Source organism: Neovison vison, chromosome 3, assembly GCF_020171115.1.
Source record: "Neovison vison isolate M4711 chromosome 3, ASM_NN_V1, whole genome shotgun sequence".
NCBI classification, from domain to species: domain Eukaryota; kingdom Metazoa; phylum Chordata; class Mammalia; order Carnivora; family Mustelidae; genus Neogale; species Neogale vison.
The window spans coordinates 157241919-157314007 of record NC_058093.1 but is presented as its reverse complement, the minus strand read 5'-3'; positions in this window follow the sequence as shown (position 1 = coordinate 157314007).

Sequence of the window (72089 nt, the reverse complement as noted above, 5' to 3'; positions counted from 1 at the left end):
GACAGAACTGGTTCTCAGCCATCATGTGGGAACAGACAAAGAGAATCAAATGCCACTGAATACTAGAATAGAAGACTTCCGAGAACACCAGGATCAACAGTTTTCATTTTATACAGGGTGAACCTGAGTCCCAGATAAGGAAAAACATATGCCTAGAAAAATGTAAAATGTTAAAGTCATAGGTGGAACAAAAACCACACCATCTAATTTCCAGCCCCAGCTGTCTATCATCTGAATTTAGTGGTGATAAAATCCAAAGAGCTAATATTACATGTGTATATATGTATAAAACCATTTTAGGAGGTTTGTACCATTTACCCTTCTCAAGACCTTGATTGTACAGAGGACATTAAATTACAGACCTTAGATATATAAGAACAGGAGCAATATTATGAGGTCATAGACCACATTTGCTTACTCATTTCTGCCTCATGATCCACTTAACCTAACTTTGATCTCTCACCCAATATATTATTTATTTCTAAAGGTTCTCTCTGTTTTCTGAGCAAGGATAACACTGAAATTTTGGTTCCAAATTAAGACAAATGGTCATTTGATGAGGCATTCACCTTGGGAAGAAATTTTGCTCTGAACTACAGTGAATCAAGACCATCACTTATACCACTGACAATCAATAACAGTTTGGTTGCTTAAATCCCTGTCCCATGTATTTATTTTTTTGCAGTAAAAGATCTAACTCAAAGATGGAGTATATGTTATTTAACAGAGTAGTGTACAATTTCAAAAATTGCCTTTTCTATTACTCCTTGCAGCTCTCTAAAACCATTTAAAATCCCATGTATTTACTTGTAACTATTCTTAAACCAAATGTTAATCTGTAGGCCAGTTTCTGAAGCTGTTTTGCAATCTCACAAGTCACTTAGAAGTGCCCAAAGGGGCCCCAAGTGGATTCCTTAGGTTTTAACTGAATTCCTATATTAAAGACATTTTGTGAGAATATTTCAGTTAGCATAGTATAAGCACAATGATAATGGCTTGTATTTGTTAATGTCTTAAATCCCCTGAGAGATACTAAATTTTATACATTACCTCAAACCCAGATACTAATTACCATTGCAAGGCCTAAGGCCTGAGTACCAAGGATTGGCGACCTGTTGTTGGAAGATTCCACAGAAACATATTTTTTATAGGAGGGTTGAAAAATTTACCTAGTTGGAGATCATCTGAAGGGAAGAAGTCCAACCTGATTACCTGACCCAGGACCAAAGGTTTGGCTTCAAATAAGCCGATGGGCTAGGACCCTAAGGCTTGAAGTCTGAAACTTCAGGAGCCTTATGGCAGGAGCCAAGAAACAAGGAAGAGTGGTTTCACAAAAAACTTGTGAGTTTTGAAGTGTAATTGTTACATTCTTGGGATTCCTTTAAATAAATGCAACGCAAGGTTGAGAGAGGTGGACCCCACTTTACCTTGGAAATAGGTAGAGGCCTAACATCTTAGGCTTCTATGAGTTTAGATTCTCACCAGCAGTGTACGTTGAAACATTCCAGGAGATGGTATTGTTCCCCAGAGGTGTGGCTAAAACCACATCACCCAGCGTTGCAATGAGAACACCAATAATGAGACGTTGGAGCCTGGAGAGAGAGTAGCAAGACTTTGAGAACCAACAATTTTGCTAAAGGGAGGTTCTTTAATGCCTGGCACTGTGATGATTATAAACATTGGTGAAATGCCACTATAGATTCTTAGATGTACTCTAGGAAAATTTGCAGGGGACTTCAACTTGAATTAGACAGACGAAAGAAACATACTGTATAGGCATTATTGCTATCGATGAGAGCTCTTTTATACTCAGAGGTTGATAGGACCAGAAAAACTTCAGGTGACATGCTTGTAAGCTTTGTCTCTTACTATTCACTAGCCAGCCATGGGTATTTATACACCCTGTAGCTTCTGTTTGAGTTACTTTCTATCAAACTTCTAGAAGATTTTATATCCCTGAAAGTCAAAGTCAGTATTCTAAAGTGAACATTTTCTCGGCCACCTGAGTTCACTATGATCTGATTCTTCTCTGGATTTGCATATTAGTTGTTGCCCATACCATTCATTTACTGGTGATTTTTAAAAATCAATTAATCTTTTTTAATTGAAGTATAGTTGATGTTTGCGAACACCACTACGGATTCATTTGTGTCGTTCCTATATTATCTTGAATGCCTAAAACTGCAGAGATGTTCTTTTATTTTTCACAGGAGTGCACTCTATCTCTTTCAGGACTGCAAACACTGAGATTGTTGGGACTGGTCTTTATTTAGCTTAGAGTAGTTTCTGCTGTGTTGTAGCATGGTAGATACTAAAAAGCACTTGAATGAATGCATGAATGAAATGTTTAATTTTCCATCACTAAGGCTATGATAGTCTTATAGAAGGACATGCCCAGTTGCTCTTACATGGTTTGGTTCATCTATTTACTCTATATTGTAGCCAATAATAAATAAATGGTTGAATTCTTCCTCCCAGTAGGGTGTAGTGATTCCCTGGGACAATTTCTCATTTGTCAGAATTGCATTTTGATAAAAGCACAAAGAGGGAGGTAAAAAAAAAAAAAAAGGACAAAAATCTGCTGATAAATTTAAAAATTTTCACTAAAAACACAGCAGTAAAACAGCTGAAGCTCAAATGTAGAGAGAATCATGTCTCCTGAAAATAAATATCCCCCAAGCTCATAAACACCAAGGCTAGTGGTCAGGAATGAACAGATGTTTATTGCCTCATGCACCCTCTGCTACTCTGGGATAATCTCTTAAATATCCCAAATCCAGTTTGAATTTAAATTAGATTCATATTTTCCTTCACGATTATTCCATTAAAAATATCATATGATTAGCCAATTAAATGGAGGAAAAAAATCAGTAGGAGAGCAATCCCCTTTAATATTTTCAATTAAGATGTAGTGTGGCCAATAAAAACGGCTTACATTTTCATTTTATGGGTACCTATGGAGAGCATTATGACACAAATGACTCAGAAGAAGGTAATCGTTTCAAAATATATTGTAGTGGAAGACTGTAAACAGTGCAGTGTGTTAGCTTACAGGGGATGTGATGAAAATATAAAGTTTTTTTCAAAGGGGATTCATGTTTATTTTATAGTCTTTTAGGGTGCTTGTGCCTGCCAATTTGCAGCACATATTTCTAAAATGCCATGGACTGTTCTCTCTTAGGGAAGGGTTGGAAGGTGAGGATATACCCATTAGGGGATAATATGTTTTTAAGGAGAAGAGAGTCATGTAGCAACTCCATCCTGTCTGCTGCCTGGATTTCAAATGGAACTTCACTAGGGCATACTATAAAGCCTTACTTCCTTATAGGACCATAAGGAGAAGGCCAAAAGGCTTGGACTACAGGATGTCAAATGCAGCAAGGAGTATGGAAAATTTCTCCTAGCACAGCATCAGACATTTGAGATCTGTAACAACTGAAAGTTAGACTGAATTATTTTGTCTGATTTCTTGAGGTTTTTTCTTAATGGTTATAGTATGTTGTAGCATGTTGTTGTTTTCTTTCTTTCTTTTTTTTAAGATTTTACTTATTTATTTGACAGAGATCACAGGTAGGCAGAGAGGCAGGCGTGGGGGGTGGGTGAAGCAGGCTCCCCGCTGAGCAGAGAGCCCGATGCGGGGCTGCATTCCAAGACCCTGAGATCATGACCTTAGCCCAACGCAGAGGCTTAACGCACTGAGCCACCCAAGTGCCCCTGTTGTTGCTTTCTTAAACAAGTTTTTTTTGCTCATATGATTTCATTGTATTAGGCCAACAATGACAAAATTCTCATGGGCTAGGGAGAGTCCTCAATCCCCTATATTAAAATTTTTTAAACTAGTTTGTTTGAGAATTTGTATACTTGGTTTGGACTAGGAAAGAGTTTATCAAGACCATATTGGCTAAGGATTGCTCCTTGCACATAGAGATTTAATAAATATTTACTTAGTCTTCTATGTAAAAGCAAACTAATAATATTGATAACTCTTCTCAACAACCTGAAGCAGTAATGCAAAAAATCAAAGCACTTGGGGACTCAATACATGCTCCTAATAATAAAATTTTTATTAAAAAAATCTTAAATTAAAAATAATTGTGCTTATAATGTGTCAGATCCTGTAGTGATTATTTAATATATATACCTCAGTCTTTATCATAATCCAATGAGATTGGTGTTATCATCATACTCAACAAAGACCACATAGCTTGCAAGTGGCAGCAGGTTGAAGTATAATCAGTATCTAGGGCCATATTACTACATAGTTCATCTCATGGTTATATATACTTGATACTTGATACTGTTCTAAACACAGGAAATACTGGAATAAGCAGAGGTGAGCAAGTTGATCATAATCCCTTCCCTCATGAAATTTACATTTTATCTTATTTTGTATATAATTAAAATTTATTTCCCAATCTACTTGATAAGGTTTCTACTATTTTTATGTCTGATGAATAATTTAAAATGTGAGGCAGAATATTGAACCATAGCCTTTTCCTTATTTGTAGCTCATGTTCACATAGAGTGAGCCTTTTGTTTTCTATTTTTGTGTTTAGCCAGTAATTACATAAAATACATCAACAATTAATTCATGTCCCTGACTTCTGGAATGAATCATATTTATTCTTTGCATACAAGAAAATCAATAATAACACTATGATTATTTTTGGCCACAGGCAAAAGTGAAGTCTAGAAGTTTGTTGTTTTCATTACTTCACCCCTATACAACTAATTCTGATATCTTGATCCATCGTGGTTTTGTTGTTGTTGTTGTTTTCAAATTGTATTATAAGAAGTATCTTACACATATTCATCTTAGCTAGAACATCACTCATTTCGGGAAAGTTTTAATTTTTGTTATGATCAGGTTTTAAGTGGACGTATATCATACTCTGAAAGTGAAATTTCAGGGCCCACACTGTGATTGAAAGACCTTTATAGGTCTGGATGTCTTCAGTGCTGTCCCTAACATTATATCACATACAATTAATGACACTATCCACATATATACAACTTTGATAAATATTTGCTTTGCCTATTTCCTTCCATCACTTCTCAGTTTACTCATCTGTAAAATTCGAACAAAAATATCTGTCTTTTAGAATACTCTACTTTGTAGATATTATAATATCTACATTATATAGATATTATATTATAGATATATGCTATTCCTTATATATAAGCAATATTTATATTTGTGTCTGTGACAATACCAAGAGTGAACCCTAAAGTAAACTATGTGCAATGCTAACAGTGAACTTTAAAGTAAATTATGGACTTTGGGTGATTATGATGTGCCAGTGTAGATTAGCTGTAGTAGATGTACCACTGTGCTGGGGAATGTTGATAGTGAGGAAGTCAGTCCATGTTTGGCAGCATAGGTTATATGGGAAATCTCAGTACCTTCATCTCAGTTTTGCCATGAACCTATTAACTAGTCTAAAAAATAATGTCTTAAACAATAATTGTCAATTTTGAATGGGGATAAGCATGTAGAGCAAATCTAACTCTCATATACTCCTTTTGGAACAAAATTCTAAAGACACATTAAAAATCTGTTTAAAGTTAAATATGCATTTATCACATAACTCAGCAATCCACTCTTAGATATTTATTTAAGTGAATTAAAAAGTATGTACTTTGAAGTTTATAGAAACTTTATTTATCATCACCAAAAACTGGAAGTAACTTGATCCTTCTACAGGTAAATCCATAAACGTTTGGTATACATCATTGCAGTGGAATACCACTCAGTTATTAAAAAAAAAATGCACTAATGACTTACATGGCATCCTAGAATCTTCAGCACATTTTGCTAATTGAAAGAAGTCAAATTTTTTTAAAAAGCTGGGTATCATGTGTTTTTGTTTTTGTTTTTAACTTAAGTAGCATTCTGTAAAGAGTGAAACTATAAGAAATTTATCAGTGGTTGCCAGTGTTTGCAGTAGGAGAATATATTGTCTATAAGGAATAGCATGAGGACCATTTGGGAGTAGGAGTTGAGCTCTATAGCACTGTGATGATATATGAATGTGTATATGCATTTATCCAAGTCTGTAGAACTGTGAACACAAATAATAAATTTTATATATTTTTTAAGATTTATTTCTTTTGTTGTGGGGTGGGGAGGGCAGAGAGAGAGTGAGAGAGAAACTAAAGCAGACTCTGCAATGAGTTCCCCGTGCAGGGCTCTATCCCATGACCCTGAGATCATGACTTGAGCCAAAATCAAGAGTTAGATGCTTAACCAGCTGTGCCACCCAGGTACCCCCCAAAATGATAAATTTTTATAGTATGAAAGTCAAAAGAAGAGGTCGACCAAGATTTTGGGAGAACTCAAGATGGAATACAGATTGTGACAACTCTGACAGTACTACAAATTAGTAAAATAACTGTTCTGGGGAGTACATAAGAAAGGAGCTGATCTAATAAATTTTGGGAAACAATTTGTTTTAATTTTTTAAAATTAAATAAGTTAAAGAAAGCAAAATGTGTTCATACTATTCATACATTTATAAATATTTCTATTTATAATATACATAGTATTTATATATTTATTATACATTTAAATATAAATAATATAAAATATTTTTTTCTTTTATTCTTTGAGGCATAGGTATTCTAGGAGTGTGTTGCTTACTTTCTAAGCAATAAATCAATGGCAGTTATCTTTTTTTATTGATTTCTAGCCTAAATCCATTGCAGTAAGATATCAAATGATAACTCTATTCAATTTAAAAAATATATTTATTGAGGGTTTGCTTTACAAAACAATGTATGGTAAAGTTTTCTGTATACTCCAGGCACATTTGAAGCAAAGGCACATTCTGTCATGGTTTGGTGCAATATCTATATATGTCAGTTCAGACATGCTTGTTACTTGATATTGTTCAAATCTCCTATATAATTCACTGATTTTTAATTCTTTGGTTTCTCTATCCTTTTATAATCATGGATTTATTTCATCTTTTTTTGTACATTTTAATTTGCTTTATGTATTTTTACACTGTTACTAGGACATGGAGATTTAACATTGTGATATATTATTACTGGACTCACTCTAACCATTATGAATTTTTCCCTTGATAATTGCTTTGGTAGCATGTCACAAATATTTACATGTTGTATTTTCCTTTTAAATCAGATGTAAGTACTTAATTTTTCTTCTTTAATTTTTTTCTTTCCCCACAAGTTATCTTAAAGTATATTATTTAGTTTCCAAATATTTACGAATTTTCCAGAAATATTTCTTTTTTTTTTTTAAGATTTTATTTATTTATTTGACAGACAGAAATCACAAGTAGATGGAGAGGCAGGCAGAGAGAGAGAGAGGGAAGCTCTCTGCTGAGCAGAGAGCCCAATGCGGGACTGGATCCCAGGACCCTGAGATCATGACCTGAGCCAAAGGCAGCGGCTTAACCCACTGAGCCACCCAGGCGCCCCTTAAATTATTTATTTATTTATTATCATTATTATTTTTTTAAAGATTTTATTTATTTATTTGACAGACAGAGATCACAAGTAGGCAGAGAGGCAGGCAGAGAGAGAGAGGAGGAAGCAGGCTCCCTGAGAGCAGAGATCCCGATGCGGGGCTCGATCCCAGGACCCTGAGATCATGACCCGAGCGGAAGGCAGAGGCTTTAACCCACTGAGCCACCCAGGCACCTGCAGAAATATTTCTATTAATTCCTAATTTAAGTCCATTGTGATTAGAGAATGACTTCATACTTTTAAAATCCGTTGAGAGGTTTATTTATTTTTACTGCCCCAGAATGTGGTCTATCTTGGAAAATGCTCTGCATGTGCTTAAAAAGAACACGTGTGTTCTGATGTTGGTTAGCATGTTCTATAAATGTCAACTAAAATAACTTGACTAATATTCACATATCCTTATCTTTACAGACACTCTATCTATTCTATCAGTTATTGAGAGAGGGATATTAAAATATCCAAGTATAATTGTATATGTATCTATTTCTTCTTGATGTTCTTTTAGCTTTGTTTTGAAATTTTGAAATTTTATTATTAGATACATAAACATTTAGGACTGTTGTATCCTCTGATTTGAGACCTTGTTGTCATTATGAAATGACCTTCTTTATACCTGGTAACTTTTGTTTTTATTTGGTATTAACATAAGTACTCCAACTTTATTTTCATTAATGTCATGTTTTTACCATTCTTTACTTTTATTTTAATTTAGCAGTGTTTTACATTTAGAGTGTATTTCTAGCAAGCAGCATATAGTTGGGTCTTAAACTGGTAATACCTTTAAATTATTTACAACTAGTGTGATTATATGGTTAGGTTTAAATGTCTCATCTTGTTATTGGTTGTTTACTACATTTATTATTTGTTCCCATTTTCTTCCCTTCTTTGAATTTTTATTTTTTGATTTTACATTGTATCTTATTCTTTGGCTTCTTAGTTTGCCACTTTTATTTGACAGTTCCTTTAATATTTACAGTGTGCATTTTTAACTTATTACAGTCTCCCTTGTGGTGATCTTATGTCATTTCCCATAAAGTCTAAGAACTTTACAATTATAAATGTCTACTTCTTACTCTCCGTCCTTTGTATTATCAGACATTTTATTTTATATATCTATAAAATTTATAATAACTACAATTAACTTCTGCATTTGAAATAATTTCTGTATGATAATCCACATAGTGAATCCACACAGTGGATTGTATTCTTTGTATAGACTTAATAGTGCTTCTGGTAAAATTTCCCTCCTTCCTAAAGGTCTTCCTTTAACATTTCTGATTGTGAGGTTCTGCTATTTATAAATAGTTTCAGGTTTTGTTTATTTGAATGAGTATTCATTAGCTTTCACTTTTTTTAAGCTTTCACTTTTAAGCAAAAATTTTACTGAATGTGGAACTCCAGATTGATAGCTTTTTTGTTTTAGTCCCTTTAGCACTTTAAAGATGTTACACTATGATCTTGTGGCTTGCATTGTATCTGAGATATCCACTAACATCCTGTACTTTGTTATTTGTATGTAATATTTCTTTTTACTTAATTCTTTACAGATTTTCTTTTTGTTACTGATTTTGAGAAATTTGGTAATCAGTATAGCTTTTTGTGTGTGAGAGTATGTGTGTGCTTGGTTTCATTGAGTTTGTTAAATATGCAGATTTATAATTTTAATTATATCTGGATACATTTTGACAATATAAAGTATTTTTTTTTCTCCCTTCCTCTTCTCCTCTCATTTGTGGACTCAATTATGCGTACAGTACATTTGAAGTTCTTTCCCATCTCAGTAATACTTTATTTATTTTTATTCTTTTTTTTCATTTTTCATTTTTGATAGTTTCTATTGTAATGTCTTCAAGTTCACTTATCCTTTTATCTACAGTATTTAGTTTTCTGTTAATCTCTTCCAATATCTTTTTTTTGTCTCAGCCTTTATCTCTAGGAGCCTGATTTTCATCTTTTTCAAGAAGATATCTTACCTATCTATACTTAACTTTTAAACATACACGGTACAATTATATTAATTGTTTCAATGTTTCTGCCAATTTTAATTTAGGTGAATTTTGATTGGTATTTCTTCTCACCATGGATCATAATTTCCTATTTTCTTATATGCCTAGAAATTTTTTATTGGATGCTAGCTACTATTAATTTTACCTATTTGGATGCTGGATATTTTTGATTCCTTATATTTTGAAGCTTTCTTTTAGCACACAGTTAAGTTACTTGTACACAGTTTAGTTATTTCAGGCCTTCCTTTTAAAGTGTTAAGTGGACCAGAGTTGTGTTTGATTCATAGTTAATCACTTACTGTTACTGAGGCCAGACCATTTTGATTACCCTACATAACATGAATTATTCTAGTGTCATATGAATTATGAAGTTTTCTAGTCAGGCTAGGGAGAATAGGCACTATGCCAAGCTCTGTGTTAATGTTATTTATGGTCTTCTAGTTCTTTTTGTCTTTCCTGGGACTCAGATAATTGGGACTCACATGCATACATTGTTCTATATCATGCTGAATACTCATATCTGAAGATGTTGGAATTTTTTCACTGATCAGATTCAGTTCTCAGGTACTCTATTCTGTAAAATGTAGCTGCTTTGATCTTCCTGGACTTTCACTCAGAGTGTCTATCTGGCTTTGTCTGGATTCCACCTTGCTGTGCTGCAGCCTAGACATTCTTTTAAGGCAGTAATCTGGGGTAATCACAGGTCTCACTTTGTTTGTCTTCTTGTCTCTGAGGAATCACTATTCTCAATTTCTTGATGTCTAATGTCTTAAAACCTGTTTTTTTCCCTAAACTTTGGGGTTTTGTTTTGTTGGTTGGGGGAGGAAAAGGAGAGCTTGGGTGACAGGGTAATATAGCTATTGTTTCTCCATGTTGGCCAGAAGCAAAAGTGCAGATAACTGGGGTATTTTAATAGTTTCTAACTGACATAATTCTGTTGGAACACCAATACAATATTTCGTTTATTTTGGGGGCATTTCTAAAGTCATCTTTTAGGAAAGTGGCTTTTGATTTTTATGTACTTAGGACGCTTTTGTCTTAATACTTAGAGTTCCTTATATATATCTCCATTCTTATTCTTTAAATCCTGATAATTTTAAAAGACATCCCTGAAACTGTCCCCGGATCCTTGAATATATTCTGGTTTATTTGGGGACCCTATGACTTTATATAATACATTTGATTTTATGGTCTTAAAGTTTCTTTAGTATTGACATTATGAGTTATATTTCTTTTCTATCATTCATAGCATTTAGCTCATGTTATATGTGTAGTATATGCTCTGTAAATAAACAGGTAGTTTTACTTCCACTGAAAAATATAGATTAAGATTTATCATTAGACCAAATGACATTAAATGAAATCTGGCTTATACTGCCTTAATTTAAAATTCTATGAAATTGCAAGACTTCTACTCTGATAAAATATATACAGTACTTAAAAAATTACAACCTTAAATAATAGTTCAGGAATATGTAAATGAAAAATGTCTCCTGGGGATTTCACATAAGGATGGGAGGCCTTATACCACATGACAGGCATACTTTATGATCTTGTCTTTCTCAGAGGAGAATATGAATCTAATTCTGAGTTTCTCAAGAGAAAAAAATATTGGCATTTAATTAACACCATAAGGCAGACAAACATAGCTCAAGTGATCTTTATCTCTGATGTTTGCCTTGGATGCTTTCAGGAATAGAAAGCTTTCAACAATTTCATGCTTTTGTAGTACCCCTTTAAGGTACCTTCAGGCATCATGCATATAAGCTACATGCATAATATGGCTTTATTTATGGGGACACTTGCTGGGGCTTGTAAGAAGCTGTTTTTCATATTATTATTCAAATATCAAAATGATTATACTGTGTTACTTATGTAAGCACCTCTGGGGGAATACATGTTTCTTCTATGAAAAATAAAGTTCAAGTCATCCACATGAAAAATACTATAGTAACTCCTCCAATTGCCTTGATATACTTCTTTAGGATTTTCAGATACTAGTTGACCTGACCATGCAGGTAATTATTGACCTTTTGACTTTGTTATTTTGGTACCATAAAAATAAAGTCCTAGGGGTGCCTGGGTGGCTCAGTGGGTTGAAGCCTCTGCCTTCGGCTCAGGTCATGATCCCAGGGTTCTGGGATCGAGCCCCACATCAGGCTCTCTGCTCAGCAGGGAGCCTGCTTCCTCCTCTCTCTGATTGCCTCTCTGCCTACTTGTAATCTCTGTCAAATAAATAAATAAAAAATCTTAAAAAAAAATAAAGTCCTAAAGTTAGAATCTTCAATAAAATATAGAAGAAATAACAGTTGCTAATTTGAGAGATATTCTAGGAAATATTTTTGATCTCTTGCTATGACCCAGGCTGTAATAAAAATCCAAGGGATAAAGCAGCCAACAAAACTTGAGATCATTTTATTAGAACTCATGGGAGACATAGAGTAAGCAGATAAATAAGTAAATGAACCTGAAAAATATCAGACAAAGATATTGAGAGAATTTTTGAAAGAGTGGCATTATATAGAATGCCATGTAGATGGGTCTAATTTCAATTGTGTTATTATCATATGTATTTCTGATGAGATGTTATTTAAACCAAAAACTGAATGGCCAGAAGTGAAATATGGAATGATAAAAGAAGACATTTTTTATGTGAAGATAATAGTTCATTCAAAAACCTTAAGGTGATTTATTAGTTACGAAAGGCTACTTTTGCCATTGTTAAACATATAGAAGATTACTTCTCAAGGTGCTTATTCAGCAGGGGATGGCAAGTTTTCTACTTCATCAAGCCTGTTAGGATCTCAAGCTTAGACTTCACCTGAGTAAGCTCCCACTATATTTTGGCTGTGCCATGTGCAACACAGGAATTTTATGGTTGATGAGGCAAGGAAGGAAAGGCTAGAGTTGAGATTCATATATAGGTTTTTCACTAACTTAGCCTGGAAATGATATGCATTTAATTTTATTGGCCAGATCTTATCAAACATCCTGCTCAATTGAAACTTCACATGACTAGAGTCAGAGAAGAACTAGATATTGGTGAACCTGCTACTGCAGTAAGCAGATAAATAAATGAACCTGATTTCCCCTTATCCACAGCTTTACCCTGTGTGGTTTCAGTTTACCCAAGGTCATTTGCTGTCTGGGAGCAGATGATCCTCCTTCTGATGAATTGTCAGAAGGTCCGTAGTAGCCTAATGCTACCTCCAGAGCTTACATCATTCACCTCACTTCATTTCATCGCTGGGATATTTTATCACCACAAGAAAAAGGGTGCATATAGTATAATAAAGTATTTTGAGAAAGAGAGAGAGGCCACATTTACCTAACTTTTATTACAGTATATTGTTTTAATCACTCCATTTTATTATTGTTGTTGTTAATCTCTTATGTGCCTAATTTGTAAATTAAACTTCATCATAGGTAAAATATGGATAGAAAAAATGCGGTACATATAGAGTTTGGTACTATCTGCGGTTTCAGGCATCCACTGGGGATCTTGGAACATATCCCTCGTGGATATGGAGAGACTGCTCTATCTCTCTAGGTAGGAAATAGTTGGCAAATTTTACAGAACACAATAAAAGGGACAGTACTAGAATGTAGAAATAAGGAGAAGGTCCTGTGTGGTAAGATTAGAGGTAGAGATCTGGATATTTAAAGGATTTTCTAAGTCAATAATAACTTGTTAGGACTTTATACAAAGTGCAATTGGAAGCTGTTGCATGCTTTAAAATGGTCACATGATCTAATTTTCATCTTCAAAAGATCTGTATGGATGGCATATGGAAAATGAGTATTAGGACAAGAAAGGAGGAAGCCAGTAGGAAGCAACTGAAATCTTTTAGAAATTGATTGATTTCAAAGTTAATAGTGAAGATTGAGAGAAGTGGCTTCACGTAAAATGTTTTGGAGGTAGAGTTTACAGAATCTGCTAATGGTTTGGTTACAGAGAGAAGCATAATATTTAGATTTTTGTCTTGAGCTATGCCACAATGCCTATCTACTAAAATAAGGGAAAGATACATGTAGGGTACAGGTTTATAGTATAAATCTAAAGCTGTCTTTTGAGTATGTATGATAGATATATTAATATATTATATTAATATTATATTAAGGATATATCAAATAGATGCTCTTCCTGGTGATTCAGGAAGTCACTGAGAATGGACATATAGATCTTGGAGTCTTCAGCATATAGATAGGATTTTTCAGCCATCAGCAGGAATTTACCTAAGGAGACCCAATGGGTGTTATGTAATAGGTTTATTGTTGATGTGAGCTAGAAAGCAAGCATCTGGATTCTTAATCTTAACTTTTCTTCCATTGTTACATGTGTTTCTCTGGAACAAACTATACACATTTTCATGGTGAAAAACAACATGGTAAAGTTTCCAAGGGAGTGAGCCTTAAAAATGGCCTGCCTTACTCTCTAATCAATACAAAACTGTTTTTAAGACAGCTGCTATTTTCTGGTGCAGAATGCATCTCAACATTTCCTGGCTGAGTGGTTCTGGAGGCTGCTTCATGATTGCATTTTATGTTACTTATTGAAGGTCCCACAATTGCTACGCCATCTTTCACAGCAAACCATGATTCTGTTGACTCTTTATTGGCAAAACCATATGAACCAGAAAACCGGTTTTATGTAGGTATCCAAATTATCTTCCTTAGTTTCTTCTTCTTCTTCTTCTTTTTTTTAAGTTTAATATTTTATTTATTTATTTTTAGAGAGAACAAACAACCAAGTGCAAGTGGGGGGAGGAGCAGAGCAAGAGGGATAAGCACACTCCATGATGAGTGTGGAGCCCCAGTTGAGGCTTGCTCTCATAACCCTGAGATCACAACCTAAGCCAAAATCAAGAGTTGGGGACACTTAACCAACTAAGCATGCAGGCACCCCCAAATTATCTTGCTTAGTTTATTAAGGAACTAACCAAATACTTATGTTAGGAAGTCTTTAAAATCTTTACTTAATCCAAATTTTATTTTTCAGAGACAAACTCAATCTAAAGTTCAGTGAAACCTCTCCATGATGATATCTTTATATCCCATTTTGGTTTGAAAATATGTAAAGTTTAAATTATTAATTTAAAGTTTTGCATATATATGCTTCACCTTTTCTAGTAAATTATTAAAACTGTAACTTCTGTTTTAGGTTCTTCTTTGAATTTCCTTAAAAAATCTAGCCCAGCTTGGAGAACGTAGGAGTTGTTTAATGAATTGTTTTCTGCATATGTTGTTTGTGCATGAATATGTGTATGTGTTGTGCATATATGAGGGTAGGAGAGAGAGGGCAGATGTCAAAATATTAATGAGTTCATTTTTGAAACAGGGTATGTGATTTAATAATAAATGTATTTTTGAACAATTTGAAACCATAGAAATATCATAATAATTATATTTTAAATAGCTCTAAATATTTTGAAATTTCTGCATGGATCTGTAAATCATGCTATTATTAAATTGAATCTTATATAACCATTTTTAGGATCAAAATCAGCCATATACTGACAATTTCAAATAGCTTAATCTAATTTATTTAAATTTTCATATATTGATTGCCCATAACATATTGTGAGCATGTTTTATGTTTATAAATGGTACTCATGTATGATTTTAATTGACTGTTCAGCAATTCCTGATTTAAATATCAGTTTATTCAGTACTTCAATATTGCTCATTTTTTTCCCTTTTATTGTTAATAAATACAAAATTTGTGATTTTTGTACATTAATCCTTGTGTATATGTGTTTCTGTTATTTTTTATAATCCTGACAAGGAATCACTAGTTTGAAGGATATCATCTTCTATAAATTTCTTGATTCATCCTGATAAGGACATCTTAAGATAGTGTCTTAATTTACTCTTCCATTGGAAGGGGATGAAGTAGTCTTGGGAGGCATTTTCATATTGTATTAGGCATTTCCATTTGTTCCTGAGATATCTACACCATTTACTATTTTTTTCTTTTGTAAACTTAAGAGTTTTCTCACTAATTCGTAAAAATCTCTTAACTTATGAGAGATATTAACTTTTTCTCAATTATATTAAAATATTTCTAATTTTTTCTTTTATCCCTTAAATCTTTTGTCAAATTTTAAAGTACAAACAAAATTTGAAGTGGTAAAACACAATATTTTCCTCTAAGTATCTTTTTGTTAACACTTGTCAATCTTAAAATCAGTTTTCACCTGTAAATTAAAGTGTTTATTTTTCATATAATTTTGTGATGTTTTTAGCTCACTAATCTACCACAAATTTGCTTTCTAATATAGTATGAGCTAAGACTAACTTGACTTTTTAATTGAACACTTCCTTGATTTTTAAATTCTGTTTCTCAGTTATAGGGAATGTTACCTTTATTGTATATTATGGTATACACACATAAATACAAACATGTCTGTTTCAGATAAAACACTTACATTCTACATTATTTTTTAATTATTTTTATTTCATTTATTATGTCAATAGAAAATTCAGATGGCTTTACTTGATATGAATATTAGTGAGTGGGAAAGAAACTGTTCATAAACAGGGATACTTCACACTTGAAACGGGTAAGAAGCTAAGAGGCATGAGGTCACAGTATGGCTTATAAAGTGAAAATGAGGACGTGTTTAACCTTTATAATGATTGCTTAATACAGTGGTGTTTCCAGATGGCAGGGGATTGCCCAAAAGTGATTTTCTTATGCCATAGGAAAATGATTTAAATTTCATTTTTGATTATCAGAACCATTTACAAGTTCAGTTTTGCTCATGTTAATGAAATAAACTCAAAGAAGTTTTGCTTACTTGACTTCACTGGTTTTGTCTGCTCAGGGGATCTTTAAACCTGATTTTCATTTTATTTTATTTCAATAATTATGACCTATTTGGTGTCCCAAATATTCACATTATTAGTTCTTAAAGATAATTATTTTATACTTATTTTTAAAAATTTTCAAAATCAATCTATCAAAATCAACCCCAAATTTACTATTGCCACTCTTGTTCTATCACCTTAAGTAACTAAGTAAATAAACATATTAATCCTATACTATTAGGATGAGTTATACATTTATTTCAGAAGACGGCCTTAATTACAATGTAAATTATACTAAGTGTTTTGCAAAACATTTGTTTCACAGCATTGTTAAATGTTTTAGCTGTTTGTTTATGATACATAGACATGCCCACTGGTTGAGACACTAAATTATATTATTAATTTTATACTTATTTCTGTATATGCTACTTTATTTTTTATATACCAAATTTAGAAATATTTGCAATGATAATCTGTCTCCTGTTTTTCACTAAATATTACCTTTAACAAATATTTTATGTCTTATTGAATTGATCAAAATTTCTTCAAAGAGATTTTATGGTAGTGATCACAAATTTACTGAGAATTTTAGTATTGCATGATTGCTTTTAAGTCTGTAACAAATTTATATATATTATATTGCATCGTGAACACACTTATATTTTTATTTACAGGTATTTATATACTATTCAGAATAATAGTGTGTTTTTGAAATCTGGTTGTATATTTCTCCTAGTCACCCTTTTTGTACAATATGCTTATAGAATTTCTCATGATTAAGGTATATAATTTCCAATACTAAATCACAATTCTGTGATGAGGATCCTTTCTTTAGAATGATTCAACTGATATAATGTTAAAATTAAACTATTTTATTTAAGATTTTAAATACATATATACACACAAAAAAAGACAGAAATTATCATTTGTAATATAAATTTCAAAATTATTTGGAAAGTTTGAGATTTTCTTGTCTTCTCAAATTATAGCTTGTGGAAACTATCTGCTATTCACCTTTTCTATTCCTGTGGTAATTTATTTTTATATTTTCCCAGAAAATCATGTATTAAAAAAACATCAAATTTTTAGCAAGTGCATTATGAAGTATACATACATGTAGTTTTACAGAACCGTTTTAAACTCCATGTCTTATGGGGTTCCTGGGTGGCTCCGTCAGTTAAGCATCTGGCTTTGGCTGAGGTCATGATCCCAGGGTGCTGGGATGGAGCTCAGTGTAGAGCTCCCTACTCAGCAGGGAGTCTACTTCCCTTTCTCCCCCTGCCCTTCTCCTTATTCCCCTGCCCCCTGCTCATGGTTTCTCTCTCTCATTCTCAAATAAAAAAATAAAATATTAAAAAAAATAAATTCCATGTCTTAGATATTTTTCTTTTTATCTCACATTAAAGTATAATTTTGTGTATTTTTTTATTTTAAATAAGAGGTTTTTGAATTTAATTTACATAACCTCTGTTTTAACTTTACATATTAATTCATTATTTTATTTCATTTTTCCTATATATTGGGTTGTCCTTATGTAGCTATTATTTTACAAACTGCCTGGTATAAAAATATATTTCAGTACTTTTTCAGTTTTGAATAATGAAAATATGTGAAGCTATAAATATACTTTGACAAAACCTTATGCATTTTGATCTATGTTATTTTCAGGTTTTTGGTTTTTTTTAACTTTAAAAATTAGTAATATTTGTTACGTACTTTGTTTGGACTATGTTCTGGGTTTTGTTGTGTGTGCTCAATGTACTTTAATCAGTCAATAATCCCATTTTGGAGATGAGAGACTTTAGATGAAGAAAAGTTACATAACTCTCCAGGGTTATAACTAGAAATGATATGCTTGGAATTTTAAGCTAAGCAGTTTACATGTACTTACCCAGAATCATCTCTTTCAGAAAAAAACCATTCACCCAGGAGTAATTGTTACTTTGTTTATTTTTTGTTCGTCCATTATTTATTTATTGCAAATTATGCAGAATTTAAAATGAATGCATTTTAAGCATGCTGTTTGATGAATTTTGACAAATGCATAAACAAGTGTAACCACCAACTCAATCAACCATAATGGAAAAATGGAAATTTCTATCAACCCAGATAGAAGACTTGAACACTTTTCAGACAATTCACATCCTTCAAACATTATGCTGATTTATATCAGCATAGAATTTTATCTTTTCTATAACTTTATATAACTATTTTTTTTGTGTTTGGCTTCCTTAGCTGAACTCAAAAATTGACATTCCTACATTTGTTTGCATTTAGCTGCAGTTATTTATTTATTTATTTTTTTTAACTTCTGAACTTCAGCAAAAGCATTCTCTTTCAGGACATAAGTTTTCATTTTTCTTGGGTAACTGTCTAAGAGCAGAATTGTTGCATTACAGGTCTATTTTAAACTTTATCAAAATACCTGATTTCCACAGTGGTTGCTGCATTTGTAACTTACACCGAAAAATTATTGTTCTGTTTCTTCAAGAAATACTTGGTAATGAGATTTCAGTATTTATCAGTACTAGTGGCTATGAAGTGGTATTTCATAGTTTGAATTTGCTATTTTCCAATATCTAGCAATGGCAATCTGTTTTAATGTGCTTGTTGATTATTATTTTGTCTTACTTTGTGAAGTCCTAAGTGTTTTGCATTTTTGGATTGTTATCTTTTTATTGATCTGTAGAAGTGATCAATGGTATTGTGATAGAGTCCATCAGATACATTTAGGGAAATATTTTTTCTCAATCTGGTTCATAGTTTTGTTCTTTTTTCAATGATTTATTTGGAAAAGCAGATGCATTTAGTTATAATATAGTCTAGTCTGTTTTTTCCTTTTATTCTTAGTCATTTTTTGTCTTATTGGAAAAAATCTTTTAATCACAGGGTTACATAATATTTTCTTATACTTTATTTCTTATCCTTTAGCTTTTGTGTATGATGTCAGGTAGAAGGTTGAGCGTTTTTTGTTTTGTTTTTGTTTTTTCTTTCTTTCATTCAGATACTCAATTTTTCCAGCATCCTGTGTTGAAACTCTTTTTCTTTCCAGGTACTTGCCTTGATACCCTTCTCAAAAATTAACAAAGTCTGGACAAATAAAGACATGGATTAGTTTGAAAATCTTTTGTTGAGATTAATTGTAATCATGAGATTTATTGCTGTTAAAAATAATTTTCTTATAATACACTTTACAGATTTTTAGTAATTTTTGCACTTTCATTTCTCATCTTGGAGGTCTTTATTTTCTCTGTTCTTTTTTTTTTCCAATTTATTTATTTTCAGAAAAACAGTATTCATTATTTTTTTTCACCACACCCAGTGCTCCATGCAAGCTGTGCCCTCTATAATACCCACCACCTGGTACCCCAACCTCCCACCCCCCCGCCACTTCAAACCCCTCAGATTGTTTTTCAGAGTCCATAGTCTCTCATGGTTCATCTCCCCTTCCAATTTACCCAAAAGCACATACCCTCCCCAATGTCCATAACCCTACCCCCCTTCTCCCAACCCCCCTCCCCCCAGCAACATGGATGGAACTAGAGCGTATCATGCTTAGCGAAATAAGTCAAGCGGAGAAAGACAAATATCATATGATCTCCCTGATATGAGGAAGTGGTGATGCAACATGGGGGCTTAAGTGGGTAGGAGAAGAATCCATGAAACAAGATGGGATAGGGAGGGAGACAAACCATAAGTGACTCTTTTTTTTTTTTTTTTTTGCAAAAGTAAACATATGTATATTACAGTAAACTTTTAGAAGGCATATACTAGTACATCAGGCAAAAAGTAGAAACCCCAACATCTAAATCCCACTTTGCAGTATTATTTTTCTCTCCACTTAAATATGGTTTTCCTTTCACCAACACATGTACTCACACAAGCACACATTTTGTTTCTTATAGAAATAAGAATTATACTTTATACATTCCCTTTGTACCTTGTTTATGTTTTTTTTGTTTTTTTTTCCAATTTATTTATTTTCAGAAAAACAGTATTCATTATTTTTTCACCACACCCAGTGCTCCATGCAAGCTGTGCCCTCTATAATACCCACCACCTGGTACCCCAACCTCCCACCCCCCCGCCACTGCAAACCCCTCAGATTGTTTTTCAGAGTCCATAGTCTCTCATGGTTCATCTCCCCTTCCAAGTTACCCAAAAGCACATACCCTCCCCAATGTCCATAACCCTACCCCCCTTCTCCCAACCCCCCTCCCCCCAGCAACCCACAGTTTGTTTCGTGAGATTAAGAGTCACTTATGGTTTGTCTCCCTCCCTATCCCATAAGTGACTCTTAATCTTATTTTCTCTGTTCTATTCTTTTTCATTCTTCCTGGTTTTATCCTGGTTTTCTTAATATATATGAAAATTATTTGGCTTTTATTGCTTTTCCTTCATGCCTTTCCATATTCTGTTATGCTGACTTTTTTTCTTCTTATTTTTATTATTTGTGATCTTCTACGTACCTCGGGTTTATTTTTGCAAAATTTTCTCGTTTTTCAGGTTGGAAGTTTAGATTATTAATTGTAAAACCTCCTTCTATTCTAGTAAAAGCATTTTAAAATATAAATCTCTAATAACTGCTTTAACTGCATCCCTCAAATGATACTATGCTGTTTTATTATTACTCATATTGTCCATATTCATATTACTCATATTCATAATTATTCATATTCATATTTTAAATTTTTTCATAGTAATTTCTTCTCTGACTCATAGTTATTATTGCTATATTTTAAAAAATTTGTTAACATAAGCCATACTGCATATGACTTCATTATTTTGAAATTGTTGAGATTTCTTTTATGGCCCAGTATATGTTATACGTCAGTTAAATCTTTTTTTCCTGCACTTAAAGAGGTTGTGTGTTTGCATTGTTAGTGTTGCATAAATGTCAATTGGGTAGAATTTTTTTTCATATTTCTCCTCGTATATTCTATAGTCTTATTGGATGTTTGTGTTATCAATTACTGACAAAGGTGTATTAAGTATTAAAAACCAAAATTCTAATATGCCTCCTTATGCCTTTAGTTCTGTCAACATTTTCTTTATAAAATAATCTCCCCTTATTTTGCATAATGTGTATATATATAATATACATATTATTTTTGCCTTATTGCCCTGAATAGGACTCAAATTCAATGCTTTGTAGAAATTCTGTCAGACATCCTCATCTCCTTCAGTCTTAAATAGAAAACATTCATTCTTTTACCAAGTATTTTACCACTTGATATTCTTTGACCAGTTTTGTGGAATTTTACTCTATGTACTCATGTCTTTCTACTTAGCAAAGACTCAAGGGTATCTCCTGGTGATTTCTGGTCTTCCTTTGAGTAGTCCATCCCTTCTGTATTTCTTCTCCACAATTTGGAACTGCCTTAGTCTCCCTGAACTCCATTATCCATCTCCCTAACTCAGCAGTCACTAGGTTCAGTGTGAGTCCTTTCTCCTATTGGAAGTGTTGTGGGTTCCTCCGTGGTTTGGAAATTTCCTCCACAGAGAAAGCTGAGGTGACCACTGAGCTCACCTCATTTGTTTTCCTCCACCTGTGATCTCAGTACCATGATTGCCTGTCATCTAATACTTAAAAGTAATTCCATACATTTTGTCCAGTTCTTCAGCTGTTTTATAGTTGGGTAATCAAGGCCAGTACTTTTTACTGTGTCATGTCTAAAAATCTTTTTAATCTTTTTAAATTACTATATTAAATTATTTCCACACTGAATATTTGTTGCATTTACTTTATGTATCTAATGCTGATAGATATATTTAGGAGGCTTCATAAACAATGTGAGTTTCTCAGTAGCTTCTATTTTAGATGGTTAATTATACATACATAGTTAATAAATGAATTGGTATGGAAAATTGTGTGACTCTTCTGTATGAAAGCTATATATATATATATATATATATATATATATATATGTTGGAAGTAAACTTTATTGCTCTTTGAAGAAACTTACATTAATTTTACTTTGTCAAAAAAAATATTCCCACTTTAATCTTACAATCTTCTTCAATACTGCCCAATGAATATTATTCATTTAATTTATTTTTATTCATTCTTTCATCTCTTTAAAAATGTTTCTTCGTAGCCTTAATTTTTCCTCCAATTTAAGATTTGGTATTTTTGTAAGTAGATTTTAGTAATATATATTTATTTAGATAATTAGTCTGTTTGATCTTATTCCTAAATATTGTATTCCTAAATATTCTATTTATTTATGATTTATTACTCTTTTGTAGTATTTGGTCAGTTTTTACATTTTCTCTATATACGTATTTTTAAAATTAAATTCGTAGCCATTAAAAATGATAAAGTAGGTAATATTTACATTTAATTTACTGACCTTTATGAATTTAAATAACACAAAAGCCTGGAAATGACATGAGGTTAATTAAACCCCAAAGCCCATTCTCTTAAGCAATATATTAAACTTTTCTGTCAGTGGTCTCCTGTCTCATTTCTATTTATCATCTTTGCATTCATCCCATTTACTTTCCATATCAGGTTACCATGCCTTAATCCATTCTGTCCATGAGGATTTTTCCTATATTTAATACCTTTATATAATACATTATGTGCTATTATGAAGACATACAGAGACCAAAATTTCTTTGATAATTTTAATAAATAAGAGATAAGCTTTTATTTTGAGATTTCAGATGGATATTTTCTTTCTTAACAGAGTCTATAGGGAACTTTAAAGAAGTATAAGTCATGATAAGTTCTCTAGGAATTTATCTATGGTCTAGGAATTTGTTTTTTTAGTGTCTTCTCACCTTATACCCAATAGCTAAAAACAGCATGCCACAATCCTGATTAGGACTCAATATTTTTTTACTAAGTACATGAAATTAGAGAAAAATACAGATTTTGTGTCTGTCAGTATATAGAATGTGTGAACACTTTTTTTTTTCTTTTTAATTTCACATTGTCCATTTTGATTCTGTCTTAAACTTTCTGTTAGAAAGTCCAGGTCCAATTGCTTGTGTGAAATCTTCTTTCAACTAGTGTATTTGATTGTTTGAGAGATTTAAACACATGCCCTAGGGTTTTAACCCTTTGTATAGCAAACAAAAACTACAAACCTAATTATGCTGGGCTACCAGAACTCTTCCTTCCCTCTCCATTGCTATTGAAGTGGACGCGTTTTATATCTACTCACATCTTAATCTGCCAGGCTTCCATAAATGAATAGTAGCCATGTTCACTACATGGGGTTTGAGTTAACCTCATTTTGCCCATGCCCCTACCAGAGAATCTGTGACACAGGCCTACCTAATCTCACTGAATAGTTTCAAAGATGAGAACATTAGCCGTTCAGGACAGAAGTCTCCACAGTCTTGTGTTCCACCAACTTGAAAAATATTTTGCTTTCTCAAATGTTGCCAACATGGTAGTATGAATTTGAAACACCAGTGACATTCTTTGTAACCATTTAGAGAAAGCCTGCATGGGAATGAAATGAATATATTGCAATATAGTTCTGAGAGAGGAAAGTGTGCCAGTTACAGAAAGAGAAAGACCCTAAACACTAAACATCCCTGAATCTGGAACCATTCCAGATAATTTAATTATATAAGGTGTGATGGGGTGGGGATGGGTGGCAAATATTTTTTCTATAAATGACCAGATAATAAATATTTTAGGTGTTAAGGGCCAGATAGTCTCTGTCTCAATTACTGAGTTTAGCTGTTATAGTGTGAACACACTAATAGTCAGTACATAAAGGAATGATTGTGACTTTGTTTCAGGAAAACTTTATTTATAAAAATAGACAGTGGCTATAGGCCATAGTTTGCTGACCCTTGCTATAAAATAATAAATTTTGTCTCTTTTTTTCTTTAGTGAGAATTGGATATATGCCATTTGTTGTCATAAGATGTTTGACTTAAAGAAAAACTTTCAGTGTCTTCTTCATGGAAAATATCCCTTCCATGACATACCCTTCCCAATCATTCACCCCACCTTTTCTGCCCTATCTGCTACTCTTCTCCAAATAAATGCAGTATTAAAAATGGGCATGAGATAAAAATGATATTATGGTTTAGGGAGGGGACATTTAAATTTGTCCGTTTAAAAAAAGCAATAGCCTGGCAGTGGATGGAAGCTGCTTTGTTCTCTTACTGTTACATTTTCTGTTTTGGGGGGAGAAATACTTTCTCCTTCATATTATTTCCAGGGGAATAGTCTGCTCCCTTAAGAAGTGAACAAAAGGAGAGCCACCTATTATTTTCTCAACCCAACTCAACTCAATTATTTTCTCAACTCAACCCAAGCCTTTATGTTTAATGTCAGATCTTCTCAGATAATAGCAAAAGGCTTTCTGTCAGTTGAATTTGGGGGGGGGGTGAGTTTTTAATGCTTTTCTTACTTTAAAAGTGTTTTAGCAGATAGCATAAACTATCTGTAGTCAGAGCTGCTGGCCCAATGCTGTTTTGGACCAGGACAGTATTCAATATAATGAAATAAACACACTACAAAGCTTCGGGGCATTATTTTTAGTCTGAAGTTATGGAAAATAAAAAAGAGAGGAAAGGGCAAACTCTGGCAGTAATTAAACTTTCCCAGAAGCGTCTGGGTTCCCCAAACTCTCAGCAAACATATTAGAAAATATCTGATTCAGAAACAGGTGCCAGGCCCAGTAATTCAGGAGCATATGCATTATCTCAACCAGGGGAATAGAAATAAAAGAAGAAGCATTAATCAGAACTCTAATCAGTGAGTGATACAATAAGGTTGATCTCACCTTATTTAGTTAGAAAAGCTCACATTGAGGCAATATCCAGGTAGTCACCATTTTCATACTGATTATATCAGGAAAAATGAGGGTAATGATTCAGATTTGGCAGCTGTGGTGTTCTCTTGTAAGAGAAACTAATAAAGGGACACTAAATCTTGATATACTTATCACATTTGGGCTGTCAGGAGTATATAATCTTCTCCGAAGTTTCTTGGATTTGTTCAGTGCAGCATTTTTCATCAAGAAGCAAAGTTCCCCTCACCCCGCCTTTTGCAGGATGGCCTAAAGGAACAAACTTACATCTTTCAAGAAAAGCAACAGGTCGTTGCTTTTTAGACAATGTATTTATTAAAGGCTTTAAAAACAAAAAACTACTCAGACACAGACACATCACCTACTCACTGATAGATCCCAGTTTAAGTTACTTGGGGACAAAGCAGCTTCATATTTATGAAAATGTTTGCAGAACATATATTTATATGTAAAAGTATGTATTTTTAACCCATTATCCACTATCACTTTTATTCCAAGATTACATTGAGAAAGACCAGTGAACAGATAGTAAATAATACTTGTTCTAAAGTGCAATACAGAGATAAACGTGTGCAAGTGTGTGTGTGCCCACATATGTGTTCAGAAAAATTTGAATATACAGCCAAAGTTGATGCATACAAATATAAGCAGTTTTACATTTTGTGGAGTTGGCTCAGTTTACAAGGACTGGGCATGGCAAACCATGATGACAAGTGCAGAAGTATTTATTGTCACTGTTGATGCACTTGTGAAGTGATTGATTGGGCGGCTAATGGTCTATCTTCCTAACAACACAAATAGAATGCAGTAACTTGGTGTACTTTTTTTTTTTTTTTTTGCATTGTCCTTGTGTCTCTTTCAGGACATCTTTTTGATGTGGAACGTCTCACTATGTAAGAGTTGTTAGGTCGCTATAAATGGTATCTTTGGAGTAAACTTTTTCACTAGAAACCCTAGACATTGTGTAATGCAGTTCCTCTAAGGTGTCCAGTGGTCCTTGGCCCTCTATACCATCAAATTCTTTTGTGGGACTCTTTGTTTTCTTGTATTTGAGGTGAAAGATAATCTGCAGTTCTCTTTTCCTTAAAAATTATGTGTTGTTTTCATCAGGACTTATATTTCTTTGAGTTCTTCCCAATCCATATATTACTCGATGAATGTCTTGCTTTTGAGGGCCCTTTAAAATGTTTCAGAATTTTTTTATATCTGTATATGAATGTGTGACTAGTGACTATCTTCATGAAAATATGTGTATTTTATATATACTGTTTAAAAATAAATTCTTAAAGATAAAGACTTTGAAAGTTGGGAGGAATCTACCAAGTATTAGTATGACCTTCTGAACAGATACTGTGTAGAGTATGGGAAAAAGTACTAAGTCAATAAACTTAGCTTTGAGCTTTACCATTTTTCCACCAACGGCTTCGACAACAGAACTATATACCTGAATCCAAGTTTTTACACCTGAAAATGGAGGACAATATCTATGATATCTACTGCACTAGATTATTGTAAACATAACTGAGATGATAATTTTTCATAACATGTAATGGATTATAAAAATTTGCATTGGAATAACGAATTTTGCTCACTGAGCTCACTTCATTTGCCATCTTGCTATTTTACAAGTCCCAAGAACACTTTTAGAGTCTTGAAGAGTGTTGTTTATTGGTTCATTTGTTGTTATTATTTGTTTGTTTGTTTGTTTATTGCAAAATACTCTTCTCAGATATCTGCTCACTTGCTCCAGGTTTCTGTAGAAAGTTGTCCCAACTTACCTAAGATTATTTCCTTTTTCCCATCTTCACTAAACTCCATTCCCTTGTCATGCTTTATTTTCCTTTCTATCCTATTTATCCCATCCTATCCTGTTTATTTCCTTCCTTCCTATTTACCATCACCTGATATATTATATATTTGTGTTTCTACACTGAACTTGAGTTTCCTTTGCTTATTACTATAACTCCTAGTCTACAGTAATGAATTTCATTAATGGACATTTAATAAATATGTCTGTTAGATAAAATATAATATATTCATAATATTGTGAAAGTAATCATAATCCAAAAGGGTCACTGTAGCACAAAAAATTAAAACTTCAGTTTTATTACTGTGGATAAAAATCTAGTTTTATGCCCAGTGGAGCCTACAAACACTCCATCAAAGTGCTTGCTCCAGCAACATGTAGGGTTGCCTTAAATCCATAGATGTTTGATTTCTTTCCTTATTTATTAATTTTCGAAGACTTGATTCATTCGTCAGAGAGAGAGAGGGAGAGATTGAGACTGAGCAAGCAGGGGGAACAGCAGGCAGAGGCAGAGGGAAAAGCAGTCTCTCAGCTGAGCAGGGAACCCTGATGCAGGTCTTGGGATCAGAACCTGAGCCACAGGCAGATGCTCAGCCAACTGAGCTACCCAGGCGTCCTGATGTCTTTTCTTCAGTAGCAATGCATACCTATGTTCCTTCTAGAACTCTTAGTTTGAGAAAAATATTTCAAATGTCTAAGGAAAATTTATGGTATATAGTGTAGCTTCCAACAGATTCACACAAATCTTCAAATTATATAAGATATATATTAGTTTCAACCAGTAGATGAGTCATAAGCGTCAGTAGAGATGTGTCTGAGTTTATAGTGCTTTCAGTATATAAGCCATTCTTATGGAGTCATAGTCTCATGTTGTTCTGTGTTTGCCAATACCATCTCCCCAGTGCCTAGATGAGAAAGAGAACTCAACCCACTGCTCTTATGGTGAAAATGAAATTTGTATCATTAATCTCTGTGTTCAATCACTAACCTTTCTTTGTCTGGTTTAGCATTATAGTGTCTGTAGAACTGGAAACATTGGTGTAAAAATAGCACTGTTTATATTTCACTTCTTAAAGAATCTCATTAACTTTCTTCTTGATAGTTTGCAATGTGGTAAAAAATAGAGAAATCAACTGTTTGTTCAAATTTAGGAAAGAAGGAGATTCTGTGATTACTCTCTCCATTGCTGAATTGAATGGCATAACAAGGCAGGGTAAAGATTTTACCTTAAGTTAGATATTTAAGTAATATCCAAAGAACACAATGAAGCATGAGAATGATACATCTCTATCAGTTTTTCTTGTTGTCATTATTGTTGTTATTGGGTAGCATGCATAGTTGGTCTAATTTTTATTGAATTATTCCCCAACATATATTTGAAATGAGGATAAGGACCCATGGTGTCCCCTCTTTTCAAGAGAATGTGAATGAGGATGACATGGCATCCAGAGCAATCAGAGTGGCAGATGCTGTGTGTATATTTATGCACATTGAGTGTCTGCTAAATATGGTTGAAACAGACTTTGTGAATAACATAGTAAAGAATAGTTTTCTAAAGTTTAACTTGGAAATTAGGCTTAAAAGAAAAGAAGACTGTTGTTCTTCTTGGGGGATAGGTTCATCTTGTAATGTTGTGTTTACTGGTTTATGTGGGAAAGGGCCATGCTCATGGCTTCTGAAATCTTAACACAAAAATCAGTATCCTTCAGTCTCTTTTATTTCAATAAAGGTCTTTAGAAGTATGCCTAGTAATGTTGGAAATGTATCATGAAAGACAGGGTCACTTTACCTCTGACACTGTCATCAGCTAGAACAATTAACAAAATAATAAAGCTATAAGTACTATATGTGGTATTTCAATATTTATGATATTTAGCATCTCCAACCACAGAGTTTATCTCTATTATCTATTATCAGATTCTATTATCAGAGTAAGAACACAATCAGGGATTAAATATTTTTAAAATGTTAGAATGCTAAGTAATGTTAGGAACAACCAATATTTATACTGATCCACTTTTAAGTCATTTGAATTTTCTTACTTCATTCTTCCTTACAATATCCCTAGGAGACAACGTTCCTTTTTCTATGATGAGCAGAATCCTTCCCATGTGACAGCTAGAGAAACAGAGGCACACAGAAGGGAAAGAAAATTATACTGAGACAATACAGAAACTGAGCCAAATAGTAATATGAAAGTTTTAATGTATTTCATAGGCAAGTTTTAATGTATTTCATTGTTATGTATGCTTACAACTCACCCAATTTTTTTTTCCTACATTTTGAGCTGGCCTGCTACATTTTAAGAGATAGATTTCAGGAGGCTGTTGTTTTTAATACAGTTTTGTTTTGTTTGATACTTATGTGTTTAATCATTATTGCTGCTGGCTATTGTTCCTTTTCATGTATTTTAATACTTTAATCAATGGGAATTTTATTGGTACTTGTACCCTAAGGCTATTGAAAGTGGAGGGTGCAATTTTATAAATATACAATTGAAAGAAGGCAAAATAAAACAGATGGGCATGGAGACCACGTAGGTAATAAAGTGGTAAAGTTCTTCAGAAGCTAAGTAAAGGGGTAGGGTTCTTCCCAGATGAGTGTTTTTACTAGGATTCCCTGAGTTAAAGAAGTTGACTCCACTTTTGTTCATTGTATTTTTTCACCTAAAATTTCTTTCTCCTGCTTCTTCACAATCATTTTGTCAAGTCTAAAATTACATATGGGGCATTAATATGAATAGTAGTAACCTCTTGGATATCTTGACTGTATATTGCAAATATAAGCTTTATACTTTATTTTTGTGCCTTATTGTATTAAATGTAGTGCCTACCTTTATGCTGGTTTACAGTTCCTGTTTGTTTCACATTCAGTTATAAATTTTATTCTTTATATGTATTTGTCTCCTCTTATCCAAATAGATTTCAGAATAGATTTCCTGAGATGTCATATCTGATGCTTCTTTGATACATTCCTCAGGAAGTGGTAGAGCTCAATTCCTGTAACTTCTTGATAAGCACCTGTGGGATTAGCAGGAAACTAGTGAATAAACCTAATATTTAAAAAGAAAAAGCCAAGTCATTCATTCTCCATTAAAGTTATGTTTCTTATTCTTCAGTAACCTGTGCAGTAGTGTAGATAATGGTCAGTCTTGTATTCTCACTTCAACCTCTTTGCCATGTTTTGCCCAAGTTTTTTTCTTATATTTTTGTCCTAATAAAGATAATCCCAAACTAATAATTTATCACTATCCACTCTGTTACCACAAAACCGATGATTAAAGAGATACTAAAGAAACTGATCCCCAATATTTAATTATAGTAAATGCCAAAATATGTTCTTGGAAATACCGTAATCTTATCTATATCTAAAAAAGTAGGAACAACCACTAATTTTCTAAAATTTACTTTATTCTTTCCTCTCCAAGTGTGGGGAGGAAAAAAAAAAGACATAATGGTCTCTTAGAACTCTTTAACAATAAGAATTATTGGATTTCTTCATAATGATTAAATTGATGGAAGTGGGAAAATGTTTGGTGGAGCTGACCTTCAGATGAAGAAGTTTTCACCCTTTCCCAATAGTGCTGGAAGTTGCATTTCTTTTAATGACTCCACTTAAAGCAGCAGGAAGCAAAGTGATCATCACCAGCAGGTACTTAGACAAGAGTGAGAGGTTGTATGTGGACTGCTCTATTAAAGCATCCCTGTCTAAACAGGGCTTCCTGGAGCTTAAGTGCCCATTGCTGCAGAAGCCAGGATACCATCTGTGAGTGCACAGCAAAGCTCACAGCTTTGTCTAATGAGAGGAACTGCATCAAGGAGACATTCTTAAATAGATGAAAGATCCATGGCACCTAATGGACAATTAGTTAACTTCATTCTTCAGAGTTTTTAAGCATCTGATAAATGACGAAATAAAGCAAAATGCTTCAAGTGAAAACTGAAACACTAAAGGGAATTAAAAGCAGTCTAAAAAGAAATGACTTTCAGGTTTTTGATCATAAAATACCTAGTGATCAGATTTCATTTGCTATTTTGGTTTCTTTGTTTAGAATTTTGAAAATTATGACCAGTTTCATTATTTGTGGTTAGAACATATGCTAGGCCAGTATTTTGAAGTGTATATTGAAATTGGTGAATGCATTACAAACATTGTGAACTTTACTTTTTTTAAAGATTTTATTTATTTGAGAGAGAGAATGAGAGAGAGTGAGCATGAGAAGTGTAAGATCAGCGGGAAAAGTAGATTCCCTGCTGGGTAGGGAGCCCTACAATGCTGTGCTCCATCCCGGGACTCCAGGATCATGACCTGAACTGAAGGCAATCACTCAACCACTGAGCCACCCAGGCACCCAAAACATTGTGAACTTTAATAAAATAATAATAACACTCAATCTGATGGATCTTAAGGTCACCTGTTAAATTTCATTATTTAACAGATAGTGAAACTGAGGCCCAAAGAAGATAAATGTTTTTTTCTAGAAATTAATTCTAAACTTCAAGTTTGAAGATTTTTTGAGCTTTGTATATTGCCTCTCCATCACACTATTCAATTTAAGTGTGTAGGGAAGACAAATAGAATGATGGTTTGTAAATTTAGTCTATGTACATTAATTTTATATTGTTTTAAGGTAAAATATTAGAAATAAGTTTTAATTTCTTGCTTTAGACTGGACTAGGTTGCTTCAAAAGCCTATGAAAAAATATGTAGCATATACTCTCACTAAAGGAATTTGGGAGAGAAAGGTTAATATACAAAATGGTAGGATGCATTGTATGAAGAAGTATCAAAATGTGTGGCATGGGTAAGAAGTGCTCTCAATGGTCCAAAGAGAGAGAGGTAGCTAGGAGATAGTCTAACAGAGATGATTCAGTAGGAAATAAGGACAGTTCTCTCTGCATGGTCAGTCAGCACTTGATGGAACAAAAGGACACAGGATGCCTGCCTTTGGTTACAGAATTGGGATTTATGGGTGTATTTAACTGACCAATTTAAATGCAGAATATTTTTAAAAATTTTCTCCATTTGGGGGGCAATCAATAGAGCTTCTTTCCTTATTTAGAGAGTTTGATTTTGATTTAGTGAATAGAACATCAAATACAGTGGACATTATTAGTTAATACTAATAACAGTAGCCATAACAACACCATTATTCTATTCTTTATTTTCTTGAATATATAATACAGCCCTGTGAGTTGAGAACACTCTTTTTTTTCCCCACACTATGGATGAGAGAAACAGAGAAAAGCAGATCAATTCCAAGAACGTGTGGCTCAAAACCACAGGCTCTTAACTGTTAGATTCAATTAAGAAATTTCACAAATCTTGCAAATAATATACACTGCTTTAAAAGCTAAGATTGAAATATTAAAATAAAAATTAGTTTCTTATCATCATGCAGGTTTTTTTTTTTTCCCTAGTAGGAACAGGAGAGTCCACAAGAAATCAGATTTCCCCCAAGATTTCAAGATTTTCATCCTAACATAGAATTTACTCTAGTAATGTCTCCTTTCAACTCAGCCCCAGAGGTTGGTATTGATGGTGGCTGCTCCTAAATCTGGAGACATGCATAAGCCCTGGAGAACAGTGTCTATCATTAAAAAGTTGCCATCTGTCTTTTTTTGATATCTGCTGTGCCGCAGTAAGTCACAGTATTTCCCTATCCTTTCAATGACAGCTCATGGTAAGATAAACTTGCCATGATAAGATAAATGGCAACTTTTTAAATGAAAACCACTATGTGTGAGCTGCTTGGTTAGGTTACAGTTCCTCAAAGTGCATCTCATACCTTATTCCCTAATATCAAAACCAATGACCTATTCTTCAAAGGATTTTCTTTTCACTTCTATAACCAACATGATTTACAAAGTTCTCCTCCCCCGCCCTTTTTTATATCCTTTCAGAATGAGACATTGAGTAACCCTGTAACCTTAACTTTTTATACCAATTTTTTTGGAAATGTTTGTTTAGAAGACAAAGACATATTCTTTTACTATTTTGGAAATCATCTTTGACTAAGGTTACCAAAGTAAGCGGAATAGACTATTTTTATTTATTTGAATTAGTTATCTCCTCATAAAAATAAAGGTACTTTAGATATTGGTTAAGAATTGGATCTAGAGGGGTCTCTGGGTGGCTCAGTCATTAAGCGTCTGCCTTGAGCTCAGGTCATGATCCCCGGGTCCTGGGATCAAGCCCCACATTGGGCTCCCTGCTCCACAGGAAGCCTGCTTTCCCTCTCCCATTCCCCCTGCTTGTGTTCCTGCTCTCGCTGTCTCTCTCTCTCTCTGTCAAATAAATAAATAAAATCTTTTTTATTTTTTTAAGATTTTATTTATTTATTTGACAGACAGATCACAATTAGGCAGGCAGAGAGAGAGGGGAAAGGAGGCTCCCTGCCAAGCAGACAGCCCTACGTGGGGCTCAATCCCAGGACCCCGAGATCATGACCCAAGCCGAAGACAGAGGCTTTAACCCTCTGAGCCACCCAGGTGCCCCAATAAATAAAATCTTAAAAAAAAAAAAAAAAAGATTTGGATCTCGAAGTGGTTCCAGTCCATCATAGCTGTCCTATAGCTGGCTGAATCCTGATTTTTCCAAGTCTCTAACTACCTACCTGTTAGATAAACCTAATATTGATAAACCCGATATTGATTCCAAATCAGTGTGGGGTGCTGATTTGCCAGAGAAACCTCCTTCAAGTCCATTTTTATTGCTGCTGGGGTCCCTGGATCTTTTTCAATTTGGAAGGTAAAAAGATGACCTTATATGGTATTTATAGTACTTTATACAACTGCTAAAATTGTTTAAAGAACAGTTAATAATTTGTAAGCTTACTATAATAAAATCATGAAATTACTACAAGTGTATTTGCTTTACTTCTGACCATCAAAAATCATACCTAAGTTCCCGAATATTTTTGCCTCCCTCAGACAGACCAAAGGATCAGAACAAATGTGTTTCCTTACCCTAAATTTCCCAAAGGATCAGGATCATCATTATGAACATTTCTAGATTTTCACAGGAAGAGGAGGAGAATGTATAGATGAACCAACTCAGTTTGAGCTAAACCAAACACATAGAAATAATTTTCTTAATACTTTATTAAATTTCTATATAGGTGTATGGTACTATTTGCCACTTTTTTCTCTAAAATTCAAATGTTTTATTTAAATCAGGAGATTATTATATCTATGTTTTTACTTAATTTTTGATTAAACCAAGTTTTGTTATATTTGGTTTATCAAAGAAATTCCTTGTGTAGTGAGTGACTGAATGATTAACATGTAAATATATATTTATGTAAATGTAGTATCTCTACATACAAAAACATGTATATATTCAGTAATTATTTATTGAGCACCTCTTGTATAGAGGTACTAATCTGGATGATGGGGATTCAATGTTGAATAAAAGAAAAGTCTCTGCTCTCATGGTGGGCATGATTATAGTTGGGTTATGGGGGTTGACTAATAATAAATACTGTGGGTTTAGAGAGCAATGAAGTCAGAGGATAATAAATTGAATTATAATAGTAAGTGATATACTATGGTAATGGATGATTTGCTCCTATAGTTAGTGAAGGTACAATCTGTATTAAAATCTAATGACGGGGGGAGATCTAGAGAGGATGATTCCAGACAGAGAGAGCAGGATGTGTAAATGATAACGTTACACATTTACAAACGTAAGGGGGAATGTCTCTGAACTAGAACATTGCCAATAAGGAGCATAGTCATAGGAAATCATGTTGGAGGAGTGGGCAAGGATAAATCCATATATGGCCGTTAGGCCAGCGCAGGAAGTTTAGATTTATTCTAAGCATGAATGGGAGCCATAAAAGGATTTTAAGCATGAAAATAGTATCTTAAGTAAAAAAGAAGTCAGATTGGCTTCTGGGTGGAGAATGGGCCACACAGGTTCAAATGTAGACATGATAAATTAAAGAGAAGGCAATTATAGTAGTCTCGGAGCGGTGCTAGTGTCTTATTCAGAGGTGATAATGGTGAAAATGGAAAAAATTTGTGAAGATAATGAAAATTCTGAAGCCAGTATCAACCAGATTTGCCGATGGCTAAGATAATGAGGGAAGTGGTATGAGGAGAGAGAATAATTAAGGATAGCACTTAGTTTTTGGCCTGAGCAACTACTTGAAATGGAAGTCTGAAGAATAGAAAGTGTATTTGGAGAAAATACCTTTTTGTTTGTTTATTATTTACTTACATATGAAATTTGAGATTCTTGGATGGCCAAGTAGAAATGATTAGACTTCAGGAGAAAGCTAAATATCAGCAATAGAAATTTATATTCAGAACATGTTTTGGTGGCTGAATAATATGGAATTGGGTGAATTCACCTAGGAAATGTATGTAAATAAAAGGCATGTAGAGGTCAGAATGAGAAAACGGAGCAAGTTAAGTTGACTAAGTCAGAATGACCAATAAAGTAGGAGGAGAAATAGATGAGTATGCTTTCACAGAGCCTGGAAAAAAAATATTTTAGGCATGAAAGAGTAGTTAAATATGTAAAATGATATTGAAAAGTCTAAGCAGAAGAATGAAAACTGACCTCGGGACTTCGCAAGAAGATGCTTATATAAGACGTATATTTTTGCTCTTACACACATACACACACAGGGCAAATCATTCATGATTCTAAACTGTAGTCCTTGCTCATGACCCTAGCTATGAAATAACCAAGTGCTAGTTCCTTATGTCGTTGATAATTGAATTACCTGACTTATACTACTTTGTGCTATATATTCAGGACTAGGGTTATAATTTTACAGACTTTTACAGAGACTGTCCACCCATTAAAGTGGTTTTAAACAGATAATTATTTCATGTGTTTAGCACCACTGAGATGACCTTATAAATCTTTCCAAGCAAACATATTTTAATTGAGGAAAAAGTAAACAAAAGGAAACTTAACTCTTACAAATGCTTAGTGAAATTGGGAAATTAATGGTTTTTGCCTTTTCCCCAAAATTGTATAAACCTTTATGTCTGTAATAAAAAGGGATGAGAATACAGTCCAAATTTTAGCAATTTGTGTTATTTATGCTCTTTTCAATAGGATGTCTATTAATTCTTGGCAGATCATCTCATATTTCACAGTGATAGTTCTAAAATTTAGAAAATGAAGTTAAAAAAAGATCATCTTCTACATCTTCTATTTCTTTCTAGTCAGCCAATATATATTGATACATTTTATGAATAGGTTTTCTATAGAATTGGATTTATATATATATATATATATATAAAATTTAATTTTGGAGGTGCTTTAGAACTACCTTCAAAAAAGTGAATTTGTAATAGTTTCCTCTGTAAAAAAAGGAGAATTTTAATTTAAATAATAATGCTAAACATAACACTTGCATATAACAATTGTATTAATAATAGAAGATACAGACTTTTGAACATTTGGAGGCACTGCATTTCCAGAATTTCTCTCCTTTCCCTTTCTTGCTCTTTCCTTTCATTTTCTTCTTTTTAATAAATTTTTTTGGGGGGGAGGGGATGGTTGGGGGTGCCTCTAGCACACTATTCAGGAGAGATCAGCCCTCTTGTAGAAGGAACAGTTACTTGGGTTGTAGTTCTCTCTCTGCCTGTAATCAGCAGTGGACACTTATCAGTTGAGACCTGTTTCCTCTCTCACCCTCTATCTCTGTCTCTTTTTTGTGATATGGTAGTGCGGTAGTGCTGGATTAGACCAGTCTTTTTGGGGAGGATTATAAGAATGCAGTGGCGGGGGGGTGGGAGGTTGGGGTACCAGGTGGTGGGTATTATAGAGGGTACAGCTTGCATGGAGCACTGGGTGTGGTGAAAAAATAATGAATACTGTTTTTCTGAAAATAAATAAATTGGAAAAAAAAACGCATATGTAGCTAAAAAAAAAAATAAGAATGCAGTGAAACCTATGGATCCTTTCTACAGGAAAAAAAAATGCATAATCACGAAGTTGCAATCATTTTGCCTGCAGCCTCAGATGGATCAGAACTTCTGGACTAGAAGATAGCCAGCCTTAATGTCTATTACTTCAGATGCCATGGAGAGGACTGCAGGGATACAGGCAGGGAAAGAGATGTTCATGTTTTCATTCAGTTAATGAGAATCTATTTTCCTACACTAATAGGTAGTACAAAAGGATGGCTTCCAAAAACCATATAAGAGCTTCTAGCAATCCGTATTCATATTCTGAAAGAACAGAGACCCAACTCACATTGATTTATAGATCTTATTGCACCTTTCCTTATTTGAGTGGAAATTTTTGTTCTTTTTCCAGCAATAATACAATAGATACCTCTGACTGCATTTGGTAGTCATTACTGAAGCATGGAAAAGATTAATTTCAACCAATAGACTTCAACCAACTGCTTCCCCTTGGCCATCCAGACTTCTATGGCAGTTAAGGCATTGCTGTCTTAACATTGTTCAGAGGTCTTTTCACCTACCTTTAATAACTGTGATTCAGCACCACAACCAAAAGTCTGATCATCTTATATATCCTTATCTCACATGTCATCATAAGCATTATCTTTGCATTTAGAGTTCACTAAATGATATAAATTCTTAATCCTTAGAGCATAATCATGGCACAATATAATAGCTTACTACCTGATAGTTAATTCATATTTTTTAAAAGATTTTATTTATTTATTTGACAGAGAGAGATCACAAGTAGGCAGAGAGGCAGGCAGAGAGAGAGAGAGGAGGAAGCAGGCTTCCCACTGAGCAGAGAGCCCGATGCGGGACTCGATCCCAGGACCCTGAGATCATGACCTGAGCTGAAGGCAGCGGCTTAACCCACTGAGCCACCCAGGCGCCCCATGGTTAATTCATATTTTTAAACTTTTTTATAACCACCAGGCGAAAGTCAAAGAGAAAATTAGCTGTTTTACCATAAATTATTTAAATCATCCTTAGGCAAAAGCTGATCGAAATCACATATTTAAAACATTTATGACTATTTTACGTTGCCGTGTCCCACAGCTGAAGTGATAAATATATAATGGATTTTGACAAACAGTTGGACTCTCTAGAATTGAGTGGTGATGCACTCCTTTTTCATGACAAATAACTGTCTTGAGTAAGGGAGACAGTAACCTGCAAGTGAAATCTGAGGTGCTAGTCTTTGGTAAGAGCCCTGAGGTCATAACCTTTCAAATTCCAAGTAATTCTGTTTCTCAAGGCTTGATCATTATGGGCTCAAATGGTTGGGCGGCTCTTTTGGATAGCTGGATACTAGTTTATTAAATGTTCATGAGGGAAAGGTTAGTTTACTTTGTCAAGGACTACAGAGCCACTTTTAATTTCAAAATTTTTTGAAAATGCGTTTTACTACTTCAAAGGAAAACTGGAACAGAGGCCATGAATGACAGAGAAAATTATTTTCTTGTTAGCAAAGCAGAGGAAATGATGGCCTCTGACAAACAAAAAACAAATCCCTAATATTGAGAGCATTTTCTTCATGAAGGTGGTACTTTGAGGGGAAGATAGATTAATTAATATTTAGTCCTATTGAAACTATCATTTATAGAGAAATGTGGAGTCTAGATGCCCTGTTCTTACGGGTGGCAGCTCTTTTCTCAGTCATCGAGTTGTGCCCACAGTTTCCTTACTCACACTACCTCTTTCTTTTACCAAGTAAATGCACCATCATTTCAGAGAGAACTGATGTTAGTAAAATTAGCCGGTCACACATTGAAGCATTTATTGAGATCCTTTGATTGTACATTTCCAGATCACAGTTGAGAAAGAAAACAACCTATAGACGAATGAGCAAGTGCATCAAAAGCTGCAAGGGCAGCACATTTTTTTTTTTTTTCTAGTATCATCTCTTCTGGGAAACATTACCCTCCTGTGCTCTTCCAGACCATTGATTCCATTCTGAACCCATAAAAAAGAGATTATAAATCAAGAGAAGGAGGTACTGCTAGAATACTATGAATGGTTTATAAGTTATTTTGTGAACAAAATTGAGACCATTAGAGCTGCTGAGCAGCTTCTACCTCTAATCATTTTTTCCATTAACTAAGTTTTTTGCCCACTCTAGAGAGAGTGGTATGATTTTTATAGCAGTATCACATAGAATTTGAAAGCATCCAATAGGCAGTGCTTACTAGTTGCTACCCACTTCATATATCTTGTAAATATTGATACCTAAGATGGTACCCCTTCCTTCTGACATTTTCCCAGGATATGAACCATGGGTTAGATCTCTCTAATACAGTAAAGAGATGTCATAAAAGTGTACAAGATTAAAAGTTAGTAGTCACTGATTCCAGTCTTAATTTCACTTCAAGCTATTTGCATAGCCTTAGGGAAAATTGCTTAACAAAACTCAGCCTCAGTTTCCTTCATAGTACAAAAAGATGAATCCATGGTATTTTATAGGATATTACACAGAAAAAATGAGATCACATATGTGGAATTCTTTCAAAAGTGAAGAACACTTTAAATGTAAAAGCAAAACATAGTACCCATCATAATTTATTGTGTAATTATTTTCATCATCATTTCTATAGTGTTTTAAATCTCTGTTATCTTGTGCTAATGAACTACACACATATACTGAGATTATAATCTTTTTTAAACATTAATTTTATTTTTTTTAAGATTTTTATTTATTTATTTGACAGACAGAGATCACAAGTAGGCAGAGAAACAGGCAGAGAGAGAGGAGGAAGCAGGCTTCCCACTGAGCAGATAACCTGTGGGGCTTGATCCCAGGACCCAAGGATCATGACCTGAGCGGAAGGCAGAGGCTTTAATTCACTGAGCCACCCACGCACCCCTGAGATTATGATCTTATATCTAGGTGATTATGTTCTTTCTTCTAGGTTGTCATGGACATCAAGTATTTCTGTAACCTAGCAGCTATTCATCCTCTCTGGGTGATCATTCCCCAATTTCTGTCTAGGACCATGGTTTTCTTTCCCTGTGTCCATCTCAGTTCACATGTCTTAACTCTACCTTAGGGGCAGATAACATGAATTAGGTATAATTGTGCATTTATTTGGCTTCCAATATTGGTTCAAGGATTGGCCTTCAGTAGAAGTTTAGCTGGAAACGCTAGAACACAGTCTCCTACTCTTTTCTGCTTGATCTCAACTGGGAAGGATAGAGCCTTGAGAACTACCAGCAGCCATCTTGTGACTATATTCAATACATGTTTGAGAATAAAGTCTTCACAGAAGATGCAGACCTAAGATACAGGAGACAAAAGCAGATTTTGATTAGATTGTTTAAAACCCTATGTCAAGCTGTGACTCTCTGCCCTGTACTCTTCAGTTATATGACCCCAAAAATATACTTTTTATTTAAGTCAGTTTGATTGTTTTCTGTCATTTGCAAACAACACTCAAATACAGAAACTAAATATAATTTTTTGAATTATATTTTGAATAATTTAATCTTTGAGTGTTTCTGTGTGTTTTTAGGTGTTCTCATGAGACTTTTATAGTTTTATAAATGTGACCCTCTTACACAGCTGAGATAGATATGTTTATTCCCAGATTAATGATGAAAGAATCCACATGCAACATTCAAAGTCACACAACTAATAAGAGGAGGAGCCAGTTTTCAGTTACAGTCTGCCAACAGAAACCATACTTTCCTTTATGCAATAAGGTACCGTTTTTGTTTTTGTTTCTGTTTGTTTGTGTTTTTTTTAATGGAAAAATTCTTAACAACTTAAATCAAGGAACAAGAATATTATATGGGTAATTGAAATTTGTGAGTATTCTGAGTAGTTTCAACTATGCCAGCTTTGCCTCCATCATGCCTTCTTCATGAGAATCTGTGGAAACCAGGAAAAGAGAGACTCAATGAAGAATGGATTGACCTTAAAACAGAGATTAGGTTAATGGAAACTAACGTGGAATTGAAGATATCCATGGTGGGAAGAAGAGAGAAAAATTTTCTCCTGATTATATTAAAAAATTCTACAATAACATAGTTTGCCTCTGAATGGAATATGAAACTTTGAAACTTAAAACTTCTGGAGTTTGTTGCCCTAGCTTCTACCTCATCAATCTGTGAGTAAATTTCTCCACAGTTTTGCTGATAAAGGACATACTGTGGTAGAGAACTCAGAAAAAGGAATAGGAGAGCTGCATGCTGCTTTGTTTTCACACTTGTACCTGTTCTAAATCTAGAATAGAATGAATTATAATAAAAAAGTATTATTTTCTATCATTGTGATTCTTGAGGATTTTTAAGGTATGTGGAACTTCGTGTTACTGCATTAGGCCACTTTCAGAAAAGTTTGGGGACTTATTTTATGCAGGGCACACAATATGCAATCATGGCTCAGCTCTCCTAATAGTTATAAATGTGTGGCATAGTCCGATAGGGTTCACATCTTTGTTCCCAGGTGGTTACATATCATCACTCAAAGGAATCACTTAAGATAACATTGATATATGAATTATTTTCCCTGACCAAAAGGAAGCTCTTTCCAGTCAATTGACACTCAGTCTTGAGTGTCTGAATGTCTTACAGTTAAATTATTAGAAAATGACATTGAAAGTAGGGAAGATTTTTTTTTCCCCTTTACCCATCTTCTAAGTAACTTTAGTACACAGATTAATGTATTTTCAGCTACTCACTAAACTTGAAATAAACTTAAAAAGAATTTTCATTAAAAATTCAAAATAATTTTCAATGTCAAGTTCTAATTCCGATAGTCATTGTTACTCCATTTCAAATAACAATAGTTGATTCTCACTCCCTTCATCTCTGGAGCACAAAACCAATGCTGCCTTCAAGGAGAGAATGAGGCACTAATTCATGTCCCCATTACATCTTGGCTGGATTGCTGCAGTTCATTATAGGCTTTCTTGACTGTTTACTTAGGCAATAAATCTTGTCATTACATATACTACATCTGTCAGGTTCAAGACAACTGCACAAAGGCCCTATTGCTATTAAAAAACCTTTAATTTTAAAATCTATAATTAAAGAAGGGCAAATATGTTATTTGTGGCTTGATGCATTGGTGATTTGGAGACACTCCAGCATATAATTGTACTTGCTCAAAGTAATAATTTCAGAGGTGAGTAAGAGAAGTGATCAGGCAATGGGTCCAACTAGAACAAAATCCCCTAAGAGACATTGTCTCATATTTAGGGCCTCATTTCTTTGCTTCATCCTAACTACAATGGTAGGATTTGTATCACTAAGAACAAAGTCTACAAAACTCAAGTAGAAATGGATTAGGAGATAGGAGGCATCTCAACAGACATATATTTTAATGATCCTTGAATGCTGATTCTGGTTCCCATGGAGTTCTTCAAATTAACTTACTCAGTTTTTATCATCAAAATTAATCAGGAGCAGTTATCAAGGGAATCAATCTAATATCTCTCACTTTCTCTACACTTCTGTCTTTTAAAATGAATATTAAAAATGGCTATTATTTATTCAGTGACTATTAGGTGCTAGGCACTCTGCTAAGCACTTTCCTTACAATATCCTTGGCAAGAGTCCCTTAAAATAGGAAAATAATCACCTTACTTTAAATATAAATGAATTAAGTATGACAGTTTAAGTTACTCTCTGGATTTGAAATTGAGATCAAATTTAGATAATGTGTCTGCGGTCTTTAAATCTGCACCATGACCGTGATGTTCTCAAACACACAGAGTTTTTTGGAGCTTTAATTTGCTAAAATCCTAAAAGGACCTGATAGTTCAGAAGAGTAGAGATTCTAATTCTCCTTTCTTAAAACCATGCATACTCTACCTAGGTGATCTACTTTCTCCTCCTCAATGCTTCAACTTCTGTCTCTTCAACTGCAACTCCCAAATTTATATTTCTAGCTCTGATCTTTCTTCTGTTTTCCAGAGTTATGTTGGCAACTTTATTTTTATCTTTTGGGTTTTTTTTTTCAACTCTGTTTTTTATTTTGAAATTAAACTTACAGAAGAGTTTCAAAGATAATACAGAGAGACCTCCAGGTACCATTCACCCAGTCTTCCCTGATGTTGGCATTGTATTTTTCTGTAGTTCAATGACACAACTGAGAAATTGGCGTTGGTAATTAAACACTATTAAGTAAACTACAGATTTTATTTGTATTTCAGTAGGTTTTCACTAATGTCCTTTCTCTGTAAGAATCTAATCGAGGACACAACACAACAGACAGTTTCTCAAATTTTCATTTATCATGACCTTCACAAATTTGATCAATTACTGTATAGAATGCCTGCTTTTTGTCTGGTGTTTTCTCATAGTTAGATGGACTTTATGGATATTTCGAAAAAACAGCATGGAAATGAAGTGCCTTTCTCATCTCATTTTATGTCTTATTATTTGTGAAGTTCACCTTGATCACTTGGTGAAGGGAGTGTCTTCCAGGTTTTTCCACTATGAAGTTTACTTTTTTTCTCTTTCCATGTACTGTATTTAGAGGTGAGTCCCTAAGACCACTTAAGGAGAGGGTAACTAAGCTTCAATTCCTGAAGGGAAAACTCTGAAAGAATTTTTGAATATATTTTAAAAGTACCATAGCAGTTTAAAATATTTGGGGAAAGATAGTTTGAAGCTATGAAGATATCCTGTTTTGTTTTGTTTTGTTTTTTAAGTTTTACCCACAATTTTAGCATTCACAGTAGATCTTGCCTGAAACAGTTATTACTGTAGGGTTGTAATGGTTATTTTTAAAAATTATTTCCTACATCCTTTTTTTGTTAATTGGCTGTAATTCTGTGAGGAAGAATTTTTTTTTCTTTCGTTCGTTCTTTCTTTCTTTCTTTATTCATACATACAAGCATTCATTTTTCAATTATGTATATTGGGGTAGACTTATAGATATATATTTTGGGTAATAATTTAATGCTATCATTTTATTGCTCAAATTATTTCAGCTTTGGCCATTGGGTGTTCTTATGTTGTTGGTTCCTGGTGTCTTTTCAAATGCACCTCCTTTCTTTTTCTCTACTTTGTAGCCACACAAGATTCTCCAGAGCCTTCTGGTATTTCTCTGCTGAAGTTCAAGATTCAAATATTTCTCAAAGGAGCCCTAAGTTCTTCTTGGAAAATGGTGTTTAGAGACCGAGAGGTATACTTGTTGCTTTTGAAGTTTTGCTGATTTTAGACCCTCTTGGTAAACATGCTAAGAAATCTATTCATACTAACCATGTATATGCATAAGTCTGTATTTACTTTATCTATCTATCTATCTATCTATATCATTTATCTAGTCTATCAATCAAAAGAAATATGAGTTCATTCTGATGTCTCTCACTCTGACATACCACTTCAGGGTACATTCCAGCCTTTTCTACTTTGCTTATTTTTAACTTTCTTCTTTACAAGCAGAAACCTGGCTCTCATTATCTATAACATATTTGCTTGTCCAAATTTTGTATACATATAAAGTAGTCAGAATTGCTGACTTGGAATTCTGTGGGGAAAAAAAAAAAAATCCCACAAACTACCAATCAGAGTAAATTGCTTGTGTACAGTTTTCTTTTTTTCTTTTTAGCCTAACAGTATTTAGTCAAAACACTGTTTTACAAATTTTTTAAGGTTAGTTTATTCCTTCCCCATCCTTTTCAGTGTGCATATGTTATATATCTGTATTATAGTTAGATTCCTTTTTCACAATCTGTATATTTCCTCTCGGGTTCTCCTACCATCCTTGTTGTCTTATCCTTTATATTTTTTAAAAGATTTATGTATAGCAGATTATGTAAAGTGTATAAATTATGAGTATATCTAAATGACTTTTTTACAATGTATACATAGATATAATTTCAGTCAGTTCAAAATATAAAATATCACTGGCACACACACAGTCCCCCTTAGGACTCTCCCAGTCATTACTTATAAAAAGTAATTTTTTTTCCCATGGGCTAGCTTTGTGGACTTTTAAGATTTTTATTTATTATTTATTTGAGAAAGACAGATAGCAACAGAGATAGTGACAGAGAGCTTTGGGTATTTTTGAACATGCTTTATATTTCTTCCCCCCCCCCTCAATATTATGTTTATATAATCCATTCATGTTATGATGTGTAGGAGTAGCTTGTTCTTTTTAATTTCCCTATGGGATTCTTTAATCAAATTTATTGAGGTATAATTCACAAACAATAAAATGCACCTGGTTTTTAAACATACATTTTGACATATGTATGCTTTTGTGTGATCCTCACCCTACTCAAGATACAGAACACTCTCATCATCACAAAAAGTTCTCACTTGCCACCTTCCCCTTCCATTCTCTGCCTCATTAATCCCTTTTGTTGCCAAATTGGTCATTTTGTAACATTATTTTCTTCATGCTCCTCCCTGACTTCCAAACCTTTTGTTACTTCTACATTGTTTTCAAGATGAAAGGGTATCTTCTGAATGACCTTTTATGTTCTACCTGAGTTGATCTTTGCTTGCTGTCACTTACTGCTCTCCTATTCACTATCATGTCTTTCCAACTACTTACAACTCCATGAATATCTTAAAATCTTTATTTCATGCCTTCATACATGCATGAAGCTATTTAAGTCAATAGTATCTGTCCTTTCCCTCCTCATCCCTGATGACTCAATTGGATGATTTTGTTTACCCCTTTGAACTAAACTGCTATCCTTTCTTACACTTCTATCAGACGATGGCCTTCAGATTGGTACCCATAACTCTCATCTTTGTCATAAAGCTTATTGGAGGATATTTTTGTCAACTTCAATTTTATATACTATACTATACCATAACATTTACTTTTTAAGATGTTTACTTCTAAGATATTTACACATGTATAGATTCATGTATTACTGCCACAATTAAGATACAAAAGAGTTCAATCACCTCAAAAAACTCCCTCATTAGATCACTTTATAGTCACTCTCTTTCTTCCTCAAGGCCCTGGCAATGACTGATCTTTCTTCTAATACTATTACTTATCTTTATGAGAATGTTATTTAAGTGGATCCTATACTATATAATTTTTTTAAGTTTGGCTTTGAAACTCATCCAAGTTAGTGCTTGAATGTTCATTAAATCTTCATATAAATCCTGCAATAAAATTTTTAAAAACATTGTTTTATACAGTCTTTTAAATAATAGAAGAAAACAAAGAAAAATATGTATTAGCATTTATAATTGTCTAGTCATTTTTACTGATTCTTTAAAATTTTTTACAGAATCAAGTCATCAAGAATTACTTCCCATATAACTTTCTTTTAGAGATCTACATCTAGTATTTGACTTCCACTAACAAATTCTCTAAGTATTCTTTATATGGAAATATTATTTTGCCTTTTTTTTTTTTTTAAGAGAGGGAAGGTTAGAGAGGGGCAGAGGGAGAGTTAAGAAGTCTTAAGCAGACTCCATACCCATCCCAGAGACAGACATGGAACTCTGTCTCACAACCCTGAGATCATGACCTGAGCCAAAATCAAGAGTAAGATGCTTAACCAACTGAACCACCTAGGCACGCCTTGCCTTCATTTTTGAAGTATAGTTTTTCTGGTAATAGAATTTTTGGTTGACACTTTATTTTTTCTTTCTTTCAATACAAAAGGTCTTTGCCTTTGCATTGATCACTAATTTTGATGAGAAATCAGATATTAATCTTATTATGCTTTCTCCCTTGTATATAATCAGCCATTTTCCTATGGCCAGTTGCAAGATTTTCTGTTTGTCTTTCAACAATGCATCTAGGTGTGAATATCTTTGTGTTTACCCCACTTGGAATTCATTCAACTTCTTTCATATTAGACTAAAGTTTTTCATCAAGTTAAGGAAGCTTTGGTCATTATTCCTTGGATTAATTTTTCTGCTTCCTTTGGGGAAGAATCTACTTACATGTTCTTTCAGGTTGTTAGCAGAATTCAGGTACTTGTGTTTGTTGAACTCAAGTCCCTATTTCATTGTTGGCTGCCAGCCGAGAGCCACTTTCAGCTCACAGGGCCACCCACATTCCTTGTCATATACTCCCTACCATTTTTAAAGCTAGCAGTGGATAATATCTCTTGCATCAAATCTTTCCCATGCTTCACATGTCTGACCTTTTCTGTTTCTGTCTGCTACTTCCAATTTAAAGGACTCATGTTATTAAGTAGGGCTGCCAGTTTACATTTCTTAAAGTCTACTGTTCCACATAATTAAAATCTATCATGTTCATATTCTTGGGGACTATGCAGGGTTTGTATATTAAATATTGGGATCTTGGTGGCCATTTTAGAATTCTTCTTACCAACATATCCTTACTGATTGTAACTACTTATTTTGTAATTATGAGAGGAGTATTGAAGTATGTAATATATGAAATGGATTTGTCTATTGCTTTATAATTTCTTTCAGTATTTGTCACATATATTTTGATGTACTAGTGTTACATACACATTTAGAATTTTTACATTGTCTTGGAGAATCAATGCAGTTATTATATAATATACCTCTTTATCCCTGATGATGTTCCTTGTTTTAAAGTTTAGTTTATTTATTTATTTTTTTTTATTATCAGTATTGCTAATCTACTCTTATTTTAGTTGGTATTGCATAATCTGCATTCTCTATTTCTTAATTTTTTTAACTACCCATATTTTTATATTTAATGTGTGTTTCCACAAACTGTATGTGTTTGGGGTTTGGTGTTTTTTCAAAATGACAATAACTGTCTCTTAACTTCTATTTTTAGGCAATTCACATTCAAAGCCATTATTCATATGTTTGAATTAAAATCTTAGGTTCTAAAGGAATTTTTTTAATTTATTTTTTCTTAATAAACATATAATGTATTTTAATCCCCAGGGGTACAGGTCTGTGAATTGCCAGGTTTACACATTTCACAGCACTCATCATAGCACATACCCTCCCCAATGTCCATATCCCCACCACCCTCTCCTGCCCCCCCGCCCCCCAGCAACCCTCAGTCTGTTTTTTGAGATTGAGTCTTTTATGGTTTGTCTCCCTCCCGATCCCATCTTCTTTCATTTTTTTCTTTTCCTGCCCCCAACCCCCCCACGTTGCATCTCCACTTCCTCATATCAGGGAGTTCATATGATAGTTGTCTTTCTCCAACTGACTCATGATCCCAAGGTGCTGAGACCAAGTCCTATGTCAGGCTGCTTGCTCAGGAGGGAGTCTGCTTCCCCCTCTGCCTGTGCTCCCTTTACTTGTGCTCTCGCTCTCTCTCTCTCTGACAAATAAATAAAGTCTTTAAAAAAAGAGAGAGAGAAAGAAAGATATAAGCATACATATGGATAGAAATACAGATAGAAATCTGGTTCATGCATGCATATATACATACACATGTAGATAAATAAATATATATCTTGATAGAGATAGATATATTGACTTTTTATTATTTTGTTATATATATGTTGTTAAGATATAAAGTGGTTGATCTTGGTATATTGTTTTTAGTACAAAATTATATTCCTTTAGGGAACATATTGGTAAGGAATTTTGCATATATAATCAGGAATAAAACAAGTTTTTAATCTTCCCCTGAATTATTCTTATCTAATATTATAGGCAGTTATATTAGCCTCACAAAAAGGATGGGCAATCCTATGCCTCTTCAGGAACAACTTGTACAAGGAAAAAATTATTACTCCATAAATTGACAGAGTTCAGTCATCTGGGACATGACTTTTACTGGCGAAATATAATTGATTAAATGTTAGTTTTTAAAATTTTTGATACATCTAAGTTTTATTGTTCCTCTGTCTTTAAAATTAACATTTTATACTTTATGACAAATTTATTTTTTTCTCAGTCTGAAAATGTATTGGGTGTCATTAGTTTTTCAGTTAATTGTTACTCTGATGGCATGTGAAGTTATTTCCCTTTTTCTTTTGAATTTGTTTCATTTGCATCATCTCTTTTTTCCCCCCTCCTTTTACTCGGCAGCGGTGCCTCTAGATTTTCTAAGTCATTTTTAATGACTAATTTGGCTTTGAAATCATCAATCTTTTGTTTTCTTCTTTATTGATTTCTGCCTTTATCTTATGATCTCCTTTCATCCTATTGGGTTTTATTTAGGTCCTCTCTTTCTAGGTATTTTAGTTTCTTTTTTAATTTTAGTTTATTTTAAATTTTTTTGTTTATTAATAACTAAATTCGAAGTGTCCATTAAGTACTACTGGTTAAGCTGTGTTTTTTAGAATTATTATTATGTTCAGTTAGCCACTGTATAAGTACATCATTAGTTTTTGACGTAGTGTTCCATGATTCATTAGTTACATATAACACCCAGCACACATCACAACACATGCTGTCCTTAATACCTATTAGCCTGTTATCCCCTCTCCTCACCCTCCTCCTCCCTTCTGAGACCCTCAGTTTGTTTCCCAGGGTCCATAGTCTCTCATGGATCATCTCTCTCTCTGATTTCTCCCTCTTCAGATTTCCCTCCCTTTCCCTGTAGTCCTCCATGCTATTACTTATGTTCCACATATGAGTGGAACATATGAGTGAAACCATATAATTGTCTTTCTCTGCTTGACTTACTTCATTTAGCATAATCCCCTTTAGTTCTATCCATGTCAATGCAAATGATGGGTCTTCATTTTTTCTGATGGCTGAATAATATTTCATTGTATATATTTGCTACATCTTCTTTATCCACTCATCTGTTGAAGGACATCTTGGCTCCTTCCACAGTTTGGCTATTGTGGACGTTGCTGCTATGAACATTAGGGTGCATGTGTCCCTTCTTTTCACTACATCTGTATCTTTGGAGTAAATGCCTCGTAATGTAATTGCTGGGTCATTGGGTAGCTCTATTTTTAACACCTTGAAGATGTTTTCCATCCACTTTCCCAGACTGGCTATACTAGCTTGCATTCCCACCAGCAGTGTAAGAGGGTTCCTCTTTCTCTACATCTCTGGCAACATTTTTTGTTTCCTGTCTTGTTAATTTTTGCCACTGTAACTGGTGGTATTACGGTTTTGATTTGTATTTCTCTGATGGTTAATGATGTTGAGCATTTTTTCATATGTCTGTTAGACATTTGTATGTCTTCTTTGGAGAAGTGTCTTTTCATGTCTTCTGCCCATTTTTTTACTGGGTTTTTTTTTTCTTTTTAGCTGTGTTTTCATAGATTTTAGCCATTAGTAATTTTATGTCATTTGGCTGTAAGATTTTCACAATTTAGTTTAGTTTTGCTTTGTTTTTTAATTTATATTTATTTATTTGACAGAGAGAGAACTCATGATAGTGTATGCAAGCAGTGGGAGGACAGAGGGAGAGAATCCTTAAGCCGACTCCCCACAGAGCCTGGAGACTGAGGGGCACAATTAGGGGGGGTTGTGGTTGAAGGGGGGGGTGTGACGGGATTCAAATCCTGGGGATCCAAAGGTCATGATCTGAGCCAAAAATCAAGAGTTTGATGCTCAGTTGACTGAGCCACCCAGGCACCCCTCACAATTTAGTTTTAAATTCCTCTTTCATTCAAATATTATTTAGAAGTATTATTTCAGTTTAAATCGTGTACATATTAAATGCTAGATTATGCTTACTAACTGATAGTCTCGTTGCATGCTTGTTAGAGAATATACTTTAATTTTGGGCATATTCACTGTATCATTTATTACTGAAAATGATCATTGTTCGTAAATGATCCTGTATTTTTGGGCATAATGAGCAATCTTTTCAGTAAAAGTTTTCTGTATGTATAAATATGCCTACATAAATATAGTTTGATAAAGTGATATTAATTTGTTGCCAACACATATGAACAATGTTTGTGTTTCTTAATCATGTTATTCCAATAATCAATGTACTTAATTTTCTTTTTATGTAATCTGCCAGGTTCTGAAAATTTTATGACAAAATATCAAAGTAAAATTGCTGATTTGTCTGTTCCCTCTATAACTGTCAGATTTTTGGTTTCTGTTTTTAAGTTATTTTGTTAGATATTTATGTATTCTTTTTTTTTAAGATCTTATTTGTTTATTTGACAGAGAGAGATCACAAATAGGCAGAGAGGCAGGCAGAGAGAGTGAGAGGAAATCAGGCTCCCCACCAAGCAGAGAGCCCAATGCGGAACTCGATCCCAGGACCCCGAGATCATGACCTGAGCCGAAGGCAGCGGCTTAACCCACTGAGCCACCCAGGCGCCCAGATATTTATGTATTCTTAATGGTTTTTTCTTTTTGATTGTATTTTTCATATTACCACTATAAAATACCCTTTCAAAGTTATATTTTTAATCAAAAATTTTGCATTTTATTTATTTTTTTAAAATTTTTTTATTTTTTATAAACATTTATTTTTATCCCCAGGGGTACAGGTCTGTGAATCGCCAGGTTTACACACTTCACAGCACTCACCAAAGCACATACCCTCCCCAATGTCCATAACCCCACCCCCTTCTCCCAACCCCCCTCCCCCCAGCAAACCTCAGTTTGTTTTGTGAGATTAAGAGTCACTTATGGTTTGTCTCCTTCCCAATCCCATCTTGTTTCATTTATTCTTCTCCTACCCACTTAAGCCCCCATGTTACATCACCACTTCCTCATATCAGGGAGATCATATGATAGTTGTCTTTCTCCGCTTGACTTATTTCGCTGAGCATGATACGCTCTAGTTCCATCCATGTTGTCGCAAATGGCAAGATTTCATTTCCTTTGATGGCTGCATGGTATTCCATTATGTATATATACCACATCTTCTTTATCCATTCATCTGTTGATGGACATATAGGTTCTTTCCATAGTTTGGCTATTGTGGACATTACTGCTATAAACATTCGGGTGCACGTGCCCCTTCGGATCACTACGTTTGTATCTTTAGGGTAAATACCCAGTAGTGCAATTGCTGGGTCATAGGGCAGTTCTATTTTCACATTTTGAGGAACCTCCATGCTGTTTTCCAGAGTGGTTGCACCAGCTTGCATTCCCACCAACAGTGTAGGAGGGTTCCCCTTTCTCCGCATCCTCGCCAGCATCTGTCATTTCCTGACTTGTTGATTTCAGCCATTCTGACTGGTGTGAGGTGATATCTCATTGTGGTTTTGATTTGTATTTCCTTGATGCCGAGTGATATGGAGCACTTTTTCATGTGTCTGTTGGCCATCTGGATGTCTTCTTTGCAGAAATGTCTGTTCATGTCCTCTGCCCATTTCTTTATTTTTTTTTTAAGATTTTATTTATTTGTCAGAGAGAGAGAGGGAGAGCAAGTGAGTACAGGCAGACAGAATGGCAGGCAGAGGCAGAAGGAGAAGCAGGCTCCCCGCCGAGCAAGGACCCTGATGTGGGACTCGATCCCAGGATGCTGGGATCATGACCTGAGCCAAAGGCAGCTGCTTAACCACTGAGCCACCCAGGCATCCCTGCCCATTTCTTGATTGGATTATTTGTTCTTTGGGTGTTGAGTTTGCTAAGTTCTTTATAGATTTTGGACACTAGTCCTTTATCTGATATGTCTTTTGCAAATATCTTCTCCCATTCTGTCAGTTGTCTTTTGATTTTGTTAACTGTTTCCTTTGCTGTGCAAAAGCTTTTGATCTTGATGAAATCCCAATAGTTCATTTTTGCCCTTGTTTCCCTTGCCTTTGGCGATGTTCTTAGGAGGATGTTGCTGCGGCTGAGGTCGAAGAGGTTGCTGCCTGTGTTCTCCTCAAGGATTTTGATGGATTCCTTTCTCACATTGAGGTCCTTCATCCATTTTGAGTCTATTTTCATGTGTGGTGTAAGGAAATGGTCCAATTTCATTTTTCTGCAGGTGGCTGTCCAATTTTCCCAACACCATTTATTGAAGAGGCTGTCTTTTTTCCATTCTTTCCTGCTTTGTCGAAGATTAGTTGACCATAGAGTTGAGGGTCTATTTCTGGGGTCTCTATTCTGTTCCATTGATCTATGTGTCTGTTTTTGTGTCAATACCATGCTCTCTAGATGATGACAGCTTTGTAATAGAGCTTGAAGTCTGGAATTGTGATGCCACCAACTTTGGCTTTCTTTTTCAATATTCCTTTGGCTATTCGAGGTCTTTTCTGGTTCCATATAAATTTTAGGATTATTTGTTCCATTTCTTTGAAAAAGATGGATGGTATTTTGATAGGAATTGCATTGAATGTGTATATTGCTTTAGGTAGCATAGACATTTTCACAATATTTATTCTTCCAATCCAGGAGCATGGAACATTTTTCCATTTCTTTGTGTCTTCCTCAATTTCTTTCATGAGTACTTTATAGTTTTCTGAGTATAGATTCTTAGCCTCTTTGGTTAGGTTTATTCCTAGGTATCTTATGGTTTGGGGTGCAATTGTAAATGGGATTGACTCCTTAATTTCTCTTTCTTCTGTCTTGTTGTTGGTGTAGAGAAATGCAACTGATTTCTGTGCATTGATTTTATATCCTGACACTTTACTGAATTCCTGTGCAAGTTCTAGCAGTTTTGGAGTGGAGTCTTTTGGGTTTTCCACCTATATATCATATCATCTGCGAAGAATGATAGTTTTACTTCTTCTTTGCCGATTTGGATGCCTTTAATTTCCTTTTGTTGTCTGATTGCTGAGGCTAGGACTTCTAGTACTATGTTGAATAGCAGTGGTGATAATGGACATCCCTGCCGTGTTCCTGACCTTAGCGGAAAAGCTTTCAGTTTTTCTCCATTGAGAATGATATTTGCGGTGGGTTTTTCATAGATGGCTTTGATGATATTGAGGTATGTGCCCTCTATCCCTACACTTTGAAGAGTTTTGATCAGGAAAGGATGCTGTACTTTGTCAAATGCTTTTTCAGCATCTATTGAGAGTATCATATGGTTCTTGTTCTTTCTTTTATTGATGTGTTGTATCACATTGATTGATTTGCGGATGTTGAACCAACCTTGCAGCCCTGGAATAAATCCCACTTGGTCGTGGTGAATAATCCTTTTAATGTACTGTTGAATCTTATTGGCTAGTATTTTGGTGAGAATTTTCGCATCTGTGTTCATCAAGGATATTGGTCTATAGCTCTCTTTTTTGATGGGATCCTTGTCTGGTTTTGGGATCAAGGTGATGTTGGCCTCATAAAATGAGTTTGGAAGTTTTCCTTCCATTTCTATTTTTTGGAACAATTTCAGGAGAATAGGCATTAGTTCTTCTTTAAATGTTTGGTAGAATTCCCCCGGGAAGCCGTCTGGCCCTGGGCTTTTGTTTGTTTGAAGATTTTTAATGACTGTTTCAATCTCCTTACTGGTTATGGGTCTGTTCAGGCTTTCTATTTCTTCCTGGTTCAGTTGTGGTAGTTTATATGTTTCTAGGAATGCATCCATTTCTTCCAGATTGTCAAATTTGTTGGCGTAGAGTTGCTCATAGTATGTTCTTATAATAGTTTGTATTTCTTTGGTGTTAGTTGTGATCTCTCCTCTTTCATTCATGATTTTATTTATTTGGGTCCTTTCTCTTTTCTTTTTGATAAGTCTGGCCAGGGCTCTGCTCAGCAGGGAGCCTGCTTCCTCCTCTCTCTCTGCCTGCCTCTCTGCCTACTTGTGATCTCTCTCTGTCAAATAAATAAATAAAATCTTTAAAAAAAAAAAAAAGAACCAACTCCTAGTTTCGTTGATTTGTTCTATTGTTTTTTTGGTTTCTATTTCATTGATTTCTGCTCTGATCTTTATGATTTCTCTTCTCCTGCTGGGCTTAGGGTTTCTTTCTTGTTCTTTCTCCAGCTCCTTTAGGTGTAGGGTTAGGTTGTGTACCTGAGACCTTTCTTGTTTCTTGAGAAAAGCTTGTACCGCTATATATTTTCCTCTCAGGACTGCCTTTGTTGTGTCCCACAGATTTTGAACTGTTGTGTTTTCATTATCATTTGTTTCCATGATTTTTTTCAATTCTTCTTTAATTTCCCGGTTGACCCATTCATTCTTTAGAAGGATGCTGTTTAGTCTCCATGTATTTGGGTTCTTTCCAAACTTCCTCTTTTGGTTGAGTTCTAGCTTCAGAGCATTGTGGTCTGAAAATATGCAGGGAATGATCCCAATCTTTTGATACCGGTTGAGTCCTGATTTAGGACCGAGGATGTGATCTATTCTGGAGAGTGTTCCAAGGGCACTAGAGAAGAATGTATATTCTGTTGCTTTGGGATGAAATGTTCTGAATATATCTGTGATGTCCATCTGGTCCAGTGTGTTGTTTAAGGCCTTTGTTTCCTTGTTGATCTTTTGCTTGGATGATCTGTCCATTTCAGTGAGGGGAGTGTTAAAGTCCCCTACTATTATTGTATTATTGTTGATGTGTTTCTTTGATTTTGTTATTAATTGGTTTATATAGTTGGCTGCTCCCACGTTGGGGGCATAGATATTTAAAACTGTTAGATACTCTTGTTGGACAGACCCTTTGAGTATGATATAGTGTCCTTCCTCATCTCTTATTATAGTCTTTGGCTTAAAATCTAATTGATCTGATATAAGGATTGCCACTCCTGCTTTCTTCTGCTGTCCATTAGCATGGTAAATTCTTTTCCACCCCCTCACTTTAAATCTGGAGGTGTCTTCGGGCTTAAAATGAGTTTCTTGGAGGCAACATATAGATGGGTTTTGTTTTTTTATCCATTCTGAAACCCTGTGTCTTTTGATTGGGGCATTTAGCCCATTAACATTCAGGGTAACTATTGAGAGATATGAATTTAGTGCCATTGTATTGCCTGTAAGGTGACTGTTACTGTATATTGTTTCTGTTCCTTTCTGATCTACCACTTGTAGGCTCTCTCTTTGCTTAGAGGACCCCTTTCAATATTTCCTGTAGAGCTGGTTTGGTGTTTGCAAATTCTTTCAGTTTTTGTTTGTCCTGGAAGCTTTTAATCTCTCCTTCTATTTTCAATGATAGCCTAGCTGGATATAGTATTCTTGGCTACATGTTTTTCTCGTTTAGTGCTCTGAAAATATCATGCCAGCTCTTTCTGGCCTGCCAGGTCTCTGTGGATAAGTCAGCTGCCAATCTAATATTTTTACCATTGTATATTACAGACTTCTTTTCCCAGGCTGCTTTCAGGATTTTCTCTTTGTCACTAAGATTTGTAAATTTTACTATTAGGTGACGTGGTGTGGGCCTATTCTTATTGATTTTGAGGGGCGTTCTCTGAACCTCCTGAATTTTGATACTCGTTCCCATTGCCATATTGGGGAAATTCTGCCCAATAATTCTCTCCAGTATACCTTCTGCTCCCCTCTCTCTTTCTTCTTCTTCTGGAATCCCAATTATTCTAATGTTGTTTCGTCTTATGGTGTCACTTAGCTCTCAAATTCCCCCTTTGTGGTCCAGTAGCTGTTTGTCCCTCTTTTGCTCAGCTTCTTTATTCTCTGTCATTTGGTCTTCTATATCGCTAATTCTTTCTTCTGCCTCATTTATCCTAGCAGTGAGAGCCTCCAGTTTTGATTGCACCTCATTAATAGCTTTTTTGATTTCAACTTGGTTAGATTTTAGTTCTTTTATTTCTCCAGAAAGGGCTTTTATATCTCCCGAGAGGGTTTCTCTAATATCTTCCATGCCTTTTTCAAGCCTGGCTAGAACCTTGAGAATTGTCATTCTGAATTCTAGATCTGAAATATTACCAATGTCTGTATTGATTAGGTCCCTAGCCTTCGGTACTGCCACTTGTTCTTTTTTTTGTGGTGAATTTTTCCACCTTGTCATTTTGTCCAGATAAGAGTATATGAAGGAGCAAGTAAAATACTAAAAAGGTGGCAACAACCCCAGGAAAATATACTTTAACCAAATCAGAAGAGATCCCAAATCGTGAGGGGGGAGAAAGGGGATAAAAAGAGGTTCAAAAAAAGAAAGGGAAAAAAAAAAGGAATTAAAAAAAAGAAAATGAATAAAGAAAAGTATGAAAAAGAAAAAATATATATATTAGATAAACTAGTTAAAAATGTTAAAAATGAAAAGGGTAAAAGTTAAAAAAATATATTAAAAATTTTAAAAAAATTAAAAAATTTAGCAAAAGAAGAGAAAAAAAAATGAAAAAGAAAAAAATTACTTTAACCGCAAGACTAAAAAATCACAGGGAGAAAGCCATGAGTTCCATGCTTTGCTTTCTCCTCCTCTGGAATTCTGCTGCTCTCCTTGGTATTGAAACCGCACTCCTTGGTAGGTGAACTTGGTCTTGGCTGGATTTCTTGTTGATTTTCTGGGGGAGGGGCCTGTTGTAGTGATTCTCAAGTGTCTTTGCCCAGGCGGAATTGCACCGCCCTTACCAGGGGCCGGGCTGAGTAATCCGCCCGGGGTTTGCTTTCAGGAGCTTTTGTTCCCTGAGCGCTTTCCATAGAGTTCCGGAGGACGGGAATACAAATGGCGGCCTCCTGGTCTCCGGCCCAGAGGAGCCGAGAGCCCGGGGCCCCACTCCTCAGTGCGCCCTCAGAGAACAGCACCCAGTAACTCCCGTCTGCCTGACCTCCAACTGAGCTCCGAGCTCACCGAGCCTGCGACCGGTTCAAGGTAACCCCGAACTGCAAGCTTACTGACGGCTCTGTCTCTGAAGCTGGCTTTCTAGCTCCAATACCCGCAAACTCTGCGACACTCAGACACCCCCGATCCTTCTGTGACCCTGCGGGACCTGAGGCCATGCTGAACCCGCATGGGCTTCGCCCCGGTTTAGCCTCTGGAGCGATGTCCCTCAGCGGAACAGACTTTTAAAAGTCCTGATTTTGTGCTCCGTTGCTCCGCCGCTTGCCGGGAGCCGGCCCCTCCCCCCGGGGTCTATCTTCCCGTCGCTTTGGATATACTTCTCCGTCAGTCCTACCTTTCAGAAAGTGGTTGTTTTTCTGTTTCTAGAATTGCTGTTCTTCTCTTCGACCTGCCGATAGATTTGCAGGTGTTTGCACTCTTTAGATAGCTATCTAGCTGATCTCCTGCTAGCTGAAGTAGTCTCAGCCTGCTACTTCTCCGCCATATTGACTCCTCCCCCAAAATTTTGTATTTTAAATATAAATTAATGCATTTTGTTGTTTTCTTTTTATATTTTATCCCAATATATAATCTTTTGGATTTTGTAGCATTTTTATTTGGAGTATTTTTCAGTAATTATCAAAATTTCAGATTTTTCCTATTAGTGCAAATATAGTTCTTTAGCTTTTATTTGGGGTCTATACTGTATTTTTATTTAATAACATTACTGTCATACCAGGACTCATTTCTACCTTCTTACTTATTATAAGTATTAATTATCTTTCTTTCTTCTACGTTCTTCCACTAAACAAACCAAGTTCATTTCTTTTTTTTTTTTCCCACTGTTTATGCGCCACCACACCCAGTGCTCCATGCAATAGGTGCCCTCCTTAATACCCACCACCAGGCTTACTCTTTTCCCCACTGCCCTCCCTTCCAAAACCCTCAGTTTGTTTCTCAGAGTCCACAGTCTCTCATGCTTTGTCTCCCCCTCCCATTTCCTCAATTCACTTTTTCTTTCTTTCTGCTAATGTCCTCCATCCTCCACAAGTAAGTGAAACCATATGATACTTGACTTTCTCTGTTTGACTTACTTCACTCAGCATAATCTTTTCCAGTACTGTCCATGTTGATGCAAAAGTTGGTTACTCATCCTTCCTGATGGAGGCATACTATTCCATTGTATATACAGAATCTTCTTTATCCATTCATTTGTTGAAGGGCATCTTGGCTTTTGCCACAGTTTGGTGACCAGCGATTGCTACTATGAACATTGGGGTACAGATGGCCCTTCTTTGCACTATATCTGTATCTTTGGGGTAAATACCCAGTAGTGCAATTGCAGGGTCGTAGGGTAGCTCTGTTTTTTATTTCTTTTTTTTTTCATTTTATATTATTTTATTTCTTTTCAGTGTTTCAGCATTCACTGTTTATTCACCATACCCAGTGCTATTTTAAATTTCTTAAGGAATTTCCACACTGTTTACCAAAGTGACTGCACCAACTTGTATTCCCACCAACAGTGTAAGAGGGTTCCCCTTTCTCCACATCCTCTCCAACACTTATGGTTTACTGTCTTGTTAATTTTGGCCATTCTAACTGATGTAAGGTGGTATCTCAATGTGGTTTTGATTTGAATCTCCTGATAGCTAATGATGATGAACATTGTTTCATGTGTCTGTTAGCCATTTGTATATCTTTGGAGATGTGTCTTTTCATGGCTTCTGCCCATTTTTTTATGTGATTTTCTGTTTTTTGAATGTCGAGTTTGAAGAGTTCTTTATAGATCTTGGATATCAGCCCTTTGTCTGTATGCCATTTGTGAATATCTTTTCCCATTCCATGGGTTGCCTCTTTGTTTTGTTGACTGTTTCCTTGCCGTGAAGAAGTTTTTGCTCTTGATGAAGTCCCAAAAGTTCATTTTCACTTTTGTTTCCTTTGCCTTTAGAGACATGTCTTGAAAGAGATTGCTGTAGCTGATGTCAAAGAGGTTACTGCCTATGTTCTCCTCTAGGATTTTGTTAGATTGCTGCTTCATGTTGAGGTCTTTTATCCATTTTGAGTTTATCTTTGTGTATGGTGTAAGAGAATGGTCGAGTTTCATTCTTCTATACATAGTTGTCCAATTTTCCCAGCACCATTTATTGAAGAGATTATCTTTTTTCCACTGGATATTTTTTCCTGCTTTGTCAAACAAGTTCATTTCTTGAGAGTAAATGCTCAATATTCAAAGCTTCTGTGAGTTTACTTCAGTTTGTTTCTTTTAATTTTATGGGTATCCAGTATCTCCAGTTGATTTTTCTTTCTGCCTAGCTTCTTGGCTTAATTTATTATTTGTGTATCCTTTTCTGTCTTCCTATAGATAATGACTATTCAAATTTTTGTTTATTCATTCCATTAATTGTGCTTTATATGGTATAGTTACTCAGGTTGATGTTATTAATACCCAATAATTGCACCTTTCCGCTGTCTTACAATTTCCCTGAAAGTATCAACTCCAGTCACTGGAAGTATGTCCCTCAAGTTCTTGGGAGTGAATTTTACCACCAACACCTAGCAACCCACTCCAGCCACCTTCTCCAACACATACCACATAATGCTCGCCTTTAAGATGTTAAGAATACTAATTTTTTAAAAAATAATAAAAATAAAAATAAGCAAAAATTCCTGTACCAAAAGAACCAAAAATTCCTTGTACCACAGGGTATATTTTCTAGGGACAAGATAACTCAACAAGTAGAATATTTTTCTGAATCTGTAGACATCTGTACCCCAATCCAGCCAGTCTGGGAGGACATCCCTGACCTGATCTAAGTTGCTACTGCTCTTTCTAGGATATTGGGGCAAGTGATGACACACTAACAGCAATTCGGGGGCAAGACATGAGCATAGCTGTAAAGCTCATCCTTTACTTAATCTCTCACTAAAAGTTCTTGTTGATAGATTTCACATTTGTCACCTCCTTTTCTTCCATCTCTCAGTAGCAAGCAACCACCTTAACCCTACACAGAGATTTCATATTTTCTTTCTCATATCTCAAAATCAGCTTTCTTCTATGCACTTTCAAGGTTGATTTTAGAGAAAGCTAGCAACTCATTATATTTTTCCCATATCAGAAATGTGAGGCTGGCAAAAAATTCTGCAGGAGCCATCCTTTCTGTATGAGTGTGTGTGTGTATTTCTGCTATAGCTTTCAGCTTTATGTGTCAATATCAACTCATCTTGTTGATGTGTTTCATGATAACATGAAAACAAATCTAAATACATAACATTTTTTCTCCTGACATATGTATCAGATTTTTTCCTTACTATGGCTTTTCCTTGATTTTCCAAAATGTATATACCAAACAAAAGTAAAGCAAGATGTAAACATTCTTAACTTTACTCTCTCCAAGCAGGATGGAGAGATCTCCCATAATCACTGCCTTCTGCTAGCTCACAAATAGTTGCCTGTACATACTTGATTCTGTTCTGAACTATATTGTCCAATATCCTATTAATATATTATCAGGGGCGCCTGGGTGGCTCAGTGGGTTAAAGCCTCTGCCTTCGGCTCTGGTCACGATCCCAGGGTCCTGGGATCGAGCCCCACATCAGGCTCTCTGCTCAGCAGGGAGCCTGCTTTCTCCTCTCTCTCTCTCTGCCTGCCTCTCTGCTACTTGTGATCTCTGTCTGTCAAATAAGTAAATAAAATCTTTAAAAACAAAAACAAACATAGTATTATCAAAGTGGCCTGACTATGTAACAAACATTTTAAGGTCACTATATCACAGTTATTCCAGAAGTGAGTCTCTCCTTTATATATAATGTAACAATTTTAGTGATGTTACTAAGTACATTTTATTGTCCTATTTTAGTTTTATATGTTTAATTTGTCCTAAATAATCTTTGAGAGAAGATAACTAATTTACCTTTAGAATTATTCTCTTTGGTGTCAAAATAGAGAAACACTTTGTAAAATTCTACCACTTCCCATATATTGAGGTCTTTATATCTTATCGCCAAATAGATGTCATCCTACTTTTGAAAACAAAACAATAAGGACACTCATTGTGTGAGAAATTTTAGCATATTACTTTCATTCTGTACCTGTTGCCAGTATATTTGAATTAGTGAAGAAATAATTTGTGCTAATATAAGACAATGTGCTAAATGTCCCAATTTGGCCTTTTAACTTAGGTTTAAATCTAAATGACAGAAAGTAGAAACAAGAAAACCAAACATATCTACTAATTGTATGTATATGGGGTAAAAAATAACTCAAGATAGCTGAATTTAGGCAGAAAGTTACATCTATAAGGAGACAGGGAGGGAAGAAAGGAGGAAGTGTTTGATTGGGGTGGTGCATGTGAAAAACAGAGCCAATATTTACAACTCAAAGATAAGGTTCATTTTTTTTTTTTTTTTTTTTTTTTTTTTTTTTTTTTTTTTGGAGCAGAGGGTCAGGGGCATTGAGAGGGGTTGGCTTTTTTTTCTTTTCTTTTCTTTTTTTTTTTTAAAGTAGGCTCCACACCCAGTGTGGGGCTCAAACTCATGAGCCTGAAATCAAAACCCAAGCTGAAATCAAAATTCAGAAGCCTAACCAACTGAGCCACCCAGACATCCCAATGAAGTTCTTAACCTCAGCTGGGTGACTGGGATTCAACAGGAGGTGAATTCAGGAAGGATTTGGAATTAGAAGAAATGCACAGTCCAAGGACAGACAAAAAAAAAAAAGGGAAGGCATTGTCCCTTGGCACAAGCAGCCAGTGAAAGAAAGGAAGGACCTAAATGTTAGTGGCAGAGTGTATTCTGAGTCAGTTTAGATCCTGGGACAAAGGGGTTGATGCTAGTCATAGGAACCATAATTCAAAGAAATGGCCATCCCTGTATTTACATGGGAGGACAACCTTGAATGGAGAAATCTTGGCTACTTCTCTAATTCCTTGTCCTTTTCATAGGGACATCTTTTAGTTGTGGGGGGAAAAAAACTCATTTCATTGAAATGTAAGCATTACAAAAAATGAGTAAACAGAACAACCATCAGAGGACACATATTAAGATAGAAAAATGGGGGAAATTAGAAAATATAGCCATTATGTGGCTATATTTATAGACTATATATAATACATTATAAACTATATAGACTACACATGAGAAAGGTAAACATACTAAAACAAAAGTGAAGGAAGAAGGTAAAGACAGTAAGGAAAAATGTGAGGTATTTAAGACAGGAAACAACATTCAGTGTGGGGATAAGAGGAATATGTGAATCCAAAATTATTATTATAAAGCAAAATGAAAGCCTTAAATGTGTAATTTAAGAAATCTTTCCTGAAATGAAAGGAGATTTTAAAAGTTGAATGTTGATATTATAATGTAGGGAAATTTTGTTCAGAGTAGTTCATATGAACATGCTAATAATATTTTAAAAATATTAGATAAAGAACACATCTTGTGTTCTTTATTTTTAAAATATTAGATAAAGAACACGTCTTGTGTGCAACTACACAGAAAACAAAGATTAAGGACCTCCCAGGAAAATAGTCAGGATTGCAATTCTCTATAGTGATAGTCAATGCAGAAGGTGACAAAGAGTGCCTATCAGGTACTCCTGCGGGGCAAAATGGAGGTCCAAATTTTTATATTCTGATAAACTCCTTTTTCAACATAAAGACTAAAAATAGTTTTGGACCTGAAAGGCCTGGCAGAATATTGCTTAAATGAAGTCTTAGAAATTCATAGAAGGTGAAAATGAAAGAACTGGCAGATCAAAACAAAAACTTAGATGGGAAAAGGGGTGACAGAATAGAATGTAAATGTTAATGATCTGCAGATGTTTAGAAATGACACAGCTAACAATATGGGGAAGGGGTTGGAAAGATGGAAAGCAGAATTAAGATTTTCCATTGCCTCATTAATAATAGCTGAAAGTCAAAGATAGCACTGGAAGCTAATAAATTAAGTAGTAGACTCTGAAGCATATTTAAAAATACAGAGTTAAAGTCTAAGAAAAATGATTTTATTTACTAAGATTGAGTTGGGAAGGAGAGAATGGGAGTGTGAAGAAGAGAATAAAGCCCATTTTACATTATTTATTTTAAGAAACCAAAGGGTACTCTCTAAAGAAAGAAAAAGCTAAGGGCATTATATTAAAGTCACCATTAGACAAATCTCTCTAAATTTCAAAATAACTAATAGGAGTGGGGAGACTCACAATGATAGAGTTAAATGTATTTACAAACAACAAATGTGAGAGGAAAAATCAACGCTTTTGTCTTATCAGTACATGAAAATAGATATACCCTTATCTCTTTCTTTTCTTATACCTCATCTCTTACAAAGATTTTTCTATTGGATCCCTAAGCAAATTGCCAGTTTGTATTGTGGAATAAGAGGCATTCCTAAATTAAATTAAAAGACAATAAGCATAATAATTAAGAATATGAAAGCATAGTTCTATTTTTAACTTTTTGAGTAACCTCTGTACTGTTTTCCACAGTGGCCACACCAATTTGCATTCCCCCCCAGCTGTACAAGAAGGTTTCTTTTTCTCCACATCCTCGCCAACACAGGAGGTTTCATGTGTTGTTGATTTTAGCCATTACAACAGGTATGAGATGATATCTCATTGTAGTTTTGATTTGCATACCCCCGATGATGAGTGATGTTGAACATCTTTTCTTATCTGTTGGCCATTTGTACGTCTTCTTTGGAGAAATGTCTGTTCACTTCTTTTCCCTATTTTTAATTGGATTATTTGGTTTTGGGGTGTTAAGTTTTATAAGTTCTTTATGTATTTTGGATACTAACCTTGTATCGGATATGTCATTTGTAAATATCTTCTCCCATTCAGTAGCTTGCCTTTTAGCTTTGCTGATTGTTTCCTCTGCTGTCTTTATTTTGATATAGTCCTAGTAGTCTATTTTTGCTTTTATTTTCTTTGCCTCAGCAGACATATGTAGAAAAAAAAAATGTTGCTACAGCCAATGTCAGAGAAATTACTGCCTGTGCTCTCTTCTAGTAATTTTATGGTTTCAGGTCTCACATATTTAGGTCTTTAATGCATTTTGAATTTATTTTTTTGTATGGTGTAAGAAAGTGATCCCATTTCATTCTTTTGCAGGTAGCTGTACGGTTTCCCAACACTATTTGGTGAAGAGAGTTTCTTTTTCCCATTGAATATTCTTTCCTGCTTTGTCAATTATTAATTTACCATGTAATTGTGGTTTACTTCTAGGTTTTCTCTTCTGTTCCATTGATCTATGTGTCCATTTTTGTATCAGTACCATAATCTTTTGACTATCTAACTTGAAGTCTGGAATAATAATACCTCCAGGTTTGCCTTTCTTTTTCAAAATGAAACAAGACGGGATCTGGAGGGAGACAAACCGTAAGAGACTCTTAATCTCAAAAAACAAACGGAGGGTTGCTGAGGGGAGGGGAGGTATAGAGAGGGTGATTGGGTTATGGACACTGAGGAGGGTATGTGATATGGTGAGTGCCGTGAAGTGTGTAAGCCTGGTGATTCACAGAGCTGTACCCCTGGGACAAATAATACATTATATGTTAATAAAAATAATTAATTAAAAAAAAAGGAAAAAAATGGCTTTGGCTATTCAGGGTCTTTTGTGGTTTCATATAAATTTTAAGATTTTTTTTTTTTGTTCTACTCCTTTGAAAAATACTGTTAGGATTTTAATAGGGATTGCATTAAATGTATAGATTTCTTTATGTAATATAGACAATTTAACAGTACTACTCTATGATCCAGTAATCACATTACTAAGTATTTACCCAAAAAATACAAAAACACTAATTCAAAGGGATACATGCACCCATATTTTATAGCAGCATTACTTGTAATAGCCAAATTATGGAAGCAGCCCAAGTGTCCATCGATAGATGAATGGATAAAGAAAATGCGGTATATATACACAATGGAATATTATTCAGCTATAGAAAGAAATGAAATCTTCCTATTTGCAAGGGCATGGATAGAGCTAGAGAATATAATACTAAGTGAAATAAGTCAGAGAAAGATAAGTACCATATAATTTCACTCATATGTTAAAAAGTTAAAGAGAGAGAGAGACAAACCAAGAAACAGACTCTTAACTGTAGTGAACAAACAGATGGTTACCAGAGGGGAGGTTGAGGTAGGTGGGGGATGGGTGAAATAGGTGATGGTGATTAAGGAGCGTACTAGTGATGAGCACTGGGTGATGTACAGAAGTGTTGAATCACTATATTGTATGCTGAAACTAATATTAACACTGTATGTCTACTAACTGGAATTAAAATAAAGTAAAATGAAATAAAAAAATTTTAATTGTATATTAAAGGACAGACATGACAAAATTTCTGTCAGGTAAATGTAAAGAAAATAAAGAAGGAATTGTGTTCTTAAAGTGAAACAGGGTAAAATACAGACAAAAATACATAAAATCAGATGAGGAAAGGTATAATTTCAAGTTTATCACATAAGAAGTATGTAGAGAACAGCCTAGAATCAACTTTCTCAAAGGAAAGAAAAACAAAACAAAACAAAAAAAACCAAGATCTTTTTTTTTTTCAATGCAAACACATCCAGGAGACAAAACATAATTAAAGATATAAAAGACTTAAACAGTATAATAAATGAGATATATTTGGTTACTGTGTATTTAAACACTGATCATTATGTCAGAGAACATGGAATTGCTTCAAGTGATAAAGGAACATTCTGCAATATTGACCAAATATTAAGTTTTAAAGTAAATAACAAATTTAAAATGTTAAAAAGATAAAGTCAATTGATTCCAGCTTTAATGCAATTAAAAAAAAAATCAATTACACAATCAGAAATCAGTTACAAAAATCTACCAGGAAGAAAGGAGCCTTCTCTTAAACAACACTAATGCCAATGGGGATATAAAAACCAAAAAAGAATACCTGTTTAAATGACAACAATACTGAAATCACTACACATAGTATTTACAGGGTATAGCTCAAAAAAATAGACAACAGAGGAAAATTTATATACTAATATCAGTAATGTTTTAGAAAGGAAAATAAGTTATACAATTACTTTTTTGTGTATATGTAACTATATTTTATGGTTAAATAAAGTATTTGTGCTCAATATTGTTTGCATACTAGAATCAACTCAGAAAGTTTTTAAAAATGTTAATACCTGAAAAGACATGACAAGGATGCCCACTCTCACCACTCTCGTTCAACATAGTATTAGAAGTCCTAGCAACAGCAATCAGACAACAAAGAGAAATAAAGGGTATCCAAATTGGCAATGAAGAAGTTAAATTCTCTCTCTTCGCAGATGACATGATTCTTTATATGGAAAACCCAAAAGACTCAACCCCCAAACTATTAGAACTCATACAGCAATTCAGTAACGTGGCAGGATACAAAGTCAATGTACAGAAATCAGTGGCTTTCTTATACACTAACAATGAAAATACAGAAACGGAAGTTAGAGAATCGATTCCATTTACTATAGCACCAAGAACCATAAGATACCTGGGAATAAACCTAACCAAAGAGGTAAAGGCTCTGTACTCGAGGAACTACAGAACACTCATGAAAGAAATTGAAGAAGACACAAAAAGGTGGAAGACTATTCCTTGCTCTTGGATAGGAAGAATAAACATTGTTAAAATATCTATACTGCCTAGAGCAATCTATACTTTTCATGCCATTCCAATCAGAATTCCACTGGTATTCTTCAAAGAGCTGGAGCAAATAATCCTAAAATTTGTATGGAATCAGAAGAAACCCCGAATCGCTAAGGAAATGTTGAAAAACAAAAATAAACTGGGGGCATCACGTTACCTGATTTCAAGCTTTACTAAAAAGCTGTGATCACCAAGCCAGCATGGTATTGGCATAAAAACAGACACATAGACCAGTGGAACAGAGTAAAGAACCCAGATATGGACCCTCAACTCTATGGGCAAATAATCTTCGACAAAACAGGAAAAAATATATAGTGGAAAAAAGACAGTCTCTACAATAAATGGTGCTGGAAAAACTGGGCAGCTATATGTAGAAGAATGAAACTCGACCATTTTCTTACACCGTACACAAAGATAAACTCAAAATGGATAAAAGACCTCAAAGTGAGACAGGAATCCATCAGAATCCTAGAGGAGAACGTAGGCAGTAATCTCTTTGATATCAGCCACAGCAACTTCTTTCAAGAGATGTCTCCAAAGGCAAAGGAAACAAAAGTGAAAATAAACTTTAGGGATTTCATCAAAATTAAAAGCTTCTGCACAGCAAAGGAAACAGTCAAGAAAACAAAGAGGCAACCCACAGAATGGGAGAAGATATTTACAAATGACAGTACAGACAAAAGGTTGATATCCAGGATCTATAAAGAGCTCCTCAAACTCAACACACACAAAACAGATAATCATATGAAAAAATGGGCAGAAGACATGAACAGACACTTCTCCAATGAAGACATACAAATGGCTATCAGACACATGAAAAAATGTTCATCATCACTAGCCATCAGGGAGATTCAAATTAAAACCACATTGAGATATCACCTTACACCAGTTAGAATGGCCAAAATTAGCAAGACAGGAAACAACATGTGTTGGAGGGGATGTGGAGAAAGGGGAACCCTCTTACACTGTTGGTAGGAATGCAGGTTAGTGCAGCCTCTTTGGAGAACAGTGTAGAGATTCCTCAAGAAATTAAAAATAGAACTTCCCTATGACCCTGCCATTGCACTACTGGGTATTTACCCCAAAGATACAGATGTAGTGAGGGACGCCTGGGTGGCTCAGTTGGTTAAGCAGCTGCCTTCGGCTCAGGTCATGATCCTAGTGTCCTGGGATCGAGTTCCACATTGGGCTCCTTGCCCCGCAGGGAGCCTGCCTCTCCCTCTGACTCTGCCTGCCACTCTGCCTGTGCTCGCTCTCTCTCTCTCTCTCTCTCTCTTTGACAAATAAATAAATAAAATCTTAAAAAAAAAAAAAAAGATACAGATGTAGTGAAAAGAAGGGCCATCTATACCCCAATGTTTATAGCAGCAATCGCCACGGTTGCCAAACTGTGGAAAGAACCAAGATGCCCTTCAACGGATGGATGGATAAGGAAGATGTAGTCCATATACACTATGGAGTATTATGCCTCCATCAGAAAGGATGAGTACCCAACTTTTGTAGCAACATGGACGGGACTGGAAGAGATTATGCTGAGTGAAGTAAGTCAAGCAGAGAGAGTCAATTATCATATGGTTTCACTTATTTGTGGAGCATAACAAATAACATGGAGGATATGGGGAGTTAGAGAGCAGAAGGGAGTTGGGGGAAATTGGAAGGGGAGGTGAACCATGAGAGACTATGGACTCTAAAAAACAATCTGAGAGGTTTGTAGTGGTGTGGGGGGTGGGAGGTTGGGGAAACCAGGTGGTGGGTATTAGAGAGGACACGGATTGCACGGAGCACTGGGTGTGGTGCAAAAATAATGAATACTGTTATGCTGAAAATAAATAAAAAATAAATTAAAAAAAAATGTCAGCCTGGTGGTAGGTGTTAAGGGGGGCATGTATTGCATGGATCACTAAGTGTGGTACATAAACAATGAATCTTAGAACACTGAAAAAATAAAATTAAATTTTAAAAGATACATAAAAAATGTTAATACTGGTTTCCTGTGCTAGAGGTTTGGGTTGATGTAGCTATACATCAATAAAAATAAAGTCCAAATAAAATAAATTATTACATTTTAAAAATACAAATTTGTATTTCTCTCCCACTTGCTTGCTCTATATATATATTCTTTTTTTTAGGAGAAAATTTGGTAAAATGTCTCAGTTATCTCAAAATAGCTTTTTAAATATTTTTTAAAAGATTTTATGTATTTATTTGACAGAGAAGAGAGAGAGAGAGGGCACAAGCAGGAGGAGTGTAGGCAGTGTAGGGGGAGAAGCAGGCTCCCTGCCAAGCGGGAAGCCTGATACAGGAGTGGATCCCAGGACTCTGGGATCATAACCTGAGCCCAAGGCAAATGCTTAACTGACTGAGCCACCCAGGTGCCCCTAAATAGCTTTATTTTTAAACAATATTTTTAAAAAGGAACAATCCAAAGGAAGAGATTGAAAATTTGGCATATATATGACAATTTTAAAGGTTTTTAATAAACAGTAAAAATAAAAATGACCAATAATAGGTCAATGCCTAAGTAAATTATGTATATATTTGCATGTATACATATGCACATGTATACCTACATAGGAAAATTAAGAACCCTTTAAAAGTACATTGTAAAAGGGCTCATTAATATTTAAATGTTCAAAAGCAATAATATCAAGTGAAAATAAAGACACATATTGTGACTAGGTTATAATCCTAATGTTTAAAATACACATCATATGCTTATATACATAATGGAAGAAAGTAATAGTAGTATTAGTTTAGTGTTGATTTTCAGGCAATGGAATGAGTGCTTGCTCTTTACCTGTTTCTTGTTTAATTTTTGACTCTTCTCCTGAGATATCACTAATGGCCCTGTATGGAGTTTGTTTTCTGAAAACTATGGATGTGAGAAGGAGTGAGCCGTTCCTACTTCCACTCTGGCTCCACCTAACCAAAGTCATGACACTGTATGACTAGGTAAACCCAGACTCTGCCTAGATATAGTAGATTCTTATATCCATGAATTTGAGCCTCTGCTCTGCCAAGTGGGCAGTAAATTGTTATGTAGAAGACAGCCTGAAAGGAAGTGTGTTCCACTAGATAGAATTAAACACTGTAATGACAGGAACATGAATTATGTTCATAATGTAGTAACTTACTTTCTGTTCAACTTTGAAAAAGTAATTTAACTTATGTGTTTCAGTTCCCATTAAATTGATGGTAATAATCTTTCTTTGTTAACAAAGTGCTTTGAAATCACTGTGTGACAAGTAATATATTACCAGAAAGTATTCTTATTTCACTCTGCATTGTAACCTCTCAGGAAAAGGATCTATGCATCATTGTGAGAATTTCAGTGTACAATGCTGGAAAAAAATGAGGATATGATTGAGAATGATACAGAAAATACTGCAATGCTCTTCTGTAAGTCAGCGTTATGAACTCACCTTGAATGTTGAATTGACTAATAGTACGTTTACATCAATGAAATGACAAATGCAAGGAAGTTTCAGAGAAAGCACAGTGGCACCCTATTTGTGATGGAGGCACGGAAAAATAGAGGGTAATAGAACTTAGTACGCAAAAATAGGACTGTATTTCAAAATAGGCAACAGAATTGCAGGAAATACATATAAGTGAAGAGAAAGAAGGCTATTTCTATCCTGTGAGGACTTGAAGTTTGATTGAGGAACTTTCAATATAAATAAATGGGGTGCCATTTTACCAAGTTAGTTCCCAGCTTTTGAAACTTGTGCAAAAGGTGGCAGAGAGAAAAATATATACATAGTATAGAAAACTTAAAACATACAGGTGTACACATATTTGAATGTATCTGTATTTGAGTTGCTAGTGATACAGACTTCTCCCTTTGACATGAAAGTCAGTGAAACAGAGTCTTGTTTTTTATCAAGTCTTTAATTGCTTTGGTACCTTCTTGGTAGAAAAAGCCCTTGATCCAGAAGAACTATAAAACTGAGCAGAAACACATTCCTAAATTAACTATGTATTCTTACTGCTCCACTGGCGACTTATATTTTATAAGGAATAAAATGAAAGTTAATAAATATTTATTCATCATATATAATAACATAGGACAAACAGTACAATATAACTTATCTACAAAAGATCTATAAACCCTAAAAGAGTATATGAGTATTTCTGTATTCTCACATAATCTCTTCTGGAAATCTGAAATCACAATTTTTTTTTAAAGATCATTTTTTTTTATTTGCTTGGTCAGGGAGCTGCACCTAACATTATGAACCTAAAATATCAGTCCCACTACTCAAAAATTTAAAAAATAGTATTTCCTTCTCATTCATTTGTGTGTAGCATATAGTGTGACATAGTGTACCAGTCAATTCAGATAGTTTTGACTTCAAATCCACCCCACCATTTACTATTTTGATCAAATTTCTGATTAATTTTCAGAATATTTCTAAGACTTTGTTACATCAAATATAACATGAAAATAAGACACCAAACTTAAAGTCTACTTGGAGAAGTAAATAAGGTGATACATGTATAAATGGTTAACAAAGTTTGAGGCCTTTATGATCTATCAATAAGTATCACATTCATCAGCAAATAGGCAATTTAGTGGTTCATCATTGAATAGTGTGCAACTAATTACAGAACTGCCTAAGCATCAAATTCCCTCGTATGTATTATCAGGTAATAACAGCAAACTCCTATGTTGCTGAGATTATTGCAGATAAATCAGGGATCATCAACAACATTCATTCCCACCTTTCTTCCTATCCACATTCTTCACAAGTTGTACTGTTAAAGACAACAGCACCGTGTTGATCAAATTAGTTACCAAGTACTTAAACACCCCATCTGCTTTGCTTATTTTAATGTCTAAAATAATAAGACTTGGCAATTTTACACAAGTAAATTACATGAACCATTTAATGCAGATATAGTCTTTAGTGACCAACTTTTATATGATAAGGTATACTGAACTCTCATATACCTCCTTAACATGTGTTTTATAATTTACATCTCTGTGGTTGAAGGATTAAAAACAATTTTGAGAGACTTCCAGTTTCTGGTTCTGCATGTAAGGAGCTTGAATGTCATCATTCTGACCTAAAAACAAATAAGAAGCTGAACAGATGGAAAAATCAACCACTCTTCTTGGATCCATAAAGAGAGGGCATAGGACAAACTGCTACTCCAGAGCTTGGAGAGACAGACAGGAAAACACCTCGTAGCTTACCAGAGCAGAGACTCAGGGTT